At 41.2% G+C, this 72089-nt stretch overlaps 1 protein-coding gene across 1 annotated transcript; it reads right to left on the bottom strand.

The window, feature by feature from the left end:
- Positions 1–17495: 17495 nt before the first annotated feature.
- EMCN (endomucin) lies at positions 17496–47336 on the bottom strand. The gene is made up of 12 exons (XM_088524041.1): positions 47288–47336; positions 46749–46850; positions 46148–46294; positions 41399–41524; positions 34866–34898; positions 32265–32318; positions 30443–30538; positions 28181–28205; positions 27662–27723; positions 22350–22454; positions 19086–19159; positions 17496–17855 (listed from the first exon to the last, which is right to left on the bottom strand). Exons 1-12 carry the CDS (start codon positions 47334–47336, stop codon positions 17850–17852), a joined length of 879 nt encoding a protein of 292 aa, XP_088380167.1. The 3' UTR covers positions 17496–17849.
- Positions 47337–72089: the final 24753 nt, after the last annotated feature.

Genomic DNA, 72089 nt, shown 5'->3' with positions numbered 1-72089 from the left:
GCATCAAGACCCCTCCATCATCAGGCACACGTGTCATTTAGATTCAAAGTATTCCTACAAGAAGCACTGTACAGAACAAAGGAAGATGAAAACTGTATTCGCTTTAGCTCAAATTACATGAGAGACAGCTTTTAAATACATTTGCTCATTTCCTGCAATGGTTAATGAGGCTGCCCTCTAACAAAATTGTAACGGAGACAGTGCTCTCCCTCTGCGTTATATAACATAAGAACTTTTAATATAGTTCTTTTCCATAGCGTGATACTCAGTAGCATAAATGCAGCACTTGGTAACCTAGGGTATTGCCAATTTAAATGACTGCAATTAATTTCATAGGGAAATTAAATCCTAACAAAAATGTATGGGTTTCATTTTATATACAATCACTGCTCAAGCTAGCAAGTTCCCTAAGAAGTGCTTGCATGGAAATGTTTTATTTCTATGGGGTCTCACATGTTTCAATTTTTTTTTAAATGCAACTAGAAGTAAAGAAGAATAACCAGGAAGTTTGTCTGTGCTCTCCTAAACCTTTGCCCCTAACTGATTTTAATGACAGACCAAGACCCCTCCCAGTGAAAGGACTCAGTAGGACTGATCACCACACACCCTTCCTCATCCTCAAAGCCCAGTGGTTTGGGGTCCTAGGACAGCAGATTTGTCCTCCCTGTTTGTAGCAAGAGATGTCAGAAAATTAAAGACTGGGTCTGCCAGTGCGTGGAGATAAAGCTACTGCCAACAGCTCACTAGGGGAGGTGCTCCAAAGTAGAAAGTAAAAGGGTCTCTGTGCGCAAGGAAATCCCACAACCTCAATTCAAAAATTTAGCCCGGTGCATGGGTGCTTTCCTCCTCCTACCCAAGCACAATAGCTGTGAGTGAAGGAACCTTCCACTGTACTATTTTTTCACAGCCTGAAATTGCCCAGGGCCTTAGATGGGTGGTGAAGAGGGGCTGAAAGCACATCTGATTTGGGCACTGCAGCATGGAGAGGAATTAGGAGGGAGCAGCAAAAGATGTACATTAGAAGGTGCTCCTGCATTAACAGGAAGCCATATTATTCATTAGCAAGCCGTATAATTCAATAGAGTTAAATTTGAAAAGTATTTGTTATGCCTTTTTTTTTCTTGCTAGCCAAATTCAGACTGCAGTATTCTTGCTCTGCTCTTTTTCTTGTGTTGACAATTGGTCCTCCCTGCATCACCTGCATGGTTTGGGGTTGGACAATAGCTGCATCATTTCCCCGAGAGCTTCCCTTGCCTGACCCAAGAGCCCAGAAGTTTTGGCAATTGCTGCTGCTTCATCTTTGAATAGCAGCTCCAAGCAAAGTCCCTTCTCCAAGCAATATATTTTCACCTGACTTCCTTCAAGGCAACACACACCATCTCCAAAACCAGCAATAATAATATAACTTAAAATGTCTGAAGACACTAACCAGCCTTGTATTGCCAAGGACAGATTGGAAAGGGATCAAGAAGGAAAAATGCTCTAGTTCAAACATACTGACCAAATCCCTCCCCAAACGCAAAGTGAGATCCCTCCATCTCATTTGGTTTCCTTAAAAACATGGTTCTAGGCACCCCAGTATTTCAATCCTTACTTCAGGAGGTTAAATATACATACACGCTCAGCTTGCTGCCACTGCCGGTGAAAACTTAGCCATGTTTTAAAGGGAAAGAAATAAGCGAGATGTTTTACCTGGAAATAAAGATATAGCAAGCACCAAGAAAATGCGACTATGCCTTAAGGATTGCAGGTGCTGAGAAAGGAATGGATACTACAGTCAAAATGAGTTTATCTTCCCAGACATAAGAGTGAGAAAAGCTATAAGGTAAATTCAGTCCATCCTTAAACATAGTATTTTGCCATTTAGCTAAGACCAACAGTCTTAATAATGGAGGGATCTGCGAGAAAATATCCTCCTTACGTACAACATGAGCTCAAAATAATATTACACGGGTGTCTCATATGATGTGTTACTCTCCAAGCCCTCGATAACAAGAGGTCACTGGCCAGTGTCCTGTGAACACAGCGTTTTACCTGCCCTGCCAGAGCTCTCTCCTGGGAATAACCCTGGTGCAATCTGAAGGGAGGAAGGGAAGAGCAATGAAACATCAAAATTTTTCTATACCTGCTCCAAAAATTTCACTGTGAAAGATGACACCTGCAGGCTACTTACAGGAGTGTGCCCTAGGATTTGGATAGATTCTTGCCATTACACACAAGGTACAAAAGCATCACAAACAAGATCTTGTCAAACAAAGTGCGTGTCTCAGCACAGAGTAGAATATAATTCACCTACAGTTTGTGCGAGGGGGCTAAAGGCCTCTTTTGGAATGACTTCAAAGGTTATGTTGAGGCAGGCTGGCTAGAGGCAGACTACACACTGCTACATTAGGAGCTCTGCTTGCTGCTAATCGGCTAACGCAGTCTGAAATGAATTCCTAAAACTGGTGAAAATAGTTATGAGTAAATACATTAAAATGTTAAGTCTTTACCCCAGCAAATGAAATTACTGCACATCACACGTACCTACCTTTTTAAAAAAAAAAAAAAAAAAAAAAAAAAAAAACCAACTGTGTATTATAATGTTTGTTTCAGGAGAGTTCATCACTCATTAAAAGACTGCAAGCTGACAGCACAGGAGACAGCAGCTCTCTCCTGGAAGGGAAAAAACATGCAAACACCTCTGCATCTTCCCAGCACGCCCAACGGGGGCAGAGCTGCAGGATTAGGGTCAGCGCAGCCTTCGCTATTCCCTGCTAACTGAACAGCCCTCATGCAGCGCCAACAGGGTTTGATGCTTTAGTGCCCTTCTTTCTCTTGGGAGCTCGCGAGGGTCACAGCAGCTGAGAAAGGCTGAACTGCAACACACAGGTCAGGGAGGCGATAACAGACAACCTCCACGTGCCGGAGGTGAAGGCGGCAAGACGCGCCTGGGGGCGCATCCGATACCTGCATTTATTGCACACTGCAGGCACGAACAAGTAGCGCAAAGCTTGCCGGCATGGACGTGCAAAGCTCCTGCTTAGAGCTAGCAAGATTTTATTTTTAAGCAGCCTCAATTGCAAGTTTAGCTCACATTGCTGTTTGGAAACATCTCATGTCACTCCCAATTTCTGCAATCCTATCTGCAATTCCCTACATCACTGATGGAAAACAATTTTCCATCACGGGTGGTTTATTTTGACAATTTCGGATGTGTGGTCTGGGTTTATTTGACAAGCACAGGAGCAATAAAATACTCATACCTGGAGGGGGAACAGCCAACTCCTAGTTAACATATGATTTGTATGAGGAGTCTGGTGTGTATCGTATACGATTACCAGGCATACACAGGACAGCACAGATGCTTTTCAGTACAGGCAAGCAGAAATGGAGCCTGCAGTAGGAATCAGTGAGGGAAAGGGGCCAGGATCATGCCAGGAACAAGGATTCAACAGCAGCTCCTGCATCCAACAGGCGAACGTGGGCTGGCAGCGACTGGCCCCTGTCCTTGCAAGGGGGAACACGGCGCTGCAAACACAGGGGCCAGCAATATATGCTGCCTCCATTTCAGGAAAAAGCACCCCGCTTTTTGCAAAATAAAGACAAGATAAAGAATCTTGTCTTTAATGGCCTGCAGGCTCAACAAGACCTGCACATTTTGCAGGATTTGGTTTAGCTGTTATAGACATCTTTGTCTGTTAGAAGCACTTCATAAGTTCTTTAGGTGTTTTATTTTTCCTTGATTTTCTTTCCAATTTTGTCAGTAGAGTTTTTAGTTTCCGGGAATGGAAACTTTCCTGCTCCTGTGGAAAAACAAACTGACACGGGCTTCCCAAGCTGGTTCCTATCCATCACTTCTGGATGCAACACACCGAGTACTGATCTAACAGGCACTTGCAGTCAGAATGCCAAGTTTCTTTTTGCTTGGATATAAAAAAAAGTGATGTGCAAGGTGGTCATATATTGTACTGACATTTCCAATCTATTAGTAATTTAAAGGATGCAAGTTATTGTATATGGAAAGTACTGTTTTTTCTTATAAAGCATTTGTGTTACTTATTCTTTTTAACAGATACTTTTGGGAGACAAATTTGATGCTCTTTAAAACAGTCCATGGATTCCACAGCTCATATTTAGTATGTTATACATTTGCTTGTTCCAATTGATGTCATGGAAATTAAATCTAAGTGCTCAATCTCTTTTGTTTGCTTACTTTAAAAATGTCTCATTAACAGCTTGCAATACAAACTCATGTTTGCCAAAACTGCTAAACCAAACAGAAAACAGACATGAGCAAAAGTCACTTCGACAGCCCGCTGCTGCCCAAGGGGCAGGGTCTCCCATCCTTCCCCACATTCCCAGGATATATAATGTACAACATGAAGTACTTGCAAAAACCTTTGCAGATTGAGTTTAGAAGTCTGGTATATTCATTATACACACCATGATCCTATGTGCCAGCATGTTTGGTAGAACCTGCTCTGACTCTTGCAGGGAGCAGCTCTGGGGCCTATCTATATCCAGCTGTGATATATAATGGAAAGGGGATTTCCTGCAGAAGCCCTGCAGGACATCAGTGATGATAAGTCCTGGGTGGCATCACCTTGGCACAGCCCAAACATCAATAAAAGAGCAAAGAACAGGTACGAGAGAGAGACTCTGTTCAGATTATGAATCATCCAAGTCTGGAGAAAGCCAGGAAGTGGAGATGAAGGTTTGGACTAACCTTATCTGTGGGATTTGACTCAGGGTTAGGTCCCTATCCCTTCCCTGGCGCTCTTTTCCATCCTGGGCACGCCTCAAGGGCCTCACAGGACACAGATGTGGACACCCTGGATAGCTCTGCTATGAAATTTAGGGCCAGAGCATCTTGCAAGTGGAATGACCTAAGGAAAAAAAACATGGCCATGGAAAAAAAACAAGACTACCAACTACCTTATTAAAAGTCAGCAAAAGATGAAGACATCATGTTTCATGTTTCTATATTGTTGTGAACATGAATAGTTGTTACCTAGCTCATTTCATAATTGTGTTATGAAGTAATTACAAAAAAAAGGGATCGTTTTAGCATTTTAGTCAAGCCAGTTATGTTTGGGAAGATTATATTCACAACAGTAGATTTACAAAGGCTATTTAAAAACATTAATGACTTCCTAGTGCATAAAAACCTCAGCATGCCTGGTTTGACTTTTTGGGAAAAACATACATGCTTTTCAGAACTGACCTTTCTCATCACACATCTGATTTCTCCGTTTCTCTTCCAGGGCAATGCCTTTCCCTTCAGCTTCAGTGTGTGTGCTCTGCTGAAGAGCTGTTCCAAAATACTTATGATGGCCTCAAATTTGCACTGAAAAAAATACATAAAGGAAATAAAAGCAGGTGACATCCACACAGCTACGCTGGTTGGTGAGCCTTGTACTTACTTAGCAGGAGTCAGAGGTTTTTCCTCTTGCCCCAGTTCCTTTTAGGAAACAATCCTGACAGATATAAAAGCTCCCAGCACCAGAGATCTGCACTCTCTGGGCAGTCTGCTCCAAATAACCCTGTGGATTAGTTTCCATTTCTTCTTTCGGCTCTCTGAAAACAGATGGACTGGAAAAGGTTCTAGTGTTAGGCATTTTCTATATTTTTGGGTACTTTACTGCTATCATTAAGCTGCTTCTGAACTTGCTCTCCACAGAGCTGCATAACTTGAACTCCTCCCTTCCATTACACTCAATCCTCAGACAAATCCCCCAGCACTCATAAACTTATTTTTCCTTCAACACTCAGGATCCCATGCCAGAGCTAAGCGATTGCTGTTAATATTATTTTTAGTGAGCAGTAAATTAATTTTAAAAATGCACTCTCAGGAAGACTGAAAATCTTTAGCAGTCTAGGCTAACACATCAGATTTCATTTCAAAAAATTCAAAGATGTCATTTCAAAAAATTTGAAAACTTTTAACTATGCCTTTTGCCACTGTGTCTGTACTGCAAAACTTATCCCAAATAAACAAACACTCCCTCCCGTTCTCTAAGCCCCCCGAATAAGTGACCTGAAAACTGAAATATTTCAGTTTTGCTTCAATAATGTGTGTCTCACCTGCCTTTTCATTTTTTATTTCCTTATAAACTGATCTAAACAGGTCTGTTAAAGAGCCTTTTTTGTTTGTTTGTTTTGGACCCAAAGTAACAGGGGCTGCTCGCAAATAACATAGAACAGTCCACTAAGAAACATACTGAGATCCAGGTTGTGTTGTACTTAAAGTATGAGCAAACTCTCAGTTCCTTCATAACTTAGTGGGCAGACCATGCTGATGATCACTTAAGTGCATTCATTTGTGTTGAAGCCTTATTAAAAAAAAAAAAAAAAAAAAAACACCACACCACACATGCATGGGAATTTCATTTTGCATAAGAAATAACGACCAGCAGCTTCCTAACCAGAAGCACCACACACCCAGTAGCAGTGGGGAAAGTCTGGGAACATCTCCACAGCACAGTGTAAGCAGCTGGACCTGAGACATCAGTGTCTCTGCAGGGGGACACACACGGATAGCAGTATGGTTCCTACCTCTGCACTTGGCTTAGTGCTCGCTAACGCACAGCGCTGAGCTGCCATCCTCTTTATTTTTGTTGCGTTTTGAAAATTGTGCTGGGGCTTTGTACCTGAGCACCATGCAAACCAGAGAAGGCAGAGAAAACCAGGCTGCTTGGCCACCTCTGCTGCTGTTTACTCCTTGCTGACACTTGCTGCGAGGTAAGAGTGAGCTGGGCATCAGGGTGGTCCATCCTCCAGAGTCTTTCCTAAAGCCTTGCTAAAGCAGCTCACAGGCTGGAAAAAAATGAATCCACCTGCTGTAACACATGCCTCTCATTGCCAAAATTAACCATGCTATTTTTACATTAGTGCACAACCTGACAGCAAATTGATACGTGATTGTTGTCAGCCTCTTGTTGGTCTCCGCCTGCAAAGAAGAAATACTGCCCTGGAGGCACGGGCTATACGTGCGCTCCATACCAAAAGGCTGTTTATTTATTTATTTGTTAAAGAAAAGATCTCAGAAGGTAACGAGAAGCGTGTGAGATCGTCAAAGTAGTCAGCTGTCATCCACCCTTTGAAGGAAGTACAGGAGGAGTTAGCAGCAACACAAGAAGGCTGATGCTATTTAAAGTTGCCACCCTTTATTCCCTGTAGTGCACTGAAACAGAGGCAAGAAAACTGTTGGGACGTTCACTGACTATAAGTCTGGCTGGGGAGTTGGTACAGAAAACAAACTACAACATAAGCAGATGTCACTCTTTATAACCAGTGCCAATACTGTACATGAGTAAAAGGCATCAGTTTGCCAAACAAGATGTGGATTCATCTGGGTTCACAACGGAATCCAACCCTCCCCACCTGGGTGCAGACACGTCGAGGACATTGCGCTGCCTTGGTGCATTGCACCCATTGCAAGGGAGGCTCTCCATTTCCACGGTGCTGCTTCACATTTCAGCATGAAATCGAGTCACTTATGTAATTATTGGACCTCAAATCAGATTTTGGTTATCTCATAGAGACAGATAAAGACCAGGTACCACTTACTTTACCCTAGGCAAGATGCATTTATAACACAGGCACCTCACAATAATCCAGGCTCAGGATGCAGCCAGCCCTAAAATGAGCAGTTTATTTTGAGTGAGTTGTGTGCTACCAGCAAGGACGCCCATACTTGCCACAGAGCAAACCTTGGCCCCACAGGGCCTGTGACCCCCAAGCTAGGCACCTCTGCAGCTCCCGACTGATTTTAGCAGAGCACAGAGTTTCTAGCTAAGATGGCACAAGATCATCTCATGCTCAATTAACTTCTGTATGAACTGGCAAGTTAATTTTTTGATTAGGGATGCTTTTTCTCTTGTATTAAACAGAGTGACTGCAAGCCCAAACCCGCCGTGCTGTAGACTCCTCTGGCAGGGACACAGCATCATCGCCCCTGTGGAGCTGCTGAGGGACCGTCTCTCCAAGTCAGTGCTCAGGAGCCACCAGAGACACTTCTGCCTAGTGCACTTGAAAGCATCAAGACCAGAAATTACCAACAGGAAGGCAAAGCTAGCATTTAGTGGATTATTTTCTTTTGCAAAGCTAAGAAAGCTTGATTCTCCAAGAGCAATTTACTCTCTCCACCATTTTTCTGGATTTTGTTTTCCTGTTTTCCTTTAACAGGCTTTTTTTTTTCCTCCTTTTTAAAAAAATGATGCATTTTGACACAACATATTTATTGACTTTGTTTTTGTTGAAATATTGGCTAGTCGTCCCAAAGCAAGACCCTCAGGTCTGTGTTGTTAATAGATCCAGAGTCTAGAGCAGTGCTGAAATATCCTTGGGAAAACATTTTCATAACTTGTTGCTGATTCCTAGAAGTTTTGTCTGTTCACTGAGGGAATGGCTGACACGTGACTGAAATTTTTCATAGACAAACCTGTCTAGAAGATAATCATGACAGCCACCAACACCTTCAGGATAAAGCTGGCTGAAAACTATAAACTTGGTAACTAACTGAAAAATATCTGGTCATCAAACGTCAAAAATTTCTGCTGTATGTAAATCAGAATGGAGGCTTAAGTGGGTGTCCATTTTGCACAGTGATCAATAGCTCTGTGAAACAAAACACTTGAGGAGGTAAAGCCCTCAAACAACCTCATAAGTAACCTCAAAAGTCATCTTCTATTCTAGGCATTATCCAGTCGCTGTTTAAGTATTTAGCAGGACTGGAATAGAAATGTGTAATTAGTGGAATTTGAACTTTAGCTAACCTTGTTATTTCTGGTAACACTCTGGGGCACAAGGATGGACACAAAAGAGGTCTGGATCAGACTAGGGGGGTCCTAAGGGGACTAGAAGCTTCATAGAAGAGGCTCTGGGACACTAGGAAGGCCGAGGAGGGACTCTTAAGGGGAATAGGAAGGTCCAAAAAACGGCACATATAAATAGAATATAAAAATGACAGGAAGAAAAGTAGTTGGGCTGAAATACAACCTTCAGCAAACAGCAGTGAAGAGGCCTTGTCTGGTCTCACAGCTGTATTTGATGGGAGAAGGGATGGCTATCTTCTTGCTAACTGTTGGGCCCAGTTGGATTTTGACTTATTGCCAGATATAAAACAAACTGTTCAACACTCTGAAGCCCTAACAGGACAGACATCCTCTTTGCATTGCTCGTGCATCAAAAACTACTCCTTATGTTGGCTAACAAGATACTGCCTTCAGTAAAAGATTATGACAGGAAAACAACAAACAATCAAGAAAACCCCTACTTGCCCCGTTCCCTGCTTTCTGCTACTTTTACCATTTTGCTCAGCTTGGGGTACAAGACAGACCACCTCTGCTTCGCCATGGGCACGCACAGTGCTACTGCTTCACGTTAGTAAAGTTACGAGGAACTGTCTTCATTTCTTAAATTTATTTTAAAAAACACTTTTATTCAACTTGGTCAACAAGACCAGGTGGTCCTGATCACAAATAGCTCTTCTGAGTGCATGGATTCATTAGCGGATTTTGAAAGGAACTTGGGCTTTCCCCCAGAGACAAGGGTCCCTTTCTCCTCCATGGCTCTGTTACCTTTTCCCAAAAGGGCTGAAGTTCACCACTAGATGGAAACAGCAGCCCTTCAAAGAGAAGGGCTATGGGGACCACACAATAGTACAATGTGTCGCTCTCTGCCCTAATCATTAAGCAAGAGACACCCACTGCTGCTCTTGTAGCGCAGACACGGTGTCTATATCTCAGCTGTACAACGCCAGGAGCCAAATGGACATGGTAGCCTTAGAAACACATTAAAGCAGACTCGCAGTGCTTCGCTCAGGTAGAAAATAAGCAGTTTAGAGAGCAAGACACCCATCTGTTCTCAGAAATAGGCATTTTTAGCTGCAAGGACCTAATCCAGACTGCACAGAGAAAGAAAATGCCAGCTAGAGCCAAGGGCAGGGTAGAGGGAAGAGAAGAAATGTCAGGACAGGTTCAGCAGGCAACCCACAACGTCCCCTTCTTTTCTGCTTTGTGTCAAGGCCTCAGGACTAACACTGCTACGTGGCCTCAAAACAAAAGCCCTTTGAACAGGCAGCTCTTGCTGCCTAATGCTACCTACCACTGGCCTTGGAAACGCTGTTCAGTCACAGTCTTGTTCGACTCTCACAGTTCCTACAGGGAAGCACCGTAGGCTTGAGGAGCTGTCTTTCACCTTGCTGCTCTACCTAACCTCATACACAAGCGTGCCTCATTGATGAGCAGTAACAGTACCTAGCAGCCTTAAAAACAGAAAGCCCACCTGGCAAAAGCAGACATCAGAGGAGGCACAAAGGGCTAGCATGAGGCACAGTGCCTAACGCATCGCGTTGCTACCCAGGTGCAGAGCGTCACAGTGAGCCGGCAGCCACAGCACCTGAATAAAATAAACAAGGTAAGGGGAGTCCTGGGGACCTCTTGGCCAGCTCCTTAGCAGGGCTCGGCGCCTTAGCCTTGCCCTTCAGCCCCCTCACCTAGCCCCCTGTGCAGGGCTGCCGTGGGGCACACGCTAGTGGCTTTGAGCCATCGCCAGCCTGAAAAGCTAGGCGAGCGCTTAGGGAAGGGCTTTCTTGAGCTCAGCTTCCAGGCTGGCCTGCAAGTCCAAGCACCTCTGATCCTTAGCATTTCTCACAGAGAGGAGCAAAGTAAACCTGAGCTGTCCTGAGATCAGCCCTTAAGTGATTAATGGTATCTGGTATCGCCTCATCTCTCTCCTCTGTATCAGCTATGTGTTTCACTAAGCCAATCCGTTAAGTCTCAGGTGTAAAGACTCTTTCTAATTATTATTACATTTTTTTTTGATAGTGACAGCTCTACTGCTGAACCCTCTCACAGGATGCCTTCCTTTGACAAGGGAAGCTGTGGGGATTACAGTTAATGTATTCGTGGCATTTGTGAAAATAGGACAAATGCATCTGAGTGTGATCCAAACAAATGCCCGTATGTAGCTCTTTGGGTTGGGCTGGGAGAAACATGGAGTGAGGAAGAGGTTGGCACACTGCACCTCTGGCCACATGCTAGAGAACCCTATTTTACGCATAAAAGCTGTCAAAAGAATTACTTGCAAGTGCAGGAGCTAGAAAAGGCTTGAACTGTAAAGCTGGCAGCCTCTAAAGAACTGCAGGGACTACCCTGCCCCTCTGGCACTCCTGGATTCACAGCAAACATGCTTCTGACTAGCTCATAACCGTGGCACATGCAAAACGCTCAATTACTGTTTCTTAGAAATATCAAATTATCTCCTAGAGCTGGGGATTGACAGTCACGCAGTCTCTATAGTATTACACGCTGCTGAATTTCTGCTGTCTTATTCTTTACTGGTTCGTACTGCTAATTGCATTGCATTTTAATTGCTTAGCCCCGGCAGAGCCTCAGCCCTGGGGGCAGCGGAGGTGGTGATAATGGTACACATTAAATTACCACCAAAAGAACAACCAAACAAAAAGCAGAACAGGGAGGGAAGGAGAAAGGAAGACAAGTGAGCTGCAGTCATTAAAAAATTGGCAATCCTGTACAAAAATGTGTCCTACAGATGTAATAAGAAAGATGGAAGTTATTAGAAATAATAAAGAGCACAACAATGCAGTTACTCTTCCATTGAAAAACACCACATCTGAAAAAATTTAGAGTACTGTTGAAAGCAGAGATGAAAAACAGTAAAACCCTCCTTTCCTGCAGAACCCTGTTTTCTCTCCCAGATTTATTTTATTTCTGGGGATGGAAGAAAGTTTTTGCCTGATGATATCTTGAGTTTTGTGACTGCACTGTTCAGTGCTATTCCCTGGAGATCTGCAGGCCCTGGAGGGCTGCAAATGCTGGTATCTGCAGGCGAGAGACACGGATATGCTGAGGCACTACCAGTACCGAAGCCGCTGCACCAGCTCTGCACTGCGACGCGGCACCCTGAAGCAGCGAGGGATCCTTTCCTGCTTTGCAGCTGGCCCCCTGGCAAAGCAAGTGGCTTGGGACAACCGGAGCCTTGGGGCAGCTGTGCCAAAAGCTCCTGCGTGTGGGGTGAGCAGCCCTGCCTCGGCCGTGAGCAGCTCGCAGGGACCCAGGAGCGCGAGCCGAGCAGATCCCCGGGGCTGTGCTCGCTGAGTGTTTCCAGAGAACTGGTGTTTTGTGTTAGCTGCATTCACTGGGGTTAATTAAAGCCTGTGTTTTATAGATTGCCCTCGGCTATAAACTGGAAGAAAAAGCCTCAACTGGGAATCAATAGAATAATCCTTAAGCTCATTTATTTTATTAGATATAGAGTCCTAATTTGAAGAAATCGAGGAGCCATAATTAGTGGTGCTAGAAAGGTCCTGAGATGTATGTTTAGAGCCTCCTCAGAGCATCTTGCCTCTAGCCATCCCGCATAATGTACTAGAAGTCTGCTGCACATTAGCAGCTGAGCAGTTAGGTCAGATCAATACTCTGATGAGCAAACTCCAGGGGCCTCTCCGGAGCTGCAAAAATTGAAAGGCAATTCAATAGCTAATGTGCTTTATTACTCACTCCTGGCAAAATTTAAGGGCAGGCTGCAAACTGCAGTTCTGCTGCAAAGGGGCCTGACCTGGTATCGCAACAGAAAAGCCCAGCGCTGTGGTCAGCACAGGGCTGTCTGTAACCGAGGCGCCCTAGGGATATTTTACATGCCCACCTTGCTTCAGACCTGCTAAATGTAGATGCTGTATATACAGTGTTTCCCACAGTGAACAAAGGTCCTTTAAGAATTTTTTAAACTTACTATTTAGGCCCCTTTATGAGTGGTGCCATAAGCAGCCTGTAAATACTCTTGCCCACGGACTGGACTCCTGGCCCTGCTGCCGGTGGCTGGGTCTCCTGCAGGGCGAGTTTGTTCCAGCCGCTGCCGAGTCCTTGCTCAACTCCCAACAACGCAGCAAAGCCCCATTTAAGCACAAATGTTGTGTCATGAACATAGAGCATTCCCGTGTGAACGACTGTAGGTCAGTGCTGCTCGTTCCCGACAGTTGGTCAAGGAGCCTCCTGGCTGCCCAGGGGACTCTGAAGGTTGCATATCTGAGGTAAGAAAACCACCCACAAGAGGAACCGTTTGGCAGACATCACGGGAGGGCCCAGAACTGCAGCGCTGGGGGGGATTCACCAGTGTGGACCCCAAAGGGGGATCGTACCTGGCCTAAAGCATTTCTGGGGCAAGACACTAAGGTAGACACAGGATCTCAACATCACTCTGAGGGAATCAACAATTGAATGGTATCGGTGGTCAAATAATCAGAATAACGAATAAAAGCATGACTGGCTAATGAATAATTTACATAAGAACATCAGCCAAATGTGCAAAAATACTTAAATGCTTATAAAAATTAATAAGCAGCTAGCAGAATTTTTAAAAGCGCCTGATTCCTGCCTCTTCAGCCCTTGGTTTTTAGAAATTAATTTCTTACATTTTTTCTATGCTATTTTTTCATTTCTGTATTTTTTTTTCCTATGAATAATGGTTGAAGATGGTTGAAGTATTTTTCCTTCTGGTATTTTTTCTTTGATGTGAGCCAAATAGGCTGCTAGCTATAGCATCTTAAAACAGCAAGTCAAAAGTGTCAATATACAACTTTTTTTTTTTTTTTCTTCCCTTTAGTGCCCACCTGTTTTGTTTGGCACTGGCTCCAAAATCCTAGTGTAATGTCTGGATTTGGTTCCTCAAAATATTGCAAACCTTTTAACTGAAAAGGGTTAAGAAATATATAGCAGTATGTAGTATCTAGAACAAATTTGAGGGAACTTTCCTTCAAGACAGTGATTAGCCTTACCCTATTCCTCCCTGAGCTTGCATGCCATGCTGTTCAGCAATCAGGCTTGGAGCAGAAGGGCTGAAAATCTCTCACCAGGCTATTCTCACAGTTACTGCCTTTCCACTGAAATAATCTGTAATTTAATAGATAATAATGTTAACATTTTACAAGGACATTAGAGGCCCTGCAGACAGCACTCCATCATGAGCAGCAGGCGAGTCCACACTTTCTTTAGGACCAAATGTTCCCTTGCTCCCACCCATTTGAAAATACGGAGCAGGAGGTTTTTGCCCAGAGGGCTTCTGCACAATTAGTCCTATTTAGGAACACATCTGCCCCACTCCTCTTGAAAAACAATTCAAACCACTGCCATAGGGTACTTCCAACTCTAAATAAGTGGGTATGAGAATTAAGATAATCATTAATCTTTACTATTACTAAAATAAAGATTTTAAACTAGTATGGGTGAGTTTACATCTGGATGTGGAAACATCTTTGGGCCTTCACCACAGGCTGCTCCAGCTATGCCTGGGTATGCAATCATAGCAATATTATTACATCATTAATAGCGATGACCTCTATCTTATAGAAAAGGGAAGACTCATTAATAGTGATGCTCTCTATCTTATAGAAAAGAGAAGACTTTTGGTACAGTAAAGCAAAATAATAACTAATTAGTGCTGCTTACATAGCTGCTGTTCACCCTTAAGGATGATACCACACTTGATGATACCACAAGCTCTACCAGAAGAATGCTGCAACTTCTGGGCCAAAATGTGTCTCCAAAAATATCTGTCAATTTAAGAAGGAAAAAAGAGGAAAAAACTCATTTCAAGGGGAAAAAAAAAGGTATTCTGAATATTCTGAATTATAAACAGACAGAAACTGATTGTTTGAATTAAAAGTAGCTTACTGTTTGGGACCACTTTCACCGAGCAAGGTAATGGTCACATGCAAAATATTCATTCTGAAATGCAAAATCAATAGTTTTTAATGTATCATTAGCTAATCTCACTGACGTCAGATCTTTTATGAAATATCAAAACACCCAAGGTTTATACTGTATTTCAAGAGACAGATACCAGATGTTTCACACCAGTATTGCCATATTTTTAATGTCTCTGTTACACTTGGATAGACTCAGATAGATATTTTTCCCCAAGCCAAGTGCGACTGAGACAAAGAGTGAAAAAAAGTCCTTTCTCCTGATAAATCTGAGCCCCTTGGGCTTTACTTACAGTTATCGATGATGCCTGCTTTATTCTTGGATTATAACACATAGAACAGAACCATATGCTTGACCTAAGCACTTGTTTACATATTAAATCATGAACTTCTTAGCAGAACCAGTTAAATTACTTCAGTGTGGGCATTCTCATTCTCAGTTAAAGTGGACATCATTCACTTCCACAGCAAACTATGACAGAACAAAATGTTTGAAACATGCAAATTCACTTTGCTAGCAATCCCCAAATAGACAAGCCTCACATGTGTAGGACCAAATTTGCTTTTGGTTTTCTAGTTTGGCCATGCTGGTGACCAGAAAATTCAATTGCATCTTGCTGGCAAGTATGACTCAAAAGCAGTTGAGCAAGATGACTGCCGTTGTTTTTTGTATTTTGCTTTTTCATCTCCTCGAGCCATTGTGTGTGGTGCATTTTTTTCTGGTGTAATAACTGAGCTCTCTCTACAGCCAGTTTGTTACCTCCTATTAAATCTAATTCCAGCCTCTCTAGCTTTGCGGAATAACAAGACCCAAATAATCTTCCAGATGCTTTCCTTGTTTTTCCGGCAACCCTCAAGCATATCTCAGTCTTCTCTCCTTCACATACACATCAGTTCCCTCCTGATCCTTCAGAAGGACAGAGGACATCATATGTTTCTTTTACCACAAGCTCTGTTGCTTCAAGGGTTAAAAAGATCACAAGTTTTGTGTTTCTGGTCACCACTAACTAAAGCTACTTTCTCGTACTCTCACCCACGGGCACTTTTTGGAACATTTTTAAACCTTTGGAGGAGAGCTTGGTTTTCTGCCATGTGCTTTATCATGAAAAGCCCAAACATCATTTCTAAGTGTGGTGTTTTTCACTCTTTCAGTACCAATATTTGCAGCAAACCCTGCTCTCTCACTACCACCTTTTGTACCGAAGTTTTCTGTACTCCAATTTCCATCTCCTGCTTGTCTTCTGCAGAGCCTAATGCTCCCTCTCCCACCACAATATCCAGTCTGTCTAATGTCCATCCTTCAGAACTTACTATAATGAGTTCACCTAATGCAACAGGAATGCACGGTAATGTCTGATATTTGCATTGGATATGGGGAAGGAATTACATTTGGGAAAAGAGAAAAATAAGAGCATCTTAATAAAGAGAGTAACTTTTAATAGGCAGTTAATTTTACTTGACACACACTAGTAGTTTCCAAACAAACTTTACACAAATATATTTATTTTCATAATGTTTCTCTGCTCTTTTCTACTGTCCTTTCAGTAGGGTTCAACATGCTACAATATATATATAGGTGTATATATATTTTAAGTGTCATGAAAATCCACAATGATTGCTTTTCTTCATGGGGAACTTGAGCAATCAGGAATCAGAATAGGTATAGATACCAACTAATGTACTTTCAAAAGTAGGCATCAAAGACTCCTCTGCTCCTGAGCAATGCAAGTGATCCAGGAATACCTGAATGGGCTATAGAAGTACAGCTGCAGCACATAGCACTATTGTTGGTTCCCCATCTTTCACGGAGCTTCATCAAAACGTTCTCCTTGTGCCACTGTGACAGAGGATTAGACCCACAAAAGTAGATATTAGAGCAATGGTCCAGCATAGGGACATCCTTGTATATAAACATGAACTAACAATCTGCTCAAATTCTCACCAAACAGCTAAGTGCATTTTATTAGTGAAGAGAAGGAAACTGGAGAGAGAAGATGAGAGGTTCCTCAAAAGCATAGTAGCAAAAGCTTAGATTATTTTTCCGAAATCCCTGGCTCTTGATTAGTAGTGCTTACACCACTAATTGTCTCCTTTTCATTTCCCAATAAATCAATGGAGCTTCTCAACAGCCTATCAGAGTCAGTGGATTGAGACTGAGCAGATGCTCTTGTTAATATAATTTTCAAGCATTTATATTTCTAGAAGAGCAGGATACATGCAGGTAGAAGCACTCCTTGATATTTCTGAAGTGATAGCTCTGTATAAATTAAGGTAGTCTGTAATTATTATTTGAAGCATTCTTCAGGCTTCTATAGCTATTAAATAATGAACAGGAATCCCATGCATTACTCAGAACATAGGGAAGAAAGTTTGTCTGTAAAGCTGTTTATCACATTGACCTCTACTGTGCTCCACAAATTACAGAGGAGACTACATATATATATGGCACATGTAATGCAGCAATTAGCCGAGGAACTGCTCATGGAAATAAAGTAGAAATAAAGTGGAAATAAACTGTATTGCCTGCTACATTACAAGGACAACATTCAGCAATTTACAGAACTTCAAAGAACCTCAGTGCCAGGAATATTCCTCCCCTTCACAGAAACGCACACTTCAGCATTTCATCCAGACATCCCCTCCTGTAAACATTTATGACAAGCAAAGTGTGTGCTACAATGAGGAGCTGCATGGAACTCACTGAACTAGTTTTTGAGCTGATAATTTGCCCAGTACTGTTTCAAGGCCCTGTTTGCATTTTGCTACATACAATTAAAAGAACCCTATCTACCAAAAGTTCAACAAAGTATGTTAATGTATTACCTCCTACATGTATAGAAAACATTTTATATAATTACTAGCCAAACTTCATCTGATTTTAACATTATCTTCAATCTTCTTGAGGGCTTTCCTGCTTTTACTCTATACGGAAATAATAAATACATAAGATACACCAGTTATTAAGCCATCAATAAAGCACATTTCATTCCACAAGGAACAGGAGGCATTTAAGGTTTGGAAGTAAAGAGCTGGTCATTAACACAAGTGTCCTGTCTGGCTAGAAGCTTCAACTGCTCCATATTTCCTGTGAAACTGCAGCTTTGCTGGGAAGTTCTTCCACATAGTGATAAAACAGGCTGCTTCACATCTGAAATGACAACATCTCAAGATTACTGTTCCAGGAAAGTTATTTAGGACCATAATAGTATGTTGAAATGAATAACAGGGTAAATCCCACATGAAACAGACATCAAAGAGTAAATTCACTGTCCAGGATGAGGTCCTACACTCACAGAACCAGAACCAGCTGCGAGGTTTTCAGTAACGTAAGGTAAAATTGTGTTCTGCTGCTCTGATTCAAAGGGCAAAGTAGCTTGGTAACAAGCTACTTGCAGAAGTGAGAATGGGCTGAAAAGGTCAGAGATGTTTTACACAAGGGTCTTTCCACATTTATCATCAACCAGATCTCTCTTAGTGGAGGTTGATGGCACCTGTTTTAGGGGTGCTTCATCATGAAATATTGTTGCAATGTTGGTGCTTATCCTGGGTCCAACACAGCTGCTTCACCTCATGTCCTGGCCCACCCTAACACATGCTCTGATACCTCTTCCTCAGGCCACCCTTCTCATCTGCCTTCCCCCTGTACCCTGCTCAGGCAGGACCCTTCCAGCAGGACCTTTCCCAGAGTCACTGCCGCCTCCTCTTCCTTCTCCCTCCTTCAACAAAGGACGCTGCTTGCTGAGGAAGGTTCATACATGAAGATGCATAACCTGCTTCTCAAACAGCAGCCTTCACAGGTGCTCTGACAGTCCCTGCCTTTGCACACATAAGAATAGAGGTTAACACTGCCAGTTTTCCATGCTAGCAATCAAGAATTTTCAGCTATAAGGAAGCACTTCAACAAAAGTGCTTGAATTTGTATAATGTGAAACGGTCAGAAACTTTTCTGGAAACCAAAGAAGGCTGAATACTTCTGGGTATCAAGTTTCCTTTTATAGGCAACCGGCCTTAAAAAAACTATTACTTTCTTGCACATACAAAAGACAAATGACTTCGGCAGTTACAATCAGGAAGTGAATATTTAGAAGTCAAAGCTAAAATGCTATGTCTGCAAAGGTCTGCTCCCGGGAGGCGGCAGGTTCCTAAGTTGCTGTTGACTTTATTAGCCTCAGTTTATTTGGGATTCTTGTTCATGACAGTTTGCTCAAAATGAACTTTTTAAAGTAATTGCCACTTGAGGCTTCCACCAACAGAAATCACTATTTTCTCTTATAGGCATTTTTGAGCATTTTTAGCTCCTTTCTTTAGTTACATGTCAAAATACTAAAATTAACAAATATTAACTTTATAGGAAGCAAGACAAAGAAAACGAACTCACATATTTATTACTGACGTGCGAAGAAGAATCATCACGTTGTCGAGTTTTATTCTTCCCCTGAGATGAATGCTCTCCTAAGAAAAAAAGAAAACACATTTGTGGATATAAAGAGAAGACAAATGAGTCTAGCAGGAACACATCCCAGACCACTGTACGAACTAGCCAGTCTCCCTGTCAGACATACTTAACAAGCAAAATCTACCCACACAATAGATTTTCACTTCTCTCTTGGTAGTTTATAGCTGATTCCATGTATAATTTCCTCTCAGACAGTAGGGTACTACCAAGAATTACTTCCAAGTAGGTTCTGAAAAGGTTAGAAAAAAGTTTTAAATTAATTTTAAACTACCATTGTAGCATTAAATTATAAAAAGCTACATCTATAAAATATTTTTTTATGGTATCACTGACAGTAATTCAGTTCCTCCAAAGTAGGAAAACAACCATTTAACAACTTTAGTGAGTAATTGCAGACAGCTCTCACTCCTCCTTCCCTGGAGAAGCTGAGCTACTGCCAGCAATTACACGCATACAAATACACCTCCAGATGAGAAGATGTTTACAGTTGTCCTGATTCCAAGCCTACGTACCAGGAACATCAGTGGGACGACTTTGCATCATAGATTCTGGCACACAGAGGAAAAGAGAATCACAGCCCCAGATGCGACAGAGCCCCTTATAAACAGACATTAGCTCAGTGGAACCCAAATACACTCGGAAAAAAAGCCTGCTGCCTCTCTGCTCACTTGTGAAAAACAGTTTAATTCCCAGTACAAGAGATGCAAGAAAGTGAAGAGATGCACTAAATTCTAGTAGAAGTAAATTTGTATTAAATAGTTTGCATACGATGTATAGCCTGGGGTTGAAAAACTACAACACAAATGAGGAATACAACAAATTAACTGATTAGGCATTTAATTAATTAGCAGTCAAATGAAACAGTTGCAATCCACCAGGAAGAAAACAGAAAAGGGTAGTTAACAGTTTTCAGGCAGCTTTTCTTGGCAGCAATCTGGGCTCTTAAATTTAGTGCAGCCTTGCAGAGATGAGTAGAAAACTTTGTATCCAATGGAAGTCTATGAGAAATCCTGAAAGTGGTTTAACAATAAAGTGCTGAAATTGTTTTCACTTCCAAGTGTTCAATCTGGGATAAAATTATTTCAGAAACATTATAAAACTGTTGCCAACTTAGTGCTTGAGAAGTTTTGATGATGTTAAATTTCATCTGAAAAAACTCTCAGCAACTACTTCAACAATCCACTATATAAATTTAGAGAAAAAAAGGAAAGCACTTTTTTCTGGCACACACACAAAAAATTATTTCGGCAAGATTAACACATTTTGATAAGTTTTCATTAGATAAAAATCTGCTTTTTTAAAGATAAAGAACACATACCAGTTGGAATACTTGTACAGTTTTCTATTAACAAACTAGATAGATTTTCAAGAACTGTCCTCATTTTTTTATTTCCCTTTCTTTCTTCTGCAGAAGAAAGCAATTGCTCCTTGCTTCTTGTTCAATATAAAGAAGTAACTGTTTCAATGGGGTCCAAAAGAGGGAAATTTTAAAAAACGAGTAGGGGGAATTTACTGAAAAATAAATTACTGTTAAGAGGAGGAAACTTCAATTGTGGCAGAACTATCAATATTTTGCCATCAGTTCCACTCTCAGCTGGTAACTCTGAGCTAGAAAGGAGGCAGACTTGTATAGCAGATCCATACTTGTTAGTACAGAGAAAATAACACTTCTAAGGACACACTGCAAAGCCAGCGCAGCTCCCTGGATAACTTCTCATTGCCTTCCCAAAGCCAAGAGGCTTTGGATCAGGTTATAAAATGCATGAGGTCACGCTTGCGACAGAAAGCAGACTGCTTGATCCCTACCTGCCAACTGCTGTGGGGCTCTAATCGTGGTGGATTTGCCTTAATGTTGGACCAGGGAACCCAGCACACATGGACAGTCACGTTCCCTGCCTGGAGTTCCTGGTGCTATAGACCTGTCCCAGGGAATATTTTAAGGAACTGCCTTACATATAGAGGAACATTAACATCCCCTAGTAATATCAGTGAATGTCTGCTGGGAGTTTGAGGTAAAGGGTTAAACAGCTCTATGCCATTTTGTCACTATTGCTCGTGCTCTCCAGAGAGCAGGTGCGTGGCAAGAATTCTGGAATAAAACTAAGTTATTGCTGCTCTACGATTGCTAATGCATTTGAAGGTATTAGCATTACAGAGTCTATGGTCATTAGTGCCAACTAACTATTCCGTGATGAAGACAGACGGATTATATTCGGGAGAGGAAATGGGCACACAGGCACTCTCTGATCATGAGCAATGAGGGTAGCAAACTGCTTTAGGCACTAAACTGCAAAACACTTTGAGACTGCTCAGAATTGTCTAGATCAGTTTTAAAATCTGATCACTCTACAGTTTGATGCTGTGCTAAATATCCAACTGCGAAGCAGAGCAAATTCAGAAGAATGTTCAGGTTAGTTGCAAGTGTGAGGACATTTCTATCAATTTCAAAATAGCCTTAACTGGTAGAAATAAATTCCAAGACTGTGAAAATATATTCCCTCCTCCCCAAACCCTCATTCCCTAGAAACAATGGATTAGAGCTTGTGTGCCATAAGGGAAACTGACAAAACAATCCTCGTGTTTAGTGTTTTGTTAGAGCAGATGATATTTTAATTGATTGAAAGAACCGTTAAGCACTGAACTGTGAGACCAGTGGAGAAAACGTGTCTCGCCTAAAATCTCTCTCTTTTCAGTATTTCCACATGTAGTGGTGCTAGTCTAGACAGATTACCTACACACTTCGAAGACTGCAGTTAAGGAAGAAAAAGTGCAGTTACATAAAAGTACATAACTTTATGTATATAGCAAAAGAGCTAGACAGCGAAATTGGAGAAAATTTGTCTTTTGGTGATTCTGGACTGTGCATTTAGTGAGGGCGAACTTAAAACTCTAGCAGTGCACACTAGGAGATGAAAAGTGTCAAGACAGGCTGGAACCACCCGCTTCTCCCCGTGTATTTGTACAGCATCTAGCACAAAGTTAGCCTAGAGTCGGACAATTCCATTTTATAGGTAGCACTGCATTTTCTGATAATGCTTGGAAAATTCACTGTGAACCTCTCTATTCTGTTGAAGTAATTGAGTAAACTGTGAAAAGCAGGAGATTAGGGACCTGGTAAAAATTATTTGGCATATTAACCAAGCGCTTCCAGCTGCGCAGCTGTAAGTGCAATGTGACCCCTTTTACCTGTGGTCCTGCCTTGGGACACCTCTCCTGTTGGACTAGGAGTTGGGAGCTCATATAGATTAGCAGAGGGCAGTGAGAAGCCAACCTCATATAAATCACGCACTTCTACAAAAACTGAAAGAAATGATGCACAGTTTGAGAAAGAGGCCTTAGGTAGAGTATCTGGAAAATGAAATTATACTGAGACTGATATAGAAATTACATTTAACATGTAGTTGCAAAACCTTCTATTAAGCTTTTCTTGTTCCTCTCATCCCCCAACACTGCGTCTATCTGTTGATTTTTCTGAAATAGGATTGTAAACACAAAGACACAGGCAAAACAAAGTCTCTAAACATTACTGTAGACAGATCTATACTACTATACTATATACAGATCTATACTATACTATCTGTACTATATACAGATCTATAGTTGAACTATCTGACTTACTGCTACAGGATGTCATAGATCTCAGAAAGAATAAAACAAATTGATGGAAGTAAAAGCCACTGAGGACAATTAAGCACAAGATTCAGGTAAACTCCAAGGCATAGATTGCTGGAACACTCCTATATGGAGGTTGTATTCCTGTATCTCCTCCCTAGTTTTTATTCTTCCCTTGGTGTCCCTGGCCAGCTGCTGCCTGCATACCTCCCGTGCTTGCACGAGACAAGAGCCAGCCCTGCCTCAGCTCCTATAGCCAGCACTGCTCTTGTCTTTGGGGCCCTCATGAAACACTTTCCTTGGAGCCCGAGCCCAGGTTCACCCAGGGTAGCTGGCAGTTTGGCATGGGCACACTCTGATGCTCTCTGCATGCGCCCTCCTGGGAGCAGCTGTCATCCTTTAACAGGATGAGGATGGGCAGCTGTTTTAAGCTGTGTTCTTAGCTCTTGGTGCTTCGGCATACTTGTTTAAATGGCCTGGGAAGCAGATGGAGTACACAGAGGACTATGCAAAGTTACAAGTTTAAGCTGGAAAAGTAATAGTACATTAATTAAAATGCAAGACTTTCTGATAAACTAAACTTTCGCTTGTGCAGTAATGGAGTTGGAGAGGGGCAGATGCTACACTCACAAATATACGAATGCCTGACTGCTAATGTTGCATCCCAATGCTTGCATATGTGATTAACTAAGGGGTTTATAACCAGCTGAAATAGAGACTGAATAAAAGAAATTCTGAAACTCTCAAACACTTTTTGTCTCATGTTTATAGGAGGCTGTTGAATTAATCTCACTTAAAAAAAAACCCTATTTTTTCCCATTTGATTCAGAAGCTGAATGCATTATTCAGATTGCGCAACAAAATATGAGAATTAGGAGATCACATTAGTACGGAAAGTCTTTGACCTGGACAAAGGCCATTTTGAGTTTAGTGGGAAAGCTGGAAGAAGAAGCACGTAAGAAATTGGCTTTGACATACAAGTAGGTTGTGCTGCATCGCAGATTACATTGTCTATAAGAAAAAATAAGTTAAACTGTTACTTCACTGTAATATCTGCTGCTGAGAAATTGTTCATAAGTGCCAGTCTAGTTTGGAACAAAGAATTACAATAAGTCTTTCACTCTGAAGAAAATATGATTGCAGAGACTTGGCTTTTATAAAAGTATAAAACTGCCTCTGCAGGTAGAGGGGATCTAAATGTTTCCTTTTTGCAAAACTGCAATAAAAGGAGGAGGGGAGCATTAGAGATGCTCGAAAGCAGCACTGAGCAGGACCAAGCCCAGTGCTGCCCGAGTGGAGGCCGCGCTGCAGTGCTGCCCTGGCACCCCAGCACCCTGCAAGCTGCCTGCAGAGAGCTTCTTACCAGCAGCAGCAAGCCAGAGGGTCTGGGCAGCCCCCTGCATCACACATAGGGCACAAGGAGATGCTCAGATGAAGGATCAGAAGGTAACAGCTGCCGAACGTCCAGCAAGAGGGTAGGGGCAATTCTCCCTGCCAGGGGGTACCTCAGAAAGCAGAGGGCTGGGAAGTCAGCTCATGCTCCACTGACACAAACTTCATTGGACCCTCAGCAGTCCCTGATTTTAAGAGGCTGTTTTAAAAACTTAGATATACACAGCTCACAGACTAAATTAGAAGTATAACTGCAGGGATAGGGGGCAGCATGTGCTATTTAATATTTTGACTGCAGTTTTGACCAAAAGTCTCAGTCACAGGTGTGTACAAGCAGATCTTTGTGGTGCAAAAAAACACAAAGCAGAATCCAGTCATGGACTGCATACAGCTGAGCAAATTCATTCTTCAATTTTTATGGAGAAAGAAACCACAACTTCAGGCCACTATACAACAAAAGGTTTAAAAAAGCGGAGGATGAGAAATGAGAAAGAAAATTAAAGCAAAGCAGGTACTTGATCTCTTTGTTGTTTAAAAAGGGGGACCCTTTTTTAAAGGGCAGCTTCTAGGTTTTCTACCTGCAGGGAAAAAAATAGGACACTGAAAGTACAGCTCATAACAGAAGAAAAGAAATAATCAGTGCTATATCCTCAGATTAGTAGGAACATCAGCTTTTACCACTTCTAAGCACATCGCGTAACAGCAGACTGCTCTCAGCTGACCTGCATGACTTATCTTGCAAGCAAAAGGAGGAGGGAAGGGAATTTTCAGTGACAGAGGGCCTCACCTAGAGACCTGCCTTCTTTGCCTGATCCATTCCAGACAAAATGTATGGAGAGAAAGATGAAACTAATAGTGTACATTGAAAAAGGTAATGTTCCACTGTGGAACATGCCCTACATAGCTGTCCTCCCTCTGGCAGGAATAAGATAAATTTTTAGGTTAGGCATATTTTATCAATAACACTGACTGATAAATGTATCGACCTCTTGGATATCAAGTAAAAACTTGCATCATACATCCTTGGCAAATCACTTTTTTTTTTTAATATGTATTTACCACTGAAGAGCCAAACATGCAGCTATGTGGGTTATGTCGAAACTCAAATAAGAAATACTTTTGTGAGTAGATTTTCTAGAGCTCTGTATTTATTCCTTTCAGGAAGAACCGCCTAAACTTGCCCACACAGTAAATATGGAATGGCTCCAATAAGCTCTGCATCTGCACTTGAGTGTGAAAGTTTTGAGATGATTCAGTACACTGAGTTCTTTATCCAGGTTCAGCATTCCTTGTAAGCTGCACAAAGGGGCGCTTACCTTGCACCAGGTGCTGCAGTTCCCAGGCAAACATGTCTGAGGATTTCAGTGTTTAGTTTTGTCTGTTTGCTTTTTACTTTACATCAGTTCTTAACCAGTGGTGCCCTGGAGCTCACAGCCATCGGCAACTCCACCTTTCAAAGAAGAGCTTTAAAAATTGAAGAACTTGGGGCTCGGTTTTATCCACTCTTCTTGGTGATATGTCTCCATTAGCAACCCCATATTACTTCAGCCTTAATCAAATATGGTTATTTTCCCTGTGTTCTTTCATGCTAATTTTAGGTATTTTGCAATAATATTCTTGATTATATAATCAGATTTAATTTATCTATGCTTCTGAAGAAAAGGATAATCTATCTCTTTTTTTTTTTTCCTTTTATTTTTTAATTTATAGGCAGAATTATAGTCAGAATCTGATGTTAGCAGGCCCATCTAAGATAGATGGGGGTAAACTGCCCTCTGGAAACATGTTATCTATTCCAACAGACTACGCGCAGTAGTAGCATCTTTTTCAAATGGATAAGCATCCTAAAACACTTGAAAATACTTGAATGAGTAAGGAATATTTCTGTAAGGAAACACCTTCCTGAATGCTTTTAATTAAGAAGTAAAGCATCTTTAAAAACTTGGGGAAAAAAATGTACTTCAATTTTCATGAAATTGAATTTAATTTTGAAACATATAAAGATGTAAAAATTCAAGAGAAAATGATAGCTGGTTTAAGTATGAATTGTATTAATGAGATCAGGGCAAGAATCTTATCTTCTAAGTGGTATGACTCATATCTTCCAATTATAGCATGCCTTCATCATACTTCAGTGAAAAAGAATATCAAGCATCCTCTAGATGGAAGAAATTCAAAAAAAAAAAAAAAAAAAAGATGAACCAGTAGCTACTTAATACGTATCAAACCTCATCTTGTGAAAAAATAGTGCGCCTGAGTCTTTTCTCACTTACGCTGATGCAAAACACAGGTAACTCCACAGCTGTCCATGAAACTTGTGTGAGGGAGGATCCATACAAGAATGCCTATGAATCCTGCTCTCTAACTTCATTCAGCTTCTAAAAGAATTACTGTGATTTTAATGTAAACATACACACAACTCCATACTCTTTGGATAGACTTATAAATCCTATCCCAAGAGATATAGACAGATAGATCCCAGACAACACAGCTCTGAAATGCAGTCTCTTGCTTGCCAACATCTAGTTTGCATTGGCTAGGGACAGAACCAGCTGCGAGGGACCACAGCTTTTTCCTTCCTAGCACTGCAGCATGCCTCTCTGCTACTAGAAAACTCTAAAAGTGTCACTGGGGAGTAGATAGTCAGAAGTCTACGAAAGATGTTTAGAGAGACTTTTTTCCTGGAGGATGTATAAGCCAAAGATGGCAGCAGGAGCAAAAGTGGAAGCCACAAGGCCAAGGGAGAGAATTACGATGAGTGAGGAAGTTTCACCGTGCAAAGATCAACCTTGGCACATTTAACTTTTCTGTTTGAAAAGCTGGGAAGCAGATTAGGCAGAATTTTGGTCCGCTCCAGTCCTATTTTGTTTTACTCTGTTTCTTGCAGGACCTATTACCGTCTCCATCTCTTAGCTTAGATAGATGGTATTTTAATTTATTTTGTGCACATTATCTATAAACTCTATTTCTTCCTTTTGTTTTATTATACACATACTTCGTAAGAAACTAGATCAGCTAGGCACAGGACAGAGGAATCTGTAACAAGAGCAGGATTTGGAATATAAGGGCTGGCTGGCTGCCAGGCTGGCTGAACATGGCAAACAGCAGTTCCAGCAGACATCTGTTTACATACAGCACTGTCTCCCAAACGCTTTGGCTAGTGAAGTATTATTAGTCAGACAAGCAGCATAGCCAGAACTAGCCAACAAATATCACGGTCACTGTTACTTCAAATGTGCCTAGTAGCAGGTCACTTACCAGCAACAATTTCAAAACATAATTTTCCCTTAAACTGTCACAGTTCTCACTCCCAAGCATAAGTATCACACCATGCATCTGGTCTACAGCTTCACACCTCCCAGTCTGGGAGGATTCATATTGTAGGGGAACCCTTGGCAGTGACTTCGACCTGACAGGAACTGAAGATGGTTGGAACTGACATTCCCAAACTCCTCCTCCGTGGACTCTGACATGTGTGTGCACCCAGCACTCACCAGTCTCAGCAGAAGTTGTCTTTACGGAAAGAAGCTTCACGCCCTCTTTATCGGACTGGGCCCTGTTGAAGACAAAAGACATTTCAGCATAGAGACAGCATGCAGCTCTGGTACGTCATCAGCTAAGCAAAGAGTACGATGCAGAGACAGCAACTACACCAGGGCACCCTGGATGCTGAAAGGCACCAGGTGCTTGAATTGGGTTTTGCATAGGATCATGTGTAGGACATGTGTAAGACTGGGCCAATGGGCCTTGCATCGCAAGATAAACCATTCATCTGTTTCAAAGGACTCCCTGCAAAACAGCTCAAGGCATCCGGTTTCTGCTCATGCTGGGACAGCTGGTTATCCTGCATACAGGTGTAACAGGTGTACAAAAACTGCAGGCAAATCACTTTGCCCTGCAGTTCTTTTAGAGGCAGCAGCCATTTATCAAAGAAAAACACATGCAGAATCTGCTGCATTCGCAAGTGCATTGTGATAGATCCTAAAGAAATACAAAGACAGGATTCAACCTACTGTTCAGTTCCATTCTCTTGTCTCTCTGAAAAAGAAACAAAGTCAATATCATTTTGAATGCTAGAACTCAGTTTAGTAAAACATTTAAACACAGTTATTGCTGTCTGCAGCAGAAGACTTAGTGTGATTCCGTGGTATTGCATTAAATACTTCCACACAATCAACCCGTAGGAGCGGTCACTGTCCCTTTTCTGGTTCCTCTTCTCAAAAAATCACCCTGCCAGCCACTTAAGTGAACTGACACTGTTCAAACCAACAGTTCTGAAAGCCAGGGAGCAAAGCACATGGCCTGAGAAAGTGCACAGCTCAAGATATCTGCGGTTGGAATTCATCTGCGGTTGGAATTCAGGACGGCCTTGCAGCCCCAAGCTGCTAGATGCTGTCGCCCTATTGTAACCCACAGTGGTGCTGGCCACAAAGGCTTCCTCCAGACCTCCAGAGCACAAGCCCTGGCCTTGCAGGGGGAGAGCAAGGAGCCCTGCAAGGCTAGGGCTTCTGCCCAGTTGAGTGCCATAACTCCCATGCCCAAGAGTCACTAAACTCCCATCCAAGGACAAGAAACAAATGTTCACGGACTTTGGAGAGAGAAAAAGCAGTCTGAAAAAACACCTTTTTCTCTGCAGCTCATAAATGTCCTAGTTAGTGCTAGGTAGCTAAAGGTGAGTATGTAAGAGTTTTTGAGTATGTAACAACTGAACTGTGAGAGAAACTGGTAAGGGCAACAAGGGAACACGCTGCCAGGCTGGATGCGTAGGGGGCTTAATCTAAATCAAACCAGGAGGTGCTTGGAGAAGAGAGTATAGCCTGTAGAGGTTATGTACACCTATGCCTAAGGGGTAACTGAGATGTGGTTGTAGGGCTCTCAGTTTTAGAGCAGGGTTCTTAAACTGGCAGTTAAGTGTCCAGTTTTCCCCTTTGAACTAGCCCTCTGAAATTTGGGAATGGAGTCCTTGAGCAAAGACTAAGTGGCAAGGCGCCTGCTAATTTGCTGCTGACCAATTACGGTTGTCACACTCTGAATGTTTCTGAGTGGTAGCCCGTCATCCCAGCCAACAAGAAATGCATTTCTCCCCCCCAGATGAATCATATACTGAACATATTTTATTCTAATGTGCTGGTGTGGACAGATGGACGGGGTTAGGGGGTTGTATCATAAACATGGAGCTAATTCGTATTCTGCTACACTGGTCATAGGGCTTTCAGTCTGCAGAGGAAGCAACCTTGAGGAAAGACCTGAGCAAATCCTGCAAAAAAAGAATCACAGATGGCTACTCTAGTTTCCAAGGGAATTTACTAGCAGGCTGCATGCTGGCATTTGTATGTGGGGGAGAGGGGCCTGGAAAATAAATCTTCTTCAGCCAAAATCTTTACCTCTTGATTCTGAACAGTCAGTAATTTCCTAAGCAGGGCTCACTATCTTCTTTCTATTTGCTGCTGGTTTTGAATGCTATTTACCAAATTGGTTGTGACACACTATTTTCCTTGATCTACAGCTTCAGCACCATGTTGTGAGTTTACATTTCTGAGGCCCAGAGATTTCACAGTTAAATTTCTACACAGATCTCTTAATTAACGTCAATGAACAGGGAGAGAAAAAACACAGTCTGGATCCAAATATACATACCCATTTAATAGAGAATTGCATTTGCCTATGGCCCTCTCTGGCAACTCTGTAAAATACTTGGCAAATAGAATTTAATGGAGTCATATCTCCATTATCTTAAGTATTTCACAGACATCAGGTGCTGGCTTTGGCTGATCTGTCAAAATGACTATAAAAAAAAAGTTTGCTCAGGGATTTCATGCTCATGTGTATACTGTAACTGGAAATTAACAGACAAATATGAATACTGAGCATTCCTTAGAAAAAAGGATTGATTTTCCTATTTCCTCCATTTAGAGAAGAGCTGAAATGAATACAGGTGATTGTCTTAATATCTCCAAACTTATTTTGCATCTTTGTTTTCCACTAAGTAGACTGACTGTGACCTCCTTGTAGCCACAAAACAGGAAATGAAAAGCTGTATGGCAGTATATGTTTTGCAAAAATTGCAGCCATTTTTACTACCTCTATTCTTTACATCATTTTAAAAAAATGCAGTATTACTTTCCTACTTTAGGCAAAACACTTTTAAATCAGGAAAATTTCTTATTCTACAGCAACATCTAGAGCTACAGCAACCTTAAAAAAACCTGAGATCTTTCAATAATAAAAAGCTTAGTGATCCTCGTTATTCCCCCCCACCTTGGAAAGCAAAGTACCTGGTGTTTTCTTCTGGCACATTCTGTACAAGGCCACCAGGGAGAAGACGGAAAGGGTAATTACTATCAAGGTGATCACAATCGGCAGGATAACACCTGCAAAAGAGGGTGAACATCATTTTGCCTGCTGCCTCTTGCTTGCATGTCATCCCTACACAGGCACTCACACACGCAAATGCAAGAGGAATCTCAAGCTCCTCCTTCCATGGCAACTTCCCCAAACGTTAGAGGTTTCTCAGGAGCAGGGTAACCTGCTGCTCCTGCTATTCCTCACACACCCACCCGGTGTCAGGCTTGCAGCCTTTTTGAAGGGAGGCCCCTTCCTTCCCCCATCCTTAGTCATCCCCCAGCCTGGCGTTCCCCGCAGTCGCACAGCTCTTCAGAGCCAGCTTGCACCTAGGTTTCTGGAGGAGAGCGAGGTTTTAACATCTTCCCCGGTGGCACCACCGTAATCTCGATGAAAATATTCATGATTCACCCCACTGTTGATAGCCCCTAAAGGTTTTACAAAACAGTTCGTTTCAGGATCAAATTTTTGTTGCATGTGACTTTTTCGGGAGTGGGAGAAGGATGAGATTTTTTTTTGGTGTGTGTGTGGGGGGTGGTTCAGATGAGAAAGACTCATCTGAAATTCAGTGACTAAAGTAATTATTTCTCTTTAACATTGTAAGTGCCAAAAGACACCAAGGAGTTACATAATACAGCAACATTCCCCTCAGCACTCATACCCAGGGATAGAAAATGCAAGCTCTCTTTTTCAAATGAGGACATTTCTTCCCTTTTATTATTTCCCACCATCTGCCATTTCCTGACAGGTGTTTCCCAGCCAAGAAGTAGAAAGGAAAGAATTATGTAATGAAGAGAGAAGCTTTGCTGGGGGCAGGCCCAGTTTCTCTCCATTTATTATTATTATTTTTTTTTTTTCTCAAATTTAGCAGGCTGTTACCTGCTGCCTGGCAAGGACAGCTCTGGCCCAGGCCCGGGGGCTGCAGCGGGAGCCCTGGGTGAGCTCCAGCTCCAGCCCTCGGCCTGCTGGTCCTCCAGCTCCCACCCTCCCGGGCTGCCCGCACTGGGGCACATAGGGCAGCCTGGTGGCTTCCTCCCCCAAGGATTTAGGAACCCTTAAATATAACATGACCTGTTGCCAAAGGAGGTGGGGATCGAGGCTGAAAGACGCACATTTTTCTGTAACAGTCCAGCAAGTCAGAGCATATTTAGAAATGGCATCTTAACTGGCTCTTGATGACAAATGATTTGCTAAGCCAGTGTTCTGGATTTAGAGGGAAGACCTGCAGTAACAATCTCGCTCTGCAGATGCATACTTTTAAAATCAGTATGTTAAATAATATGCACCATCCAAATACTTAGTGCCTGAAAAGTTTCCAGAAGATGCCCCCTTAGCCCTGCCTCCATCTTCCCATCACAAAACAAATGATACATGCGTATAGTACATTAACTACAATATATCCATAACAAAATATATCCTTAACAATATACAAACAATATTTTTTTCTGTTTCCTTGTGTGTTCTCTCACATGACTGTTCAGGTTTTTTCCAAGGGTTTCACTTGGACCTCAGTCCTTAGGAATAATTGTGCTGTTCTCCATTGAGGGTGGTGTCAACTTGTAAAGCTCCGTTTCTCTTTCAAAGGAGTTATATATAACATGAAGTTAAAATGGGTTTGTAACAAAGCCTACAGTCTGGTGAAGGCTGAGATAAAGCTGCTGGTTTTATTTCTCTGCTGCTCTGATCACTCACCTAGAGCCCAACAGACTTACTGAAAAAACCTCAAGAGATGGGCAATAAAGTAGGAAAACTCACTAGAATAATGGATGGTGTCCTCTGGCAGCTTCTTGTTTCCAGAACTGCTAAAATCTAGATTTGCAAAGAAAACATTGTCTCCAGGTTAGTATATAATAGTCAGAACTTGTCTTCCCCTTTCCTTATCCTTCCCGTACAATCATTATGTTCCCAAATCTGGAGCATTGTGTACTCCACTAATAAATGTGTTCTTACTAATACCTCAATAATTTGTAAAGTAGACAGAAAAGGTTTTCTACTGTGGCCTAGGAGAAAGAAGCACTTCATGTGAATTGTCTCCCCTAGATCATCTGCTTACTCACCTACAGATCACGAGCTACAAACTTTCTCAATTTTAGGAGGCTAAGATACAGTTTGACTTGAGAAAGATCCTTTGACATACAAATAAATAAGCAAGAGACTGAAAATTAGACCTGCCTCCAAAAGAAAAAAGACCCAAAAAGTTCACTATTACTGGTAAAAAATGCTAACAGTAATAATATCAAACATGGCCCTCAAACAGGAAGATCTGTTAAACAGAGATAGTAGCAGAGACTATAGCTCTTTGCATAGAAAATATAGGTGTTTGCATATAAGTAATTACAACAGTGAGCCATCCACTGAAGCCCTGTCCCAGGCACTGATCCATTGGCCAGGGGCTCTTGTAAGGGTGCACAGTTCTCCAAAGACAAGAAAAGAGTTCAAATATATGAGTGGAAACTGAGTCATGAAATTAACTGAATCAATTTCCAGGGCCCTTTTGTGAGACAGGATTTAATTCCATGCTGCTGAGCTGCTGAATTACAAGCCCCCCTTTTTTTTTTCTGTTTATGAAAGCCTTTGTATGGACAGCACTTGTAATTCTAGTCTATTGAACTATTGTAATAAACAATGCCAAGCTGATACTCTCTGCTTGTTGCACTAATTCTAAACTCAGATCCAGTAACCATGAACGTTTCGAAGATTGTTTTTCTCCCTTCTTCTCCTTTCACCCCTTTTTCCATTCTCACAACAAACTGCTGCACTGGAATCCATAGCAGTATGTTGTCACTGAACACAAGAGCAGTAAAGCAGAGCAGAGCTAGGCACTCTATTTTCCATAGGTGTGCTGGGTATGCAAGCAGCATATGCAAGGATTTCGCAGATAGCTAGAAGCCCCACGATCCTGCTTAAAATGTGACACGGACTGGCTGGCAGCGCAAAGGTAAGGATTGTGAGAACTGTGTTGTAATATTTGTTCTGCGGTTGTGCAGCCATGTGAATATTGGGCAGGTTGTTTATCTTCTCTGTTTTGCTTCTTTTTTGGGGACTTGTCTGGTCTAAGGTCATGAAACCTCTTGGAGATAAAAGATCATTTACTACATGTTTGTAAGGTGCCAAAACATTACAGTCTTAGCTGAGATCTTTTAATGCTGTAGTATAGAAAACATTTATTGTTTCAGGCCTTATCTCTGAAAAAGCACTATGTTTCTTTAAAGCAAAAGTCACCTCCCCTGTAGTGCCTATCTGCTGAGAGATGATAATGCAGGGATGGAGTGTGTGAACTATGAGGAGGTGACGTAAATAATTCTTAGGCATTGATAATTCCATGTGATTGCTTCAGATTTCCCAGGGGAATGTTATTGCCCCATTCCTTACCTTACATGATACACTACAGGATATATAGGGCAAGCAGGCAATTATCACAGCAATGATTTATAATACCAACAGAAAAAAAATACTGAAAAACATGAATATGCATCCTCCCTATTTGTCTAACATCTTCTCAAGAAAAAAAACAAGGATTCAAACCCAGACGTCCTTTTTTTAGCTCTATCAAATAACCAAGTTGTGAGCAACACAGAAAACAGCAATCCACATGTCAGTGTTTTAACTATATGTGAACATCAATGAGAAATATTGTAGAAATGCTAATGCATCAATAAAATAGATTAGGGAATTAAAATCTTTAATTCAGTTACCCAATTTATTAGTTAAAATTCTCTCACAAGCTAGCCCATCCCGTCTGTATTCTCTGGATTGGCAGGGTCAATCTGGAAGATATTGTCCAGCTATGGAATAATGTGGGATCAGAGTAACAATTCATTAGAGTAATAGATTCATCGTGGTAACAGGAGGGACAAATTATTAGAAGCAGCAGCAAGAACTGCAGGGACCAGCACAGAAGAGACTGCTTCCTGATAAGCCCCAAAAAAGGGAAATAGCACAATACTTGTTCACTAGCACAGGAAACTGCTGCCTTACTCTGGGGAACTCTTACTGCTGGTTCCAACTACAGCACAAGCAGTGAAAGCTACCAACAAGAACAAGCTCCTTGGTAAATACTGCATTTTTACATTGATTTCCCATTGCATCATGTGATCTGATTTTCCTTTGTGCCCATGCCCTGTTTTCTTTTCAGTATCTGCTGGTCCAACATGGCATTCAGTAGAGTTCACAGAAAAGTTGCTCATTGTTGTAACTTGAGCATCACTCATCTGCTCCTCAGCATTATACTTCAATCCATTCTTCCTTTGGAGCCTCTTACTTCCCTCAACATTTCATATTCTCAGTCTGCCTCCCTCTCACCTCAAGCCAGACCTTTTAGTAAGTGTGCAAAGATAGAACAGGAGTCACTCTTACTTGTTGGCTCTGTTGTGGTGTTCACAGGAAGGCCTGTAATAAAACAGAAGGAACAGCTTTATTAGTAACTGCTTTAAGATTATCTGCCCTTGCTTATAGGAGGAGAAAGCAAGGACAGTCTTCAACATTATGCAAATTGACAGACTCCAGCTATGAACTCTGTAACCACACAAGAACCCTGTCCTGGCATGGCAGCTGCCTGTAGCAGTCCTGCTGACACTGTTACTGAGCTCAGAAAAAATCAAAGCAATCACAGTCTGCAGAAATAGCTCATAAATGGATCTAGAATCTGAAGTTCAACCCACACTGGATTGCTATTCCACTTAAGGGGAAAAAAATCCTGAATTAATTGATATCCTCCTAAAAAATTTCTCCTGCCAAAACCAAATAGGTACTTCGGAGTGAAGAGCTCGCATTTAACTGACAAATATTATGGGCGTTTTAATAAAAGAAACTCAAATGCCTGAGAACATCTTCAAGTGTCACAAAACCTTTTAAAAATGAGTCTTCATTAATTATCTCAGCGTTCTTGGCTAGCAGATTGCCGAGCAGCAGGAGTAAGCGGCATTGTTAATGAGGAAGAAACGGACCTTACTCTGCTCTCTGCATAATGCTTACTGGCCCACTGCTCCCAGATGCTCCATTCACTTCAGATATTTTTGGTGCAGGGCTCTGACTCCTGCTTTTGTTAGTATGCTGCTGCTCTCAGGTGTCTAGACTGTAGCGTGCTTGAAAATTAAGAAGGTTGTTAATATTTCACATTTGGAGGCTAGCCACAGACAACCATCACTCTCCCTGTGCTTTTTATTATGTTACATTAAAGCTCTTCCATGATCACTCTACATTTGAAGGAAGCTGGGCACGTAACTCATCGGTGTCTTTGAAAACAGTCACCTGCGTGAACTGGCAGCATTTATCTGTTTGTACGAGACAGACCGTCTCTTGCCAGAGGCTGCTGACTGGCTCTCTGCCTGGCTGGTGAGGTCTCTCACACTGCATTACTGAAGTTACCATGGAAAAAACCCAGCCCTTAGGCACTATGTATGCTCAGCAGTTGCTCACTGCTCTGAGGTGTAAATCAGGGTGTTTGGTCTGCCTCTCCAGGTTGGATAGCACCATAAAAGCCCTATCGCTGCATCTTTTCAGTGTTTCTTTCTGCCAAGGTGACTGTGGGGACTGTAGCTTAACTGCTCTTATACGGAGAGCTCCCAGGATGGCCACATCTTCCCACCACGTCTTCTGCATCCCACTGCGCTAGGCTGGGAGGCAGCAGAAATCACGGTGTGAAAATTGCCATAACTCCGAGCAGGTACCTTCTCTGCGTGGCCAGGATTACACAGCTCCACATCACACTAGGACTCCAAGGGAGCACAAATTCACTTTTACATTCCTGCTGCACTTTCAGTACTGTGAGCTCATGCTCTGTGCAAAGAGAACTCCTAAAACAGGAGCTGTAGTATGAGTTAAACAAATTATTCACTAACATGAGCCTGCTCTTTGAAAATTAGAACGGGTGCCATTGTGTTTCCTCCTCTCAATGCACAATTAAAAGCAGGAGTGACTTGAGCCACTGGGGTCTAACCATTTCTGCTAATGATATATGTGACAGAGATTTAGCTGCACTTTAATCAGAAGTATACATGAAAAGCCTGTTCACGTTGAAAAGTCAAGCACTCAAAAGTCTGCAGTGAGAACTCTTCTTGAACATACTAAATATTAGTAATACTAAGTACTCTGGAGGTACACTATATCTCATGCTGATTTCCTAAAACTCAGTGGATATTTTTAATGCAAGCATTTTTTCCTAGCAATCCATCTGCAAAAAGTAGGGGAAATTTCTGATGATTCATTAGGTAACGCTTCTAACATTTTGGGCAAAATTAATGACAAGATTCAAAAAAGAGCTTGAGTAATTTAATAACTCTACTTGTCAAAAGAGATTTGGAAGGAAGTATAGAAGGAAGCAGGACACATACCCAGCATAAAGGAAACACCAAAATATGAAATGGTTGTTTGTTACCTAAATATTGCCTTTCTTGTGGCCTGTAAGTGTGGGGTTGCATGGAAAAAGTATAATGTGATGATGTAGCAACGGTTGGTCAAGCACACTTTAAAACTCCTTGTGTGTTTGAGTATGTGTGTGTCTGCATGCACATATGTACTCATGTAGGTGGGGAGAAGACCCTGTCCAGTCTTAGAAGTAGGTCACTTGACTAAGAAATTTCAAGTCTTTTCTCGAAAGTTTGAGGAAAGTTAAATTTTCCTAAGGAGAGTTCTCAAGATTCAAATGTAGTAATTTTTCCCTTGATTTCTGTATTGTAACTAAGTGAACCATCGTGATTGAAACCAGAATAAATAAGCAAATAGAAAAATTCTACCAAGACTAAGGCTGATTTCCAATTTCTGCCCAAAGACTTATGGTTTGTCAAAATTATATGCAAGTGATGTTAGGATCTTTGAAAGGAAGTGTCAGGTGACCTTAGGACAGGCAGTATCCACGGGCACATGCAGGATTCATGCGGCTCCTGGCCAGGCTCTCACCACTTCTGTAAACCCAGAAGGCAGAGCGGATTGCTGCTAGTAAGCATGACAACACGACTGCACTCCCTTTTCCTTCGTTCAGGGACTTTAAAAGCCTCCCAACCCTTATTATTCTTAAAAATCACAAGCATCTATACACCATAGAAACATCTTACTAAAGATATCTCCTCTGAATTCTGTTAGAGCATGAAAAAAATAAGCAGGTAATGAAGAAAAACCTTTTGCCCTTCCCTCTCTGTCCTCACGGTCTCCAGTATGCAAGCAAGCTATTAGCTCACACGCTGCTTCAGAGATTGCTCAGCCCTGCCACGTAAACAAAGTGCACTTATCGGAGCAGGTCACTAGGTGCTTTTGGTTTGCATTTTCTAAATAGCCCTCCAGTGCCCTTCTTGGTGGTGGGGTCATGCACTGGTGTTCTACAGAACGCAAAAGACAGGAAGAAACGCAGCATTTTGCTGCTAACGTATTTACTATAGTTGTTCTAGCTGTCTATATGTAGCTTGCCACATCTTTTGGGGCTGGGAGTTAGAGGGGCAGATGCTCTACATAAATAATCTGGGAAGGTTTCCAGACTTATCACAAGAAGTGAGGTGTACATCACTGGCTGGGCTGAGTCCTTGTTGTGCAGTAAGGAGGACAAGGATAAAAATTTGGCAATGACTGTGGTTTGATTTGAAAATACCTGCCTGACTCGATTTGGAGCTGACTAGAAGCTTGACAGATGGAGAAAGAGACCGGTAACTAACCTCTCCCCGCTCTGTTCTCAGTGGTCTGCTACCTAAACTGCCTTGGTACCCTGCAGTTTGCTGCTTCTGTTTTTGGAGGGCAGCCACATGAAACTGTGTTGACTGGCAAAACAAATGAATAAATTTGGCTGATTGCTCAGAGGGGATACCGCATCATAAATCAAAGCAAAATTAAGAACCTTAAAAAAACCCTCCTTATCCTAACTTGGCTGTTTATCTGTAACTGCAGTAACTGAAGCTCTGCTATGTTTTCCATGCCCCAAGCTCTTTGGTTCTTCCTGAGGACGCTGAAGCTAGGGCAAGCAATTTTAGTCTAATATCACTATCCAGCATTCCCCTACAGTTCATGCACAGAAAGAGTTAAACCCTCCTTGTCTTACTCATAAGAATTTTTCTTCGGGAGATGCCTCCTGTGAATCAAGTGAGCAGGATTTATAATTTCAGGAGTGCAATGAAGATATCAATAGATGCAGCGGTTGATTCATCTGACAGTTTATTATCATAGATCGTTTTGATCTTAACACCCTGCTGGGTGAACTCACTCTAATACTGCCTTATGGATTTTGTTGTTCTTGTTGTTTAGGTCACAGAGTGAAAAGATACAATAGCTGCTGTTTCTCAGACACATTTAGACCCTGAGGGATCTATTAAATCTCCATTTTTTCATTAATTAAACAAAAGGAGAAGACTAAGTATTAGCAAGCCTTCCTTTGTGGAGACAGAGAATGGGTAAGAAGTATATTACACACGACAGACACAGCTGAAGTCAAGGAAGTGTTTGTGTCAAGGGTATGCCTGCAGGTTGCCCTCTGCTAAAAAGCAGCTCCTTTAGCCCTTCTGTAGCCTGGGTGGGCACTGGGCAGCCCCTCCTCTGTGGCTGGCTGGTTTGGTCTTTTTCATACAACAGTTCTGTTCTCTGATATGTCTCCAAGTTCTTTCCTAGCTCCCCCACTCATCTCAGTTGCTCTCCAGCTCTCTGTGACACTCCTCCCACACCCTGATATGACTGGCTGGAAATTTCTCCTCAAAATGTGCTCCTCTCTTTCCCTGTCGAGAAAGAAAATTTTTGTGTGTATATGCAAAATGGCCTTGAAACTAAATATATTCTTTTGGATTTAGGCTAGCCAGCTGAAATGTTTTGGTTGAGCAAATCAAACAGAAATGGTCTGTTTTGGGCCAATCTCACACTCATTTGTGTTCCCCGGGGCTCCCACACAGAAGCGATGCCTGCAGCTTCCAAGCTCTGTTATCCCTGCAGGCTGCAGTGTGAGCTCCTTTTGCATACCAGCCTCTGCTCTGCTGAACAAAAAGGTATCCATGCCCCTAGAGAAACACCTGAACGTGAAATTTTACAGAGCTGCAGAGGAAAAAAAAATCTGATCTCAGTGAGACATGCAGCATTTCTGTTTAGTCTTAGTGCAAAACAAAACAACTGGCTCCACACTTGCAATATTTTTGAAGTTATTGGGGGCTGTCTGTGGCTTCCTCTGGTCCTGAGCAATTGCACATGTTGGGTGAAACTTGATTAGAGCGAGCCAAGTATCTCTGTCTTACCATGGGAAAAAGGGAACACAGATGGTCTAAAGGTGCACCCATTAGGGATAAGCTACCTAATTCATTAAGGAGAGTAAAGGGATTTCTTGCATATTTAAGATGAAAGAGAAAAACCTGGAGCTAGTTCTGCGAGGAGACAGGGGAGGTATAAATGTGCAAGTCCTGGTGAGCGAGGAGGTAATTTCGAAATTGCAGTTTTATGGGAACACGAAGCACTGGCTACGCCAAGGACCTGGACTGAGCGGCCCAGGATAGAGAGTCCCTTTCTTTCTCAGACAGGCAATTAGAGCCCTGGTTTCTTGGATAGTTCCTGAACTAATGAAAATTTATTGCTTTTAGAGCAAAGTGAGCTGAGTAAGATGATGACTTTCACAAGCAGATTCATGGAAGGATGTAAATATTTGTGAGGAAATATAAAATATAATTGTACAAATAATATAATAGGTTATTCAATACACATGATCCTATAGGTAAATATGTATTGCAAATTCATTTTAACCTAGAGAATTTGCCTGTATGAAGGAAAAGAAATTTAAATTTAAAATATTTTAACTTATTGTGTTATTGCAATGTAGTAAGGGTAAGGTTTCCAGACTCTGTGTGTGTCTGCTAAAAGACATCAAACCTAACAGGATATTCAGGTAACTATAGCTCACAATGTACATATTATTGGGCACAGAGTTGCTGAAATAATTAAAATGATATCTACATCAGTGGCATTGGATTAAAAACGAACAAACCCCAATTTTCCTAAAATGCTTGTTAAAATCATAACAACTTTTTGGGCTCTTACAACTGTTTCAGTAGTTTACGCTCTTTTATATGCAGCCCCATCTTCCATGAGAAAAATCACAGTACTCAACTTGCCATACTCTGTTTAACCACAACAAAATATTACAGAGGACTCATTCTTGTCTTCCATGCTTAGCTCCCACACACAGCAGTCTAGACAGTTGTACAGGGTCTTATCTCTCTTGAAGGATGTTGTGTGATAATAATTGGGATACACAAACGAAAACAGTGCCCTCATTGGGTTTAGCTGAGAGCGAGCACTGAGTGAGAACTCAAGAGACCTTAAGAAAACCTAAGTAATTTATTATTCTTCAAAATCTAGCAAAGCTAAGCCAGAGAGAAGAGAGGTCTTATGACCTGGCATCCACCTTTGCCACAAAGTTGCTTAGTGAATAAAAAAACCCAGCAAAACAATAAAGTTAGATGGGAGTTGGGAAGGATTGATATTTTTTGACCTTGCACGTGACCACGCTGTACTTTGAACAATGTCACTTAATTGGTAATGTGCATTAGCTTGCCCTCCAGATTTATTAACAGTCATAAAAATTATAGCTGTTTTCCTCTTTGCTTTGCAGCCACAGTATATATCTCAATGACCTCCTCTGGCAGTGAATGTTAAAACAATGACCACATGAAGCATGCATAAGGATTTCTATTATCTTCCCTAATTTATATCCTCCTGTCATGACACTGAGTATCCAAACTGAATGTTTTGAAGTTCACTCATCACCAAATGTACCTGCATGACTAGATGACTTGGATTAATTGTCACATTGCACAAAAATAAGGAGGGGCTATTATTCCAGGACAATATATGACAAATGGAGAAGGAATTCAAGATTATTTGCATCTTTTCAAGCATGTGGATAAGGAAGTAGAGTGTATGGTTCCAAGACTTACTTGAGGTTTCAGGAGCAAAAGCTGTTTTTTGCAGAGCAGTTGTTGGAGGCAAGGAGGGTCCCTTAGTAGATGGAGCACCCAAAGTCCCATTTGGTGTTGACTGTGTTTCATTCGCTTGGAATGTAGCTGGAAATGAGGCAATAGGGTCAGATACAATTGTAGGTTTTTTATTGTGGAAGTAATGAACGAATCTTTAAGCACAACCATTTTCACTCTTTGTTTTTACTGCAGTTGAGATTCAAACTGTAAATGTTGAATTTTAACCTTACATCGATTAAAAAAAAAAAAAGGTGCTTCCCCAGCATGTACACATTATAAAATTAGTAACAGAAACCCTCTTGTGGCTCCCTTCTCATAAGAGCTAGTCAGTGAAAGCTCGTGATAGGAGGATGGGGAAAATCAGGCTAGCAGTAATCCTTCATGCACAGAAACATTCAGACACAAATATGCCTTGCAAACTGCACAAAATAATCAGGTGTGTGGGAGAAAGGAGGAGGGAGGCAGCCAGTTTTCTTGTAGCCCCCCGAGAGCTGTTTTCCCATCGGGATCACACATTCTCCACGTCCTGTCAGTCCTGGCAGTAGCCCAGCTCTAAGCACTCCGCTTGTGTTTGGGAGTTGTGAGAACAGATTGTTCTCGGGAACATGTGCTGTACGCTGTATATTCCTCAGTAGGGGATTAGGAGGGGAGGGGAGGCACGATCTCATTTTCATTTCATTTTTTAATCCAGTTTGGGTGAAATTCTTCCTGCTACTTATGTGTAGCACCAGATATGACTTACATCTTTACCTACAGCTTGGTGTGAAGCTTTTTATACTTATTTCAGTGGACTGCAGATCAGGCTCCATTCCTAATGTCAAAGAGGTGAAGTAGACATGTTAAGTACAAAATTCTTTGTGCAAGTTTTCATTACTCCTGAGATGAAATGTGCAGCCTCACAGGGAAAGCTCCCTTAATTCCACTATACAAATGAATAAATCCTAGCAACATAATTCTCTGCTGTCTTGTTGCTTTCAAGTGGCACTTAAGCAATATCCAGGCCTTATGCCTCAATACACAGTACAAGCTCTACTAACAATATATTTAGTAGATGGAATAGCTTCAATGCCAAAAGCCTATGGGAACAGAAGCATCCATACCCAGTGTATCCTACATGCAATGCGGCAGCAAAAGCACAGCACGCTTGCTGGAAACCTGCCTTTTTGCTAAATCCCCCAAGTCCTATCTATGCAAGACTTAGTTTGATCTCAAAAGCAGGAGATGGCAGAAGCCCTTCCCGCGGTGGCGGCATTCGGAGCTGGAAGAGGCGGGGGAGGCCGTGCGGGCGCGCGGTGACTCACTCCTGCCGTGCCCACCGCCACCGCGCTGCACTCGCTCCTCCTGCTCCTGCTCCCGCTCCGCCAGCTGCAGCAGAGCTCCCTGCCTGCCTGCGGGAGGCCTGGCTTTGCAGGAAGGCAGCCCAGCAGTGCGGGGTGGCTGCTGCTGCGGCTGCTGCAGAAACAGTCACATCATCGTTTAATGGGCCTCTTGTCAACAGCTCATTATGAATCAAACTGTAGAGCTCTAAAGACAGCAGAATCGCTGTCCGAATGGGGCTGATTGCTGCTCCCTGGTGCCGATGCAGCTCTTCCCACTGATATTTTGATATCATAAACGACATTGCGTTAAGCGCTGTTCTCAACACGTGTTTGTCAAAGGGATAATCAACAAGGGGCAACCTGAAGCTGCTCTGCAAAGCTGCTGCCTCAGCCTCAGGTTTTCCTTACTATTTGTGATCTGAAAGCCCCACACTTCTTTTTTCAAATCAGCTGAAATTCAACCCACATCCTCACTTGATCTTAGTACAATTTCCCACTTAACCTACATATAACCCACATACATTTTTGTCATTTCCATGGATATACTTTGTTGTATTTTGGTTTATATTCTCTGTGTTAACCCCTAGTATCCCAGGATAGGCATTTTTGTTTGTAGCTGCAACTTGCAGTGGAGTCAAACTACTTAACTTAAAATCCTTGCTTCGAGCTCTAGACCGCACAAGTGACACCACTCTACATGTGACTAAATGTGAACTAGTGGATTTCACCCCTCCTTTTAATAAATAAGTCTAATCATTGATTTCCAAGATAACTAACAGAGCATGAACAGAAAGAGGGAGAGATTATACTTCTGGCCTGCGGAAGCAAAGAATACTGAAGATAAAAAAAAAAAAAAAGTCCTTTGCATGATTTCACAGAGTAGGGAGGACTGGGGGCTTTTTCTGAATCTATAATGCAAGGTGACAGCAGTCACAGAAATAGTAGCAGAGACAGGAAGCCCTGTCAAATCTCAGTTGTGTGAATGTGATCATTCACTGCCGCTCTCAGCAAGGATTGAAGTAGGGAAAGTGATGGCCTTCATTTGAAAACAACAGAAATGTCTCACTTTTAATAAAAATCAGGTGTAGTAAAGGCACCTTCGATTTCTGCCTCAGTTTCACAAGGCAAATGAAAAAGGTGGGAGAAGTCAAGGGCTAGTGAGAAAAAAAAAAAAAAAAAAGAGAGAGAGATATTGGCTAGCTTTCATGATCTCTCTTCTGCTTTTAAGAGCAGTAGTCTTGCCAGGCCCGTGTTGTCTTCAGCAAGAGGCTTTCCTCCCTGTCCTGCACTGCTGTTGCACAGGTACATACAGCCCAGAAGTGGATAGCAAAGTCAATAATATCTCAAAGTGTCAACAGATGGGGCAAACTGGCCTGCAAAAACAGATTTCCGTAGCTAAGGCAGCCATATAGCAGCCCTGGGTCCTGTATTCCAGAAGGGCTGACCTACATCTGCCCAGCCCCTACACTGTGTCTTGCCCCACTCCTTTACACTGAAGCCAAGACATGACCTTCTTGCAAGGCAAGCCAAATTTCTGTTGTTCTAAAACACTAAAAGTTGTTTTCACACACAGTTTTTCCAAATATTTCTTAAAGCTGAATGAAAATGCTATTGAGTTTTTCAACCCAGGTCAGTTCTCAAGGTCTTATTCAATGACCCTGTTTACTCAAGACGGGTAAGCTGTACAGAAACAGCCTTCTGGTTTTAAGTTCATTTATCAGCTCTTTTATGCAAAGTTTTTACTTTCTGGTATAAATGAGGGGCTTTAAAAATTAGTCACAATCCAAGCACCCAGAGACAGACTGAAGGCTGGCTAGTGGAAAGGAAAAACAACAGCAACACAAAATAAGGGCTTTGATTAAAACATAACATCTAGAGCCATCCTCCTTGCGAGCTTACACCTGCAGCCATTTGCAGATGAAGCTTATACTTCCACACAAATGCAGATTTTCCTCGGGGACTACAGCACCCACAGGAACACTCTTTCTCACACTTTCCTGAGGTTTGTAATTTGACCTACTCCTGACTTTTTCAGGGTATCGGTTCCGAGCAGCACCTGGAACTAAGCTGCACAGACAGGCACGCCGTTTCTTGTTAGCATTTTGTCCTGTGCCAGGAGCTCTGCTTGTCACTGAGATTTAGTTCCAGGTGGCTGTGCCAATCTCATACCCGCAAGTCAGGAACCCCTGTCAAACCTGAAGGACTAGAAACTGCGCTCACGATGTGATGCTCCTGACAGGCCCACACCTGCACAAGTACAAACTCAAAAAGATTCTTGGTGGCCTGCAGTATCACCTCACCAGCTGGCGCATGGGCCAAAACTGCATTCTGTGATTCACTAATGCCAGCATTTACAAGGCAAGCTAAAATGCAAAAGAGTGAGCACTTGTGATCAGACAGCTGCAGCTGCAGAAAAGCTGCATCAATGGAAGATGCAACCACCCTGAGAGAGAGAAATTGCTCTATCGGCAGCACAACAGGGTCAGGTCTATGAGGGATGGTTTCAAAAGAGTATTCAGAAAGAGAAAGCATGCAGGCAGCCTACTAACAGAACCAGGGAAAGAGAAACCAAGTTCTAATAATTTGTCACATTTAAGTAGGCTCTAAACGTGAATTTGGAGAATATTGGTAAACCACTGACTGCTGAGTAAAATATCTATGGCATTTTCTCTCTCTCTTTTTTTTTTTTGAGTCAATTAAATAAAAAAAAAAGGAGTATTTGAAAGCTCTGGTTCAGAAAAAGGCTTAAGCAAACATTTGTCTTGTACATCAGAGCAAAGATATGGATTCTAGGAAGAGAAAATTAAGGAATGTGCACTGTATAAAGTGGTTGCATTAATGTAAACATCCAAAAGGTATACAATAAATTTAAGATGAAATTCATTTTGATGCACTGGACCAACACACACGATATTCTGAAGATTCACATGGAACAAAGGTATTTCCCAAGATTGCTGTAGGGTAATTAGTATCACATCTGTGCTTTCAGTACTATGATTCAATATAATATAGAAAATAATTAGCTCTAGCATTGACTATATATAAAACAAAGGAGGCTGCTTTGATACCATTTTGATTATACAGAATTATTTTATTTTAATGAAATGCTTATTAGACTTGGAAAAAAAAAAAAAAAAAGGGGCAGAAGAAAAGAAGACCTAAAACGCTTCCAAATCCATCTCTCCAGTTACAGGGAGATTCAAATCCTATGCAAAGGCTCCAGATCACCTCTTCTACAAATTAAAGGAATAATATTACTTGTGTCAGATTCTCAGACAAGATCCATTAAAGACATGCAGTACCGTAGGATGAAGAGCTCTATTTCTTGAAACCTCTGAATCTGTTATAGCTCCCAATGAATCAGAAATGGTTCAACGAAATTATCACTTACTGTTTGCTGTGCTGTTACTTTTATCTTCTGCTGCAAGGGATGTTTTTACTAGTGGTTTTGTTGTTGCAGCTGGTGTTGTTGTAGCTTGTGCTGTTGCAGCTTGTGTTGTTTGTTGTGTGTTTGTTTTAACTGAAGAAAGGGTTAAGTCTAATAAAGGAAGGATATTAAAGTTATTTGGTTAATTTTTGCATACATATATATGTATGTGCAACATACCTATAAGCCTGCTTACCACCTAATTAATCTTCAATTATCAGATGAATATTTAATTTAAATTGAAGATGAAAAAAAAAAAGGCTCCCTTCACTGCAGAGAAACCACTCCCACATACAACAGATGGGTCATTCCACTGAAGACAAGTCTATTGTGATGCAGTCGTAAGACTTTGCTCTGTGACTGTCTTGAATCAGACAGAAGAGAGACACTGTGTATACTCAGAACATTTCACTATAGAATTCACTATCTGTAAAACAAATTTCCAGGTCAAGAGGCACTGCTTCTTAAATTTCTGATTAGCATCTGATTCTTTCTTTTCTATATCCCCCTCCATACTGTTCTTCAGAAATGAATCAACAACTGGTTCAAGTAAATTTTCACTTACTGCTTGTTGAGGATTCATTTCCAGCTTCTCTTGCAACTGCTATCGATACTGGTGATTTTGGTGTTGTCACTGGTGAAGTGGATATGTTCGCTGCTTCTGCTACTGCAAGACAGACATTCACATGTTTATTGATTTATTTTGTCATGCTCAACTGAAAAAGGTAATGTCTCTTTGTACTCTGCCCTTAAAAGAGTTTTCTTAACCATATATTTTTGAAGAGGATGCAAAGTACATATGGTTTGTATCGCAGAGAAGATTTGTCCTGTAAACCACCAGCAAGTTGCTCGCTGAAAATGAGCAGCTCTGTCCTCAAGTCATGCCCTTGGGAAAAGCCCTACGCTGCCTTTCCAAGGGGAAGGGGCTTGGCACCACAGTAGCATGGGCCTGGCATGGATGCCTGGGTTAGCTAACTGCTGCACAGTTTTGTTGGGCTTAGAAAGAAAAGGGATACAAATGCCACAGAGAAGTATGAATGACAAGCAGGAGTGCAGTTTATATAATACAGGTAAAGGACTGAGGGGAAAGAGACTCAGTCTAACCTTGCTGGAGCTTTTTCATTTTGTCTGTGCTGACCATGTCAAGCTTCATGTTCAGTTTTTCTGCTAGCTAGTTTTCCCAGACCCACTTTCCCTGTGTTGTCCATTCGCCCCCTCTACACTCATGTTTTTGTGGGAAAAAAGAGTCCCTGAACTGATTCTTCTCTGTGGTGTATGGAGAAGTGTAGGAAATCTTCAACAAGAGGTATAATATTTGCTTTTGAGTCATAGTCCTAAGCAGCGAATTCTGTGTCCTTTCTACTGAGGCCCGTCACAGTTTTCTGTCTTCTCCAGAGTGGCAGGAGTTGGAGGCTAAAACTCCCTAGGGCAGCAGGGATCACTTCTAGATGCTGCTGGTGCAGAAGGTGGGCAGCAGACACCACTAAGGTTTTGACAGGTTTTATGTTGGTGTATCTCATAGAGCATGGGTGGCATCCACAGCTCCCATGTGGCCCTTGCACAGGACCAAAGGAATGGACAGCCAGTCTACTGTCCAAGTGCCCAGGATGGAAATACCTTTTAAAATTGTTTTACCAGTCCAGCTTTCTTTCTGTTCTGTAATCTAATAAAAACAGGTTTTGTTCTGTAATCTAATATAAACAAGAAAATGCTACAGTCAGCTATAGAGGTGCCCTTTCATAGATGGGAAAAATGATTTTCCTTATATGCCTGTAGTAATTTAAATGTAGCATTTTGCAGCAGAACTTTTAAAACATACTTGAACAGAACTTTAAAACATACTCTCTTCCTCTATTGTCAGCTTCTTGGCGGTTCCCCGAGAAGAGCAATGCCTCCAAGCATGGCCTGGAGCTTCCCAAGAGTTATTTGCACCCCTACAAAACGTTTCATTTTCATAGGTTACTGCTGAGACTTTTCTTATAAGCATAAGTAACAGTAATGCTTTTCTTGTGAGACAAAAAGCTATCAGGCAAATTTCAGCAAAACATCTGAAGAGTTCATCTACTGTGCTGTGTTGGAGCTTTATTATATGCTCAAAATATCTGTTTTTTTTTTCTTTTTTTTTTAAGCATAAAAGAACTGCAATGAAATTTGAAAAGGAGTAATTCTTGAGCTACAGTATCCGTGGCATACACTGACTTCACTTGGCTGCATCTTATTCCCCTCCATTCCTAGCACTTCAGCTGTACACATCACTATAATCCCAGCTCTCTTAGCTCTGCAATAGATTCACTGGTGCCTTATCAGAAAATGCAGTCCAACTTCCAAATTTTCCTGCATCACATGCCACATTTTTTAAATGCAGCAGTGTCTTCAGCATTCAAAATAATAAAAGAGTTGATAATTAGCTCACATGTATGAAATGTAATCAGTATCAGATAGAATTTCAGACTTTTACGATCTGAGCCAGAGAGCAACTCTACATAGTATTAGTGACACCTTTATTTACATGTATACTATTATATTAACTGAGACCCAGTGATGTCAAACATTATGTAACTCTTTATTCCTTAAGCCCAGATCCTCTTCAATGCCAGCAAGAGGCTTTCTGCTGCTCTCTGCTTCGCTGGTGCCATCTACCAGTTTCTCAATCTGACAGCCTCTTGAACTGTGGGTCCCAGCTCAGTCTGTTAACACCTGATCACATTTTATCCACTCCATTATAGCATATAAATATACAGAACTTAAGTTTTTTCTTATCTGGGAGAAAACAAACAAACAAACAAACAAACAACATCCCCCAACCTGCACCAATTAAAACTTTCTACACTAAGAAATCTAAACCTTTTATTCTTCTCAACAGCCTTATATTGGAAGCCCAGGCAGAGACATAGAATGTACTATGAAATGAAATGCTTTACCTCATTTCTCTCAGGTAACAGAGAATTTGTATTCTTACCCTGTCTTGCTGTTGTTGTTAATGTGGTAGAGGGTGCCTTAGTATAGCCTGAGGTTTGAGTTTCTGAAAAAAACACAGAAAAAAAACACATTAGTTTGGCTGTCTATTTAGTATTATGGTATAGATAAGGCAGGCGTATAAGGCAGAGAGTAGCAAGGATCTTCCTAGAAAAACAAGTCCAGAAGCAACAAAGTCACACAGCTCTGCTAGGAACTTTTTCAAGTTGTATCCTAAACAAGCTAGCTATGGTCCTGCTGCTCCTAAATGGGAGCATCTTTCACAGCCTTACCTCTAGGAATAGAGGTTGGTTTCTGACATGAGATGCTTTCAGCCTCACCTTTATTCCTATACATAAAAAAGTAAGGAAAATTCACAACACGTGGACAAGGAAGCATCAGGTTGACTAATGATGGACATTGCACATTGCCCTGGAGGCAGTGCTCCAGCTGTTGAGATTTTACTGCAGTAAATGATAGCAATCTTAAAAATCCTAGATCAAGTTAGTTGGTAAAAAAAAAAAAATCAATTATATATATATATATATATATATATATATATATTTTAAAAAAGGCAAAACAATATCTTCATCCCCTGGCTATGCAGAAAATTTTTAAAAGCACGGCCCATCTAGAGTTAAGACTTCAAAGATCTTATTTTCAGCTTCATTTCTGGGGTGTCCTTTTTTTCCTGTTAATACTAGAGGTTGATGAAGGTCATGCAAATTTGCATGAAGTCTGAAACAACTCATGCACACAGTTATAAGACATTTGGGGAGAGAGAGATCAGTCCTGCTACTGAATGGAAGAGCAGAATAGCACAGATTAATCCCACAGTGCTTACACGTTTGTACTGTGACATCCTGTCATGCTGCATTAAAATGCCATAATATAGACACTGTAGAACTGAGTCAGGACAGGATGTCACTAGTCTGGTGTGACTCCATTCATGGTAATATCTGCTGGCATGCTCTCTTTTTCTGGCTACAGGGCAGAACAGTCAGCTTTGTTCCCTCTGCTTAGCGCACTGCGGTCTGATTAGCATTTCACGAGCTCCATGTGAGGTGTGCCAGAGTCCCCGACCCAACCTGGGGATTCAAGGAAAAAATATGTAATACAATTTTAGGAATTCTGCAGGCACATGCCCAGGACAGGGCCTCCTCAGGTAAGCTTTACTTTACCAGGGTATGTGAATACAGTCAGGCTCTGCTAAGTGCCTTGCTCTGTACATTTAAAATCTAGTTTTCCTGTTATTTAGTCACCCAGTTGGAATAATGTTTGATAACCCTATACTTTGAAAAAAATATATATATCCAAACAGACCTAAAAAGCAAGTATTTGTCAGGGGCTTCCCAAACAAGAACAGTTTTCTGCCTCTTAAATCTTATTAAGAGCTCGTGACAAAGCTCCTGTAACTCCTCACGCCACAAGGCCACAGCACTAAAACAGACTGTTTGTTCAACAGTGCCTACATTTCATATGGTTTATGATAACATTTCCCAGTAACTACTATGTCTGTAACACCAGCTAAACACACTAGCTGGCCAATTACCTCGTTCCCTAACTTGGTGTGACTTTGTAAAAAGCCCACTGCAATTTTTAGAGTATTCATCTTTTAAAGATGCATTTAATATTCATGATGATAAAGCAAGACTTCTTCAAAAACTAAAAGAAAGAAAAAAAGAGAGAGAATTTAAGTCACAGTTATGATTTGGGTCAGTCTGTTAATGTTAATAGCAATAGGGACAGACATAGCTAACTCCATCACGTCCCTTCAGAGGCAGCTGCATTTTGCTATGCTGTTTTGTGAATCACAGTTTGGGGATTTTATCTAGTGAAATTAAGAAAAATTGGATTAACAGAATAGAAAAAAAATGTAGTTTTATGAATGAATAGATTGCATACTTAGGAGAGGATGTAAAAGTAAGTATATTTTAAAAACAATTTGAAAGCCCTATGAAAACATGCATACAACTAGTCAGGATTTGGAGTGGAATTGGATGGTTTATTGTGTTATTATTTGTGAAGTTAAGTTGTGACTAAGGAGAATCCTGTGGGGATAAAAGCATGAGATTAAAAATGACTGGGAAACGATCTTCTGTCAGCTAGACAAAGACAGAGAGAGGCACAGACAGAAAGATTTTTCGGATCATGTCAGCTTGGCTGCAGTCCTACGCAAAGGGCAATTAAGTTAAGGTACAATTGCAGTTTTGGGAGGATTCAGAGATAGTGATTCCTTTGATACAAGAGTCCTGGCGCAGCCTGCTGTGGGGGCAGCCACAAATCTATTTGGCACAAACCTCTCCCCAGCAATAAATGCAGCCAAATGAGTGCCTGTGATACAGAGTCCTTGTGTCTGGAGACCATATATGCCACTAAAAGGTGCTAGGACACTACAGCAAACTGAATTACGGATGGCAGAGGTGGTGTTATGGGTTAGGAGATCCAAAAAAAGAAAAACAGGTCTAAACCTACACAGAAGAGGGAGAAGAAATCACAAAGGGCATGAAGATAACAGGACAGGAAGGAGGTAGGAGCAGAAGGGAAGGAAGGCACAGAGACAATAAAATGATCATTGTGGCAGCGAAGGATGTGAAGGAACGAAGAAGACAGCGTGACCAATATTTGACCTGTGGTCAAGAAGCCAAAATGAAAAAAAAATAAAGGTCAATTGCTTCCCTCACCTCACCCCAGCAGGTACACAGAAATTGCCTTTACTGTGCAATTTTTTTTTTTTGGCTTGGATTGAAATTACAGAATGCTTAAGGTTGGAAGGGACCTCTAGAAGAGATCGTCTAGTCCAACCCCCCTGCTCCAGCAGGGATGCCTAGAGTACATGGCACAGGGTGGCATCCAGGTATCATTCATTTATTCTAAAATTAACAATAGTAAAAACATTTAATCTAGAGACATAATTTCAAAGTGAATGAACCTAAACACTGAACTTTGTTCCTATCTTTTCTACAAATCAGAGGGAGTTCCTCATTCAGCTAGAAAAGTCCAATGGCCGCAGTCGTCCTCAAAGTGCAGCTTTTGATGCAGGTTCAAGGTCTGAGCTTGGAGCTCTCATCATCTCCTCCGTCTCTGTCTTCATTTTGACTCTGGGACATGATTATCACTGCAGGAGGAGTGAGTGAAAGGACCTGTTCGACTTTTCCTAACTTGACCTTGCATTAAGCAGGCAGGAGCATATGTGCATATTAAATTCTCTCCACTGAGTGCAGCGCTAGCAAGGGTGCAGTGGAGGGACTCTGTCCTGCCGTGGGAAGCCTGTTGAGAAGAGCGTGGGATGCCTGGAGGGGGGCTAATGGAGAACAATAAAAATAATCAGGAGTCTGGTGGGGGGGAAATGACCCCACAGGAAAGATTACAAGAGCTGCATTTGTTTAGTCTGGAGAGGAAAAGATTAACGGGAAGCACTCAAATAGGTGAACAGCTGCTATAAAGAGCAAGGAATAAACTTCTGGTGGTGTCACTCAGGACAAAACTAGAGGTAAAAGACAAGCGAAATTTGAATCAGATGCTAAAGAAATTTTCCAGGTTTTTAGTGCTTGTATCAGATTGATGACATAGCAACCACAATCCAGTGTTTTAATTGTAAACTACCATTTTCTTGCTGAGGACGTAAAATATCTCCACTTTAAATCACACCAATATCCAAATGGCCTTAGATGGGAGCAAATGTCAAAGACACGTCCCACATTTCTGTACATGTTATTTCCCTGCTTCAAAGTTACAAAGCAAAATCTGCAGGTTGCATTTCCCCTATTATATGCATTTGTGTGACCCTGGACCTTTGCAACTATATGCAAGACATGGAGACATTAAAGTTATCACCCTCTTGCCTTTTGTCCTACCACAGCAACAGATATAAACTGTGATCCTTTTCCGTGAAGCAGATGAGAATTTTAACCCTGCCCCAACCACAGAAGACACTCTCACAGCAGCTGCTCCACAGTATCTGTGGGCAGACTGTCCACTGTTTTGTCCCCTTTGGGAAAAGGTATAATTATCCTTACTAAAAAAAATAATACTGATATTTGCAGAATTCCCAACAAATAACTGCTGCCTGACAATGTACACTTTCTGTTTATTCTTAACTTGAAGCTCTAGGTCCTTTATGATTTCTCTTTTATTTTCAAGGATACTGTTTCATGTCTTTCTTCTCTTATCTGATTTTTCCCTAACCCAGTATTGTTCTTGCACTTCCCATATTTTTGTTTTTACTCCTCATCCACCTCTCTGAACTGATTCTAACCTAAATCTGGAGATAAATATCTTTCTTCTTTTCAATGCATTTTTGCCTAAAGGGCTGCACAGCCTCCGAAGAATAAAATAATTTACCTAGACCAGGTGCCATCATTCACTGCACAAACATCTCTGCAATGTGCAGAGGCCCAACACGAGTTCTGGGTACCAGGAATACCACTCAACCTCTACACATGCCCCCAAATCTAGGGCTTAGGAAGTCCCAGATTCCCTTTCCAGCCAAGGAGAAGGGGGCTAACTTCTTGCAAGGCTCTGGAGCCCATGCTGCATTAGCGCACTACCATAATTAGTGTGTGACCTTGCTAGTTTACAGCTCTCCTAGATGAATCATTCCAAGAAGATAAACAGCTAAAACAGCTATGACTGTGGAATAGGTACTATCCCAGCCTCTCCGCTGGGTCTCTGTGGAACAGGATGGATTAATTAGGTTAGATGAAGCTTCTGGTACTTTATCTGCCTTGTTCAGACCAGCTTGAGTACACAGTGCCTTGCAGACACTCCCTGGGTGCCTTTTTCTCATTCTTAAAAGAGGGACAACAGTATGTTCTGATTTCCTGGAAGACTACAAACCGCACCACACACCAGCACCGCGCTGCCATTAATGGAGCTGCATAAGAACAGAGAAACTCACAGTTCAAGATCTCAGCTGTCTGCATTTTTTATCCACAGTAAGAATAGTATTACAGATAAAAGCTGCAAGGTTTGCATTTGCAATAGATCTCAGTTTTCTCAATATTTTGCTTTGTTTGGAGCATGTGTTCGGGAAGAACTAATCCTCTGAAAATACTGCTGAAAGCTGTAATTTAGGCCAGAGCAAGGAACAGGATTCATTTTCGATAGTTGGTGCTATTTCAGCCTTATCTCTGCACTTCTGCAGCTAATTTTATTTCCATTAAATGCAGCTTTTTTCACCCCCCATTAAAATAGCACAAATAAGGCATGTTTTAAGATTTTTTTTTAACTATAATATTTGTATGAAACTTAAGATCAGTTTTCCCTTAACTAATTCAATTTCATCTGAGGTGTTTTGTTAAGGTTGAAATCATGGCACAAAACTCCAAAAATCAAACAACAGAGTAGAATTGTAGTCACAGTTAATAACTGGTTGGCAAAAAAACAACCAACCCATACTATGCCGACTACCTTGGGCAATATAAAAATCTTAGAAGCTGCTCAGGTTTCCCAAACTGCAAAATCTTCCATTTGGGGTGTACTGTAAAAAGATGTTAGCAATACTGTTTAAAACCAAACAAAGTAATAATAGAGAATCTATAAAGCAATTTCCTCAAATTAAAAAAAAAATCGAATCTCATAGAAACTTTGTTTGAAAAGAAATTGATAAATTAATTTTTGTTCTCCTATGGATAATCTTTTAGAACTCACATTGCAAATCTTTCCTCTATCATTATATCAGCTAGAATTTAAGCAGAAACTGAAGTTCTGATCTAATGCAGTGAAATCAACAGCTGGCGCTTATGATATGGAGCAATGGTGATAAATTAAACTAGCCACTTGCAAACTTCATGAAGCTGAAGCACACTCCAAGAGAAACACACAGCCTGCACGTCTTCATCTTTCATCTGTGGGCGTTAAGGCAAACACAGCACAAGACTTGCCTCTCACGCACATAATATCTGCACTGAAATAGAAGATGGTGAAACGAAAGCTGCATCCTTAACAGTGATCTTACACTGATCACCACTGCTGCACTACACTCACTGTGAAAACTGTGAAGTATCCTTCCAGCATGGTCTGACAATGCTTTTGCTCTTCTGAAAATGTTCTTAATGGGGCCTTTTGCAATATATGCGTGTTATTTTCTTCCTCAGTCTTTTCTATATTGTTAATATCTCATTAAAATGACTAAAACGGCTATGTGGACCCTGAACAAATTTACACTGATTGTGTTTCAGGTGAACCCCTGTGCGATTAAGTCAGATAATAAAGGCAATGCTAAAAATATATGAGCCATGGAAAGATGTCACATTCTTTGCTGCCTAATGCCAACCAGCTGGAAGCCTGTGATTCTTCACTGCCTATGGAGGTGGGAAACCACCTCCAGTTTGCCAAGCTGTTAGCTTCCCTTCAGTCAAATCTCTCTTAAACAGCAAATTAAAAGCATAATATAAAAAAACAACATGCTGAGATCTTACATTTAGGCACCCTTTTAACTTCTCCACTGGAGCTCCTGATTCTGATGTGCAGATTAGTAACGCAGACAAAAACCGTGTGCTATAGAAGAGTGGGGGGAAACACAGAGCTGGAGGAAGAACCAAGGCAGGAAGGAGAAGGTCCAGAGCCAAAGGGGCACAGGTCCCTCCCTACTCCCTCGTGGGAGGTGCGGAAAGCAGAAGCATCTGTGAATGTAGCGGGGAGAAAGAAATGAGTGAAGAGGGAATGTCAGTGTGAACCTCTATAGCAGGAAAGGGAAACAAGGGCAATGCTGCTCCTGGAAACTGATAGCTGGAGATGGGGCAATGTGGGACTCGGGCTCCGCAGAGGAAACCCAAGCAAAGCTGCCCAGGGGAACCCAACAGCAGCAGCCACTGAGGAGAGGAAGGAAAGGGAGGGAGCCTTGCGATTTCTCTAAAAGGGAACAGGGAAAAGCCAGGAAACAAAACTCTGAAGGTAGCACTGCCCCAGCTTCTTCGCCTGCTTGCCTAAACGTGTGGTCAGCACGACCCCACTCCAAACACAGGGCACCCCAGGGCAGCAGGCAACTCCTGAGAATTATTTATCACTCGAGCAAACAGCCCTGTTTCCAGCAAGCACACTGTGGCACACAGCAAACAGCTCCTCCGTAAGGAGTCATCACAGAGAAACAGTGAAAAATGGCAGCTGGCCTCAACTCATGTGGCTTTAGATTGCTAAGGGCTGCCCCCCAACTGAAAACAATACTTGAAAGGGCTGGGCTGTATGCCCACATGTGTTATCTAGCATCTAAAGCTGTGCATGTGTGGACTGAAAAATCTGGGCACTTACCAGGCCAGTTTCATGGTTTGTCTTACAGACTAAAAGGAAATGCAGAGAGCTACCAGTGAGTCTAGATCTCAAGCTTTCTCTCTGCACTTTCTGTTCCTACATCAAGTGTGGTGGATATCTTTATTACTGAGTGCTACAGAGGGCTGAGGACTGTTGTCCATAAAGCAGTAAAGCTGTGCTCAGCATGCTCATCAGCACTCCAGCCTGCCTTGGACAAAGGCTCCAAGCTCTGTACTTTGCATTATTTAAACCTGTTAAACCTGTTTAACAGGCTTTAATTAAACAATTTAAAGCTATTAAAACCACCAGATTGTCACCCTTTAATAGTGATGTATTTTCTGTGTCCATGTAAAAGATAAAAAGTAGGAGTTATTAAAGGTTATTTTACAGAAAATACAACAAAAGCAAGTCACCCCTTCACCTCGTTGCATTAGTCATGCTAAACCAGTTTTTAAATGTCCTTGAATTAGTTCAGTTTTATATAAAAAGAGCTTTTTACATATTGTGCATTGTTCAGTAGAACAAGAATAAAAGCAGCCCCTTCACCTGCAACAGAAAAGAGCAGGAGCATTTGTGCAAGTCATTCCCACCCAGAAAGTGGATAGAAAACTATGCAGGTCTCTGGGAAAGGCCTACATTTTTTTTTACCCTTTAACATGCTATTTTCAGGTATATTTTTGCTTCTCAGGAGTGAAAAGCAAAAGTTTGGGTAAGGAAAAAAAAAAAAACACTCCAGGGGAAGTTGAGCACTGGTCAATTGGAAGTTTTTTTGATGTGCTGCAGTCATTGCTAAAATCATAGTTCTACTGCTCTGTGTTTAAGTTTGTGATCAAAACGCATCTCCACATGACTAACTGTACAATTCAGGAAATGGTCACTGCAGTGGCTGCTATGATGTGTTCATTTTTAGCATATCCTGGACGAGTCTATACACTTATTTCAGCTACACTCACCCATGCCACTCTGCTCTTCACAAAGCTCTGAAAGCATCTGGCGCATCAAAAACCTATTCCCATTAGAAAACTTCTGTGGAAACATTGTAAGTTGTTTCTATAATTAATGCAATTCCACACCAGGTTGAGTTCCTTTTCCTCTTTTCTACAATGCCTAAAACAAAGGCTAAGTGGTAAAGAGTATCCAGTAAATGAAGCCCAAAAGAGACTGGAGTATTGGAGCATCATTTGAGCTATGTTACGACAAAAGGATGGAAGATGCATTTTGAAAATGTCTGGTTTCTGTAACTGGAACATAAAACTCAGGATAACCTCCTTATCTGTCAGTATACCCAAAAGCTGATTAAACATTCATGTTGTTTTAAATTTCTACCTATCCAACTGAGCTCAGAAGCTAAATGTAAATCTTTTTCTCACATGCTTTTTATTGCAAACTGAAAATTAAGAAATTAAGTGGTTACGAGCAGAGCACTTGAGGCAGAGGGACAAAAACAAGAAATGATGCTAGCAAAAAGCAGTGGGATTGACACAATAGCCACATCAGCACCTAATTCAAGACTGGAAGGGCTAGTCAAAACCCTGGTCCCCTCCTGTGCACTGGGAAGTTATGGTGAGCTGGGAGCAAAACTTGACGTTTCTGAGAACTAATGATTTCTTGCCATGCAACAGACTTAGCTGTCAGTGGTATTTTCATGTGCAAGCCCAATTCCATTCCTAGTGCAATTACAGGTATGTGTGAATCAGTTATTACATTCCTACTTAAATCCTGATCCTTTCCCTTGGCAATTTCTTTCCATTTATGACCAATCCTCATTTTCCACTTGAAAACAGTATCTTCTGCCAATTCTGGGAAATGTAAGATGAAAGCAATTAGGGAGGAAGCAGACAGTGAACTATAAGAAAGTATCAGTAAGCCAGTGAAATAAAATTGTGCACTAGTCCACTTAAATTCAATAGCATTAAGATGTGCTAACCGCATGACTCCATTAGCACACAGAAGAGCCTGTAAAGGAAAGTAATGGATTCCTCCGCAGCTGCTTCAATGAGACTGGATAAAACATGATGAGATCAAAAAACAGCCCTGCATGGGGATGCTTTCGCCTCTAATACCTGTATTTCCCTTTCTGTCATCAACACATCTCAAGTATTAGGTTATTTGGCATATATTCTTAGTAAGTTCTTCCTCTCATTGCGCTCTGGAAATCACTCCAGTGAGCTGCTCCAAATAAAGTCCAGCAGTTTGGTAAATACATTTGCCGCCTTCTGAGCCACAGCAAATATATTAATACACTGTAGCAACCTGCTGTTATAAGAATATCCTTCCTAGAGAGGATCTAAAGCTACTTTACTGTAATAGCTTTCCTGGGCAGCCATCCTTTCAGCTCTGAACTTCTGCCATTTTCAAAGCCCATATTCTTTGCAGCAAAGCAGAGTTTAATTCTGTAGAACGTCCAGAAAGCTCCAAAATTCAAAGAATTCAAAGAATAGCCTTTCAGAAACAAATGCTAACAGCCCCGTGGGGGAAAAAAAAAAAAAAAAAAAAAGAGAGAGAGAGAGAGTAAAAACTATTAAATTTCAAATTTCATGCTGCCCCAAAACATCTTTTTTTAGAATGCCACAGACTTTGGCTTAACAACCCTCTGCAGGAGTCAGGAGAAATGAGAACTGGACAACTGGGTGAGAATTGCAGAGAATCTGCGATTCTTGGGCAATATTCTGGCTTTCAAGGACTTGGCAACGCAGTGGAAGCATTACACATGACCCACAAACAGAGCCACTTCTCCCTTCTAGATGTGACAGCTTTGGGGTGAAGACCTGTGCGTTTCTCCTTTCTTGCCAGGGCAATCCTGAGCATTTCCCGTACCTCATCTAACCAGGCTGGGAAACACTTCTGCTTTAGCAGCCTTTGAAGGAGGTTGCAAATGCTGACATTTACATCATCTACACTGGCGTGATACATAATCCATGCTGAGATGACGAGAGGTAATTCACCTACCAAAGACAGATGGTTTCAGACTGTCCTTGTGCTTGGATAAATAACACCATACATACTTACATTTAGAAGGTTACCAACATTAAATAAAAGCCTAGACTCACCGTTGGGCATGCAGGCAAGTTAGAAAATGTGGCAAACTAGTCAAAAACGGAGGAATATCCAGAGCTCTGATCACTTCCAATAATTATCATGAAAGAATAGAGACTCAGATAGATAATATATTTTACAAAGCAAATAATGCAACTGCTCAGCCAGGAAGCTTACTGAATTTACTGGTGCCTTCTTCCTCAGACTAACTAAAACCCAAATATTTTGCCATGCTGATCAGTTGTTGCCTCAATAGCCACATCTGTCAAGCCCAAATATGATATTAATCTTCTGTTACAGATTATAAAAGAAGAAGCATCCAGGAAGCCCAAACCACTGATTAATACAATCAGGGATTTAATTAATTTAACCCTAAACTTTTAATTACACTGACATTCCACAAACAAGCTGTGAACCCAGGGCATCAATACAAGCTGAATGTGCTTTTAAAAATGATTACATATCTTGTAAAATGTTTGGACAGCAAGGCTGGAGTATCACTCCCATCCTGGCAAAACACACAGCTTCATTAGAGCGATAAGGCAAGGCAGAAAGGTTACAGCAGACAAATATGATGCAAAACTATGTGCCCCTTGCTCTGTGGTTTCAGCAATCTGCGATGTGATGCTCTCTACAACACGCAGTTAACCTTGCGGACATGTTAGTGCCACTGGAAAAGGAGATTAAAGGGATTGTTTTTAAAATACTTTAGTGACTACTACTGACTACTATTTAGGCTATCATTTAGGCTACCATTTTCAACTGTACCAAAACCATGCAAGTATCCACTCTCCACCAAAGAGCAGTTAGAAAGTTCTTTCCCTGTTACTATCTCAAAATGCAGTCCTTAGAGCGTTAGCTAGTTAGTCTTGCTGGCTCCTAAGGACAAAAAAGAATGAGGATTTGGAGCCCTCCAGGCTAACCTTTGCACACAGCTGGCTGGCTCTCTCCCTCCTCTGTAGTGGGACACCACCCCAACAAATCACACTGCTGAGTTTGATCCCCGAGAACCATGAAAGTAGCAAGTGACCTTCAAAGCACAGCTTGCTCACACTAGGAGATGGGTTAAGAAGACATAGTGTAGAGATAGCATCGTACTGAATTGTGTCGAACCATTTTTCCTGCTGCAGGTAGGTTTGCCTGATACAACACAGTAGTTTTACAGCATCCAAGAATTCACTTACAAGAGATGAATCCTAAGGTATCCATCTCCCTGGAAGTCCAAGCACAGCACTGAGCATTGCAAATGGTCTGCATGACAGGGCATGGTGCAAGCCAAAGTGGCAAATCCTCTGCTTAAACCTATTTTTAGAGTGCTAGCTGAAGCCAAAAGTAAACGTTTGTCTTCTACTTCAGCCAGGTCTTTAATTCTTGACTTAGAAATAATGCTGCTACTCATGCAAATCCAACAGGCCAAGTTCTGTCTCCGTCTAGGCAATTGCAAAACAAACCATTAAAGGGTTGGTCTTGAATTTCTTGCAACAAAAGCAAAAGCAAGCAAAAACTGACAATCAAACACCTGGCAATTTTCTTAAGGTACAGAAATAATGACAACTTTTCCATTTGATTTTGCTATGCAGCCAGACTCATCTTTAGAGTGTCATGTTAACCTGACTACATGGTGGTACAAGCTAAAATTTCTTTAAGAAACTCTCCTCCTGGAGGAGATAAAGAATGTTGAACACTGCAGGCAAGTTGCCCTGCAGATTCATCTACTATTTGTTTTGGTTGTAAATCATAGTCTTTTCACCAAACAGGTATCGAGTCACCTATTTCTATTCTTAGTAAATAAACTTGCATTTGGGTTTGGGTCTACGACAAATGATTTCCTTTTGTCCTGTAGTAAATAAACCCTTAAAATTCATGAGGCAAAACTGGCCCAACATAAGGCAGCTATAATGTGTTGAAAAGAATGTGGCAGCAGGGGAAAAAAAAAAAAAAAAAAAAAAAAAAGGTCTGTGCAGGAACAAGAACTCAGCGAAAGACTCTGGCAAACTCCAGCACTGCAATTTGATTTTTGGGAAAGCTGGTCTCGCAAACAGCCAGGACTGTTGGAAAAAGTCTGAAACATTTTTTAAACAACAGGCAAACTCTCAGCACATTCAAAGCTTGGGTTCAAGCAAGCTAAGGCATAAAAAGGCAACTGGTTATCTAAAGCATATTCACATTTCTCAGATTTTCAGAGCTGAGACAGGGGTCTGACTGTAGCAGCTTGTGCATCTGTGTGTCTCCCAGGGCACAGACACGAATAATGCCCTAGAATGAGGGGAGATCACACTCAAAAGTGCTCAGAAATGGTTTTGTTAGTGTCTCATCATAACATGCGGAGCTGAGAGCACAGGAGATGGAAATGGAAAAGATTGTCTCATCTGTTTAATATTGACAATGGTACCCCAGTCCAAGCAACTACAAATCTACACAGTGACTCTGGGAACCTGGATTTAGTGGAGCCCAACTGCAGCAATTCGGCTGAGATCTGGGATTCAGTTTGCCATGTGATAGCGATGGAATGATCCATGATCCCCACATAAGGTGTTTCCCAGGTCCCTTCCCCATAAGTCAGGGTTAATCCAACGTGCAATCGAACAGCTTCATATTGCTTCAGTGGCTTTTGGGCCATGCACACAATGCCAAGACTTGTCCCCACCTTTCCAAAATGAAAACTGCCTGTCTTTGCATGCAGTCCCACCACTTTCTGCCAGAGTCCTCCAGGAGGAAGGTATTGCTAACTGTCAATAGGAGTCACTAACCAGACATTAATAACCATCTAAGGTACAGCTGAACCGCGACGCCCCCACCTTCCAGCCCCTAACATAGCGCATAACCTGAGCACACCCAAACTGATGCGAGGAGGATACAGCCGCGCTCTTCTGTGCTATCATTTCTGCAGAAAAGAAATCTGGCCTTGGGGGCGAGAAGGAAGTTGAGGTGCATTACAGGACATTATGAAGAAGGACAACACAGCTCTGCAAGGCTGTCCATGGAATTCACCTGCTACACAGTGTAGCTATAGCTGTGCTGTATCACATGGCTGGGGCTCATGAAGATGCATCTCCTAAGCACTTGAATTATAAGCACATGCTAATTCCTATTGTATAATGTTGATCAACAAGCTCCATCTTAATCCATTTTAAAGAGCAGTACACCCTTAATGATGACTGAGCTGAATCACCACTAGAGCTGATATCACTATTATATCCTTATGCTTTGGCTAGAGCTTCTCTGACCTACTCCACTCTTGACTGTTCTTTGAGGTTTGGAAATGCTATGAACCAATTCAGAAAGCATTTCTATTTGAAATACACTTTGTAGAAGGTAAAAGTAGAGAGCAATATGACAGGATTGAACACCTTGAGAGTAATTTCTGCCTTCAGCATGTCATTTAGCTCCTGAAATAGTGAAATAAACCCTCAGTAACAGGAGACTATTAGCTTCAACATCTCTGGGTAAAGGAGTCTCTAGTAATGTGCTGACAAAGGGTGAATCTCACCAAAACATAAAGGACTTTGAAGACTGCAAGATCCCAAGATGAATTAGAAAATTAGCAAGGAAGCGCAGCCAAATTACAGGTTGAAGGCAGGGTATAAAATCCTGCAGAAGATCTTATATGCTCTCTACAAATGGCAGTACGATCATCGTGGCGCACTTCTGCATGACTTACAAAACATTCAGAGACAGACAGCTTGTGTATATTATGTGAAGAGACTACAAACCCATATGTTACTTGTTTTGGTAACTGAAGACAGAGGAAACCGCTCCAAGGTTTGGGGGTTAATATTAAAATGCTGAGTATAATTTTACTCATTCTCAATTTTAGAGTGTGATTTTAAAATTACTCTCTTCTCAGATTATAAAATCCCACTGCTACAGCTCAGACATCGAGGATACTTCAGTGATTAGAAATAATGTGAGCCTTAAACACTTTGGTCCAACCGCACAGAAAAAAAAAACTCAATACAACTGCTTTATCTTAACAATCTTAACAGGTAGTTTATACTTTTATGGGCACACCAGGACGCAGCAGCCTTTCACTGCTCCTTGCTAATTATAGTCCAGAAGATGTCAAATTCATCAGATTATGTTTATTTGGACAATGGAGACACATAATCCAGACTTCCCCACACATGGCCTTATGATTGTAATCTAATTTACCAACAGAAATTCACCACCATGTCCACCCTGCAATGAAGTGTTTTTAAAAGGTTTTATAGAACAGAAATTGCTCAGATCAAATATGTCCTCTATGAAATTTTCTTATTCAGGGTCACCAGTGCTGCCCTGTTCACATCATGCAGAGGAGTCCCCTGCCTCTGTGTGTTGCTTTCTGATAAGTTTTATGGACTGTTCTGCCGATTCTGCTTCTTTTGATCCAACTCCAACTTGCTTTTCAGAAGCTGTTAAATTAAAGGCTTAACAATGACAGGAAGACTCTTTTTTACTAGGAGTAGCAAACAGAGAATAATTAGTACCTCAACATAGACTTTCAGAGATTGTACTCAACATAGCGTTACTAAGAAAGAACAGTTTTTTCTGTGGCACAATGTTGCTTTCAAACTTCTTTAGTTATTTTTTCTAACAGCAAAGAGCCTAAGCGCTACTATAAGCTGCATCGCAGAAGACATTTTTGTTTTTTAAAGATTTTAAGACATTATTTGTGCAAAAGTTGATTAACCAATGAATTAATTTAGTATTACAGATTTTCTACATCTGATTTAAAAACAAAACAAGCAAACAAACAAAAAACACCTGCAGGCAATCTATACACGTTTGTGGAAGCTTTCGGTATGAGTGCTCAGCCCAAAGGGGCAGCAAATGAAAGTGCAGATAAAAGCAGAATTGGTTTCAAATTTCTCTTTTGACAAAGGTGATGACAAACCCTGATCCTTGTTACAGTTTATCTCACCCTCTCAGCATTTAGTAATTACTTCTACTATGAAAGTGCATGATCTTTCAACCTGAAGAACAATGAAAATGACAATTCAGTGCCCATCTGAACACCCTAAAATATGATTAAATCCACACATGCGAGAATGATGTTAAAGAGGTATTGCTCTCAGTAACTGCTATTGGCCCTGGTTTTGCATCCCTCATTACATGACACTTGATAAATACTTTGTCTCTATATATTTGGGGCCAAAAGTAATCTTAGTTCTGAGAAAAATCCTTGGCCAAAATTATTGCTGGCGCAGTACCAAGGAAAACCACGGGAACACATCAGGATAGATCTGATTTGCGAGGGTAATATCTGCAAATCTGAAAGATTTTTTCAATTATCCCTTAAAAACACTTCTCCAAAAGTCACCTTATTTTAGAAAAGAAAAACAGAACAGAAAACCTTTATAAATACTTCTCTGTTTTTAACTCCTCTCACACTGAGTACTAGAAAAAGAACTGTCACAAAAATACAACAGCACACATTTTTTTTCACAGCATATATAACTCAAGTATCAACTATTACCTTCTCCTCCTCCAACACACAGTCTTTCAATCACTGCACTGGATAAGGGGGGGGGAAAAAAAGCCAGCTACTGACAGCTGAGCTTTTGCTCACAAAGTACCCTACAGATGTGACAAGTCTGCTCCCTGCAAAAAAGCCCAAGACTTACCTCCCAAAGTGCAAATACAGCATGCAGCTAGGAAAAAGGCAATCCTCACTAGCTTCATGCTTGCTGGTGGTGGTGGTAGGGTGGTACTGGTGGTGGTGTCAGTTTTCCCTTGCACAGCTGGGCAGGGAGGGCTCTCTTACTCTGAGGCAGGCCTTAATTACTCCATGGAAAAAGGTATGTAGAGACTGTGCCTAGTCACTGCCCATTCCTGCTTATTTTGGGGACTTTGATAAAGAACAGGAGGAAACACAACATACTCCCTCTGGGAGTTCAGTACGGAGGAGATTTATTGTTTCAGTCCTTACAGGAACTCCTTTTTTTTTTGGCAGCCAACTTTGTTTTTGTTAATACGTTATTTTGTTCTTCTTCGGCCAAGAGGTCAGAAAAGTTTGTGAACAGAGGCAAATCTTTCTTTAGAATAGGCTATACATCACCAACTTTCATACGGTATCTGAGGATACTTTTAAAGGAAACATTAAAAAGCGACAGAGGCTGGGTAGCGGGGGAGAGCACAGCTGGGAATGCAGCGCTCACCCTGGCACTTCTTTCTATTAGATAAGGTGGCGACAGCCCTTGGTGAAAACCACAGCTGTTTCACACTAAAGCCAGTGGGAGAGTCGGCCACTGCAGGATTGCTAAGAAAGGACCCGAGGGGAAACCAGCACACAGAGAGGAAGCGCCTTGCGCAGAATCCTCCAGCAGATAAAAAGGAGAGCCAGGAATAGGCTCTGAGCCCCACCTAGTCACCCACATGATCCCCTGTCCATGAACTTCTTTTGAGGAGATGCCACATCTCATGGCTTCATTTAGGATGAGGCTCTACTATTTGTTTTTAATATAATAGAGCCTAGTCTTACAACATTGAAGCACCAACTGTGACTGATGGGGATTCAAACCCCTGGGCAGAGAGACTCTGGTCAGCCATCCCATGTTGTGTGGATATACACTGAGCACACAGGCGGATAATACAGCCAGATCTGTGACATCTTTTCCCAAAATCTAGGCCTCGTCCCAGCATAATAAACAATTTTTAAACGAATTAGGCATGACTATATCATTCCTGATGTGAGAGGAAAGCTTCCTGCTCCTTTGAGAGTACAAGATGCTCCATCTCCATACACATACCTTGCAAACCAGCAGTCTGGGCAAGCATGATGGTACGCCAAGAGATATGGTGCTGCACAGGGTGGAAGGCAGGGCCTAACCATGTTAGAGAGTTCAAGCTGGTCAGCCTGGTGTCCACAAAAACACAGAGACATGATGCAAGTTCTCATCTACTTTTGATATAAAAAAGCAAACCATTTAAAATTTATGGAGTGTTTCTGAAAAAAGCTCTGCAATGGGGATGTACTAGTCTCATTCTGTATCAAAAACAGAGGAAATCAAACCACTTTTGCTCAATGAATACCACAGAGTTAGGGTTATCAGAGCAGAGGTTTTTAAGCAAGTATTGTTTTTAATGGAGAAACAGATTATTTATTTTTTAAATGTTGAAAAGTTTCAAGTAGCTTTAACTGAGGTCTGGTACATTAGAAACAGAAAGTATATCTTTACTCTTCTGTAGAGGTACTTGCAGTGTTAATTTGCTATGCCATGTGATAAGAACACAGGTCTCAGTGAAGCTCTCAAACGGATTGTCTAATGACCTAGAGCAAAAATCTCTCTCTCCTCCTCAGGCCCAATTGATCTGGGAAACTCTGATATCTCTCTTTCACACAGCGATTTCTCTGGCTTATGTGGAGGAGACCCAAGTAGACAGAGGCTATGAAAACATCATCTTGTCATATTCTCATTCTTTGTGCCTTAATGATTTTGTGCAGCTGATGACAACTAATCACAAGAGTTCAAACACAATGAGCACAAGGTACAGTATGTTTGCTCATCTGCCTCTATGTCAACTCTCAGGAAGATTAAGAGGAAAAAATGACCTCACAAATAGCCTGACTTATTAAACAGTCAACCCTACTTATGGCAGTAATTAACTTTTTTTTCCTCCTGCATGTCACTCACTGTAAGGGGAAGTAACATTTTGGAATGATTTTACACACAGGAACTCCCAGGATCTAAGCCACAGCACTTCCAGCAAAACTGTTGTTTTATTAACCTGATGAGGAAACCAGTATAAGATGAGTTCTGTTTATGGAATAGCTTTTGTTCAGAGAAAAAAAAAAATCCACTTCTTAAGATGTGACAAATCCTCTGCCTGTTGCATGTGTCAGAAGTTGGTGCTCAATAGAAATCTGAAGGAAGAAAAAAAAATCTAGCACTTCTCTAGAGAAAATCAGAACAGTTGGTGTGTGAGAGATGCAAATCCTAAGTTCTCTGCAGTGAAACTGTGATTCATGATCACTGGAAAGGATCACATAGTAATACAAATTTGACTCAGGTCAGAGGTGGGCCATACACTGGCACTTTTGTGAAGGTGATCACAGCGTATGGTAGTGATTTTATGCCAACATACTGTTTTTATGCTCATTTTGTGCCAACATAGAGGATAAACTTAGAGTGGTCTACAAAAGTAGTAACTGCTGCAGCAAAAAGTCTTCAACAAAAAAAGATGATTTTAACTTGGAGAGTGAATTCTTTCCAGGTTAGTGCTGTTTCCGATGTGATAAGACCTTAGATCTGCAGTGCACGACCTGAACCATTAATTCTGAAGAATGAATCAGAAAGGAAGTGTTAATATTATTTTGCAGACTGAAGTGAAACTTCCACAAAACCTAAGAGGGCTGAAGACAGGAACCCTTCTTTGCGTTTTGTAGGGACACTGAGAAACTATTTGAATGTTCAAGAGATTGCTTGTCTTGATTCAGCTACTGATGTGAGTAGCAGCATCGCAAGGAGTCTCCAGTGAGCTGCTGCTGCTCTGGTGGTTACTGTAAGTCACTGAGGGCAGAAGGGCACAAGATGCTGCAGCCTTCTACTATCTATCCATATCACATGTACAAAAAAAGGAAAAGGCCAAGCCTCTGTGCCTTGCTACGTTAGGCAACCTCAGTTGTACCTCAGAGAGTCCTATGGCAATTTACTGCCTCCTCAGAGCATGAAAACTGCCCTGTTATAAGACCTCCTAACATCTACATCAAAGGCAGGTAACTTTTGCCAGATCAAACTTGCTATGAACAGCAGCAGCACACACAGTAAGAAATAACAGGAACAAAAGACAGCAAATCAATTAAGTCACTAAAAGAAGAACTATGGCCAAAGTTGAGCTGCAACTTCTGACTGAGTGTATCTGATCTGCAGATCACAAAATCAGCTGAAGAAGCAAATCCTCACCATTCTTGTCAACAGCTACATTTTTTCCCTAAAAAGAAATTATTTAAGCTTTTAAAATCTTGTAGCAAAAGACTCTCTTCTGTGTTGACTGAAAAACAAAAATCTTCACTTTTCCTTCCTACTAGTAGATAAGTTTTCCTTTATAGAATAAATGTTTTTCTTTCTTCTCTCAAACCAAGAAATTTAGCTTCAGTGCCAATGTGTGCTTTGTTTTATAAAGAGAAATTTGGTCATCGGTAATGCTGTCAGCTGTGGTATAACCGCCAGTTCTGAAATATCTGGAGTTTCACTTAGAACCTCAGAACAAGTGACTGTGTGACAGTCTCAGTTTCCATATTTTTTCAAGTAAAATTTTAGCCCTCACAGGTGCAGAAAAAAACTTGAAATATGACCACAGAGCACCCTAGAGAATGAAAGGACACTCTGTTTTAAAATCTTGTTATTTTGTAGTACTTGGGGTAGGCCTGAGTTATTTATTTATTTTTGACAATGTACTATTTCATTATTAAAGGGAAACTACTTATTGCTGCAGTGGATTTGAAGTTACAGATTTATTGGTCTCTGGCTCTATTTACATTTTTTTTCTTAGTCCACATTGCTTGGAGTGAAACATTGCTGCCTTCTGCACAGTTCTCCTCAGAGGTTCAAATAACCTCCTTCAGATACAGGGAGCGTAAAATTTTAACATATCATTTAATATTCCTGAAGTACCACTGCAGAAATCAGGAAATAATAGAGACAGCCACATTAGCTTGCTTTGGGCTACAGACAATTTTTTGTGTCAATGCCAAAGTTAAATTTGTCAAAAATCTTTACAAAAGCAAAACTGAAAAGATACACCGCCTTTGATGACTTTCTAAAGTGAAAGAACAAACAGTGATTAAATGTACTAGCCTTGTCCACTGATGGGTACCATCTCTTCCACTAATGGTTATTTTACCCTCATAGAAGAATAAGAGGAAAAAAAGAGTAAATTAATCTCAGTCTTTGTTCTATTATTTGTTTTTGTTTAACTATTACGTAGCTATAACTTACCCAAAGATTTGGTTATACTCCCACACACAGAATAAATTTCAAAGGAAATATGCAGTTGTAAACAGGACAGAAATGTATCGCTTGTTACATATTTTCCATTCTTTTTTTCTTTTTACTTTTAGAAACTGCTTCTTGTAATCTAGTACATATATTAAAAATTTAATACAAACCAGAACGCCAAAAGATTGCAAATATCAGTACTAAAGAAAGATATTTTGATGATCATGCCTAGAAGTTACTCTGAAAATTCATGCTGAGGGAAATCTTAAAATGTATATATTTTGTTCTGAATTTTTTATGGAGGTGTTGGAATATTTCATCTCATTTTCAATGAGATATTGGAAATGTCAATGCCCAAATGTCTCTGCACACAACAATATTAAAAATATTAAAGAACAGACTTGCAAATATATGTAAGTGTCTGAAAACCAAGATAGCCTCCTTTTGTTTGCAGCACAGAAAATGTTTAAATGTCACTGATTTGATTCAGAGCCAGCCACTAATGTGAAAAAATTCACTAAATCTCTAGGTACGCAGATGCCTTTATAAAGCCACTAAGGACCAAAATGTGTTTAGTTTGTATTCAACACTCTTGCTACAAAAGGTATTTTAAAGGCCAAATCTAATACAATTACTGCAACACTAGATAACAGACTTGAGTTTATTTTTTTTTTTGTCATGCCAACAGGCTATCTGTTTCTGAAGTGCATGCTTTTCCTATTCTTTCATACCTGGAATTCTAGTGATATACCATAGAAGTAAAAATACAGTTGAAGAACCTAATTTTTTAGAGACTGATAGAATTCAGGAGTAGGAAATGCAGTTGCCACTCTGCTAGATTGTAAAGATTGTGCTGTGTTTGAAGAGATCAGTAGAATGCCCACCACTGTCAAAAGGATATAGCAGATTTATGCTCCAGAGCTACCCCTGACTCTCTCCCTATACATTCCCTATTCTGCTGCTAGCAAAATATTACACAGAAAGAGAGCTTTGCACTTAAAAGTTTCATGCTTCTATTCTCCGAAACTGTTGTTCTAGCCTGGCCCACCACTCATTTCACAGACTCATGAATGTCACATATCACTAAAGATAGGTCTAATATTTGTGCCCTTTCCTTTTTTATATAAAACAGTGCAGGCTTGCAAACTTGTGCAAGTAATTTTATGGCATGTAAAGACCCACAGAGTGTGTTTATAAGCTTTACATCCTGCCCTGAGCTAATGAAGTGGGAAACAGTGAGTCAGTTTCTTGTGTTATTTGATATGCATGGAATGATTATACCGTTGGCTGTCTTAGACGAAACAAAACAGAAGTATGTGTTTCAACCATGCCTTAATTTTCCAAAAGCCTGAATAAATCCAATCATTATCTATCCAGATGTATATCTCATCTTTGTTGTGTTAAGCTGCAGCGAGTGCATTCTTCTTGGTCCTGGTTAGAAAACACACAGTGGTACAAGAGGACAGATTTCTGCAGTGGACCTCACTACTGCAAAGCAACATGTGCTCTCTGCTTCACTAGCGCCTGTGAATTTTCCTGGGCATGAAGCTGAAATATATTAAGCTTCTGTCAAGCTGGGTGTCTGTGGCTTCCCTTTTCCTTTTGATTTCCTCTGCATAAGCAGTGGAAATACCAGTTATCTAGTCAGTCCCATGAGGAGATACTCTGTGTGTTGCTCTGGGTAAACTATAGTTTAAACTGTCAGCTTTGTGTTTCAGACCACCAGTGCCAGAAAAGTACATCTTACAATATTATGCAACATTTGATCATAAAGAGCCCATTTATACATAAATGCAATGCATTAAGCTTACAATGCTTTAAAGTTTTCTCAGAAGCAAACACTGTGGTTATATTAGCATCCCAGCATCCATTATAAAACTATGTTTCCATCCACTCACAAAGAGTCACTGGAAAAAAAAAAAAGTGTCTGACTTCCTTATCTCTCATTTCATTGATTTATCAGTGTCTTGATATGTGAGAGGCTTGGACCAGTCTTTATAAGACTCTGTTAGCTCACAAGCTGCAGGATATGAAGATGGAAAAGGGAGAGCTACTGGAGGTTTGGGAGCTGGGATGAACGTCATGTAGGACAGAGATAGAATATTCAGGAACTGCTACGCCAGCACTTTCATTTCCTAATTCTCTTACTCTGACATGAGAGTGAGGTGAAGAGAAGATTCATAAAGGGCAGCTTTTTCTGGAATTTTTATGAAGAACACAGAACTCACAAATTTTGAATGTGAAACTAGGTTATGCTACAAAACTCTGTCCAGGAGACATTTGGTTTCACACAGGCACTCTTGGAATTTAAAAAAAGCCTGCTCTATTTGGCATTTTTCTTCACACCTTTTTCTTGTATAGCTATCTACCGTCTATTCCAATCCAACCTCCAGCACTGATAGGCTTGAACTCTTTGTGGCTTAAACTGCTTATCCAGAATAGCTATTACTGCAGCTTCTCAGTGTCTGGCTTCCCAAGCTTTCATTCCTTTGGTGTATTTCAGACTTCCTGTTGTTGCTATCAGAATGAGTCCTGCTGCCAGGCACTTTTTGACACATGCAAAATACAATGCACATCCGGTCTGAGGTCCAATCTGATAATAAGGAAACGATGTTGCCAAAGAAAGTGGGTAAAATCCCCACACTTTGAGCCAAAATATACCCCCAGTATTTCAGCCACCTAGCAGATTTCATATCTGCCCCTTTGCAGATATTATAAACATTTTCCTGTTCCCTGCATTTCCA

The sequence above is a fragment of the Tinamus guttatus genome, unplaced genomic scaffold (assembly GCF_059628265.1).
Source record: "Tinamus guttatus ecotype Peru unplaced genomic scaffold, ASM5962826v1 Tinamus_guttatus_pri_ptg000202l, whole genome shotgun sequence".
In the NCBI taxonomy this organism is placed as follows: Eukaryota; Metazoa; Chordata; class Aves; order Tinamiformes; family Tinamidae; genus Tinamus; species Tinamus guttatus.
The sequence above is the reverse complement of the archived record's forward strand: the minus strand, read 5'-3'. Positions and strand labels throughout refer to the sequence as shown.

What these genes read in the sequence shown, in the direction of transcription:
- EMCN (XM_088524041.1), bottom strand. Translation starts at nt 47,336, where the DNA reads ATGAAGCTTGACATGGTCAGCACAGACAAAATGAAAAAGCTCCAGCAA. An exon ending in CACCACAACAGAGCCAACAA is followed by an intron (nt 32,319 to 34,865) that starts GTAAGAGTGACT and finishes TTGCAAATCTAG; the next exon opens with ATTTTAGCAGTTCTGGAAAC. An exon ending in GTCCCAAGGCAGGACCACAG is followed by an intron (nt 19,160 to 22,349) that starts GTAAAAGGGGTC and finishes TTTTTTTCTTAG; the next exon opens with GAGAGCATTCATCTCAGGGG.